Below are 64,165 nucleotides of genomic sequence, written 5' to 3'. Positions count from 1 at the left end.
TATTTTTTTCCATAGCTGTCCATTTACCGCAAACCGATGCTGGGAATAAACCGCACTCAATGAGCTGTATAAGGCAATAAGCAAGCAGGAAACGCTCATCCAGAGGCTGCGCCCTAGTGGCCGGGGACTTTAATGCAGGGAAACTGAAATCCTTTTAACCCAATTTCTACCAGCATGTTAAATGTGCAACAAAGGGGAAACCCCCAACTCCAGACCACCTTTACTCCACACAGAGACACGTACAAAGCCCTCCTCCATTTGGCAAATCTGACCATAATTCCTATCCTCTTGATTCCTGCTTACAAGCAAAAACTAAAGCAGGAAGTACCGACTAAGTTCAATGTTGGGTGTTTGTTATATTCATGATAGCAGCTTTGAAAAAGGGCTATTTCCAGCAATAACTTGGTTGAACGTGGAGCATTTGAGATGGTGTATACAAGCTGTACCCATCTAGATGGTGAGACACACGAAACATCTCACAACTGTGAGCTGCTGACTGAAGACGCTAACTTCCTCTTCAGACATATGAGTGGGTGTAAATCTTTGGAGATTTGGGTTCATCCATCATCTTTGGTTTTCTGTTCTCAACCAGACAGGCCAGGCCAGTTCTCTCTCTCTCTCTCTCTCTCTCTCTCTCTCTCTCTCTCTCTCTCTCTCTCTCTCTCTCTCTCTCTCTCTCTCTCTCTCTCTCTCTCTCTCTCTCTCTCTCTCTCTCTCTCTCTCTCCCTCTCTCCCTCTCTCTCTCTCCTCTTCTCTCTCCCTCCCTCCCTCCTCCTCTCCCTCTCTCCCTCCTCCCTCTCTCTCCCTCCCTCTCCCCCTCTCTCTCCCTCCTCTCCGCATTCCACAGCCATGTGTTTATTTAGAGTTCACTGTGTTTTATTTAAGGCCCAGTTGACTGTAGTGTGTATAGGTTTACATCTGGTCCTCTCCCATCTAGACTACTGCAACTCGCTGTTGACTGGGCTCCCCCTGGTCCTCTCCCATCTAGACGACTGCAACTCGCCTTGTGCTCAAGTTCTCCCATGTCACTCCACTGGCTTCAGTTGAAGCTCCCATCCACTACAAGACCATGGTGATTACCTACAGAACAGCAAGAGAAACTGTCCCTCCCTACCTTCAGGCTCTTGGTCAAACCCTACACCCCAACCCATCCACTACAAGACCATGGAGATTACCTACGGAACAGCAAGAGGAACTGTCCCTCCATACCTTCAGGCTCTGGTCAAACCCTACACCAACCCATCCACTACAAGACCATGGAGATTAAATGACTCTACTGTAAGTCTCTCTGGATCAGAGAGTCTGTTAAATGACTCTCTACTGTAAGTCTCTCTGGATCAGAGTCTGTTAAATGACTCTCTACTGTAAGTGTCTCTGGATCAGAGAGTCTGTTAAATGACTCTACTGTAAGTCTCTCTGGATCAGAGTCTGTTAAATGACTCTCTACTGTAAGTATCTCTGGATCAGAGAGTCTGTTAAATGACTCTCTACTGTAAGTCTCTCTGGATCAGAGAGTCTGTTAAATGACTCTCTACTGTAAGTCTCTATGGATCAGAGAGTCTGTTAAATGACTCTCTACTGTAAGTCTCTCTGGATCAGAGAGTCTGTTAAATGACTCTCTACTGTAAGTCTCTCTGGATCAGAGAGTCTGTTAAATGACTCTCTACTGTAAGTCTCTCTGGATCAGAGTCTGTTAAATGACTCTCTACTGTAAGTCTCTATGGATCAGAGTCTGTTAAATGACTCTACTGTAAGTCTCTCTGGATCAGAGAGTCTGTTAAATGACTCTACTGTAAGTCTCTCTGGATCAGAGTCTGTTAAATGACTCTACTGTAAGTCTCTGGATCAGAGAGTCTGTTAAATGACTCTACTGTAAGTCTCTATGGATCAGAGAGTCTGTTAAAATGACTCTCTACTGTAAGTCTCTCTGGATCAGAGTCTGTTAAATGACTCTCTACTGTAAGTCTCTCTGGATCAGAGTCTGTTAAATGACTCTCTTGTAAGTCTCTATGGATCAGAGAGTCTGTTAAATGACTCTCTACTGTAAGTCTCTCTGGATCAGAGAGTCTGTTAAATGACTCTCTACTGTAAGTCTCTCTGGATCAGAGAGTCTGTTAAATGACTCTCTACTGTAAGTCTCTATGGATCAGAGAGTCTGTTAAATGACTCTCTACTGTAAGTCTCTCTGGATCAGAGAGTCTGTTAAATGACTCTCTACTGTAAGTCTCTCTGGATCAGAGAGTCTGTTAAATGACTCTCTACTGTAAGTCTCTCTGGATCAGAGAGTCTGTTAAATGACTCTCTACTGTAAGTCTCTCTGGATCAGAGTCTGTTAAATGACTCTCTACTGTAAGTCTCTCTGGATCAGAGTCTGTTAAATGACTCTCTACTGTAGTCTCTCTGGATCAGAGTCTGTTAAATGACTCTACTGTAAGTCTCTCTGGATCAGAGTCTGTTAAATGACTCTACTGTAAGTCTCTCTGGATCAGAGTCTGTTAAATGACTCTACTGTAAGTCTCTCTGGATCAGAGTCTGTTAAATGACTCTCTACTGTAAGTCTCTGGATCAGAGAGTCTGTTAAATGACTCTCTACTGTAAGTCTCTCTGGATCAGAGTCTGTTAAATGACTCTCTACTGTAAGTCTCTCTGGATCAGAGAGTCTGTTAAATGACTCTACTGTAAGTCTCTGGATCAGAGTCTGTTAAATGACTCACTACTGTAAGTCTCTCTGGATCAGAGAGTCTGTTAAATGACTCTCTACTGTAAGTCTCTCTGGATCAGAGTCTGTTAAATGACTCTCTACTGTAAGTCTCTCTGGATCAGAGAGTCTGTTAAATGACTCTACTGTAAGTCTCTCTGGATCAGAGAGTCTGTTAAATGACTCTCTACTGTAAGTCTCTCTGGATCAGAGTCTGTTAAATGACTCTCTACTGTAAGTCTCTCTGGATCAGAGTCTGTTAAATGACTCTCTACTGTAAGTCTCTCTGGATCAGAGAGTCTGTTAAATGACTCTCTACTGTAAGTCTCTCTGGATCAGAGTCTGTTAAATGACTCTCTACTGTAAGTCTCTGGATCAGAGAGTCTGTTAAATGACTCTACTGTAAGTCTCTCTGGATCAGAGAGTCTGTTAAATGACTCTCTACTGTAAGTCTCTCAGGATCAGAGAGTCTCTCTCTACTGGATCAGAGAGTCTGTTAAATGACTCTCTACTGTAAGTCTCTGGATCAGAGTCTGTTAAATGACTCTCTACTGTAAATCTCTGGATCAGAGAGTCTGTTAAATGACTCTCTACTGTAAGTCTCTGGATCAGAGAGTCTGTTAAATGACTCTCTACTGTAAGTCTCTCTGGATCAGAGAGTCTGTTAAATGACTCTCTACTGTAAGTCTCTCTGGATCAGAGAGTCTGTTAAATGACTCTCTACTGTAAGTCTCTCTGGATCAGAGAGTCTGTTAAATGACTCTCTACTGTAAGTGTCTCTGGATCAGAGTCTGTTAAATGACTCTCTACTGTAAGTGTCTCTGGATCAGAGTCTGTTAAATGACTCTCTACTGTAGTCTCTCTGGATAAGAGAGTCTGTTAAATGACTCTCTACTGTAAGTCTCTCTGGATCAGAGAGTCTGTTAAATGACTCTCTACTGTAAGTCTCTCTGGATCAGAGTCTGTTAAATGACTCTCTACTGTAAGTCTCTCTGGATCAGAGAGTCTGTTAAATGACTCTCTACTGTAAGTCTCTATGGATCAGAGTCTGTTAAATGACTCTCTACTGTAAGTCTCTCTGGATCAGAGAGTCTGTTAAATGACTCTCTACTGTAAGTCTCTCTGGATCAGAGAGTCTGTTAAATGACTCTCTACTGTAAGTCTCTCTGGATCAGAGAGTCTGTTAAATGACTCTCTACTGTAAGTCTCTATGGATCAGAGTCTGTTAAATGACTCTCTACTGTAAGTCTCTCTGGATCAGAGTCTGTTAAATGACTCTCTACTGTAAGTCTCTCTGGATCAGAGAGTCTGTTAAATGACTCTACTGTAAGTCTCTCTGGATCAGAGAGTCTGTTAAATGACTCTCTACTGTAAGTCTCTATGGATCAGAGTCTGTTAAATGACTCTCTACTGTAAGTCTCTCTGGATCAGAGAGTCTGTTAAATGACTCTCTACTGTAAGTCTCTCTGGATCAGAGAGTCTGTTAAATGACTCTCTACTGTAAGTCTCTCTGGATCAGAGTCTGTTAAATGACTCTACTGTAAGTCTCTGGATCAGAGAGTCTGTTAAATGACTCTCTACTGTAAGTCTCTGGATCAGAGAGTCTGTTAAATGACTCTCTACTGTAAGTCTCTGGATCAGAGAGTCTGTTAAATGACTCTCTACTGTAAATCTCTCTGGATCAGAGAGTCTGTTAAATGACTCTCTACTGTAAGTCTCTCTGGATCAGAGTCTGTTAAATGACTCTCTACTGTAAGTCTCTCTGGATCAGAGTCTGTTAAATGACTCTACTGTAAGTCTCTCTGGATCAGAGAGTCTGTTAAATGACTCTCTACTGTAAATCTCTGGATCAGAGAGTCTGTTAAATGACTCTCTACTGTAAGTCTCTCTGGATCAGAGTCTGTTAAATGACTCTCTACTGTAAGTCTCTGGATCAGAGTCTGTTAAATGACTCTCTACTGTAAGTCTCTATGGATTAGTCTGTTAAATGACTCTCTACTGTAAGTCTCTCTGGATCAGAGAGTCTGGTAAATGACTCTCTTCAGAAGCCCCTCTGGACAGCTCTGTTAAATGGTCATCAGAGAGTCTGTTAAATGACTCTCTACTGTAAGTCTCTCTGGATCAGAGAGTCTGTTAAATGACTCTCTACTGTAAATCTCTTCTTAGATCGAGTCTGTTAAATGACTCTCTACTGTAAGTCTCTATGGATAAGAGAGTCTGTTAAATGACTCTCTACTGTAAGTCTCTGGATCAGAGAGTCTGTTAAATGACTCTCTACTGCCAAGTCTCTCTGGATCAGAGAGTCTGTTAAATGACTCTCTACTGTAAGTCTCTGGATCAGAGTCTGTTAAATGACTCTCTACTGTAAATCTCTCTGGATCCAGAGAGTCTGTTAAATGACTCTCTACTGTAAGTCTCTGGATCAGAGAGTCTGTTAAATGACTCTCTACTGTAAGTCTCTCTGGATCAGAGTCTGTTAAATGACTCTCTGCTGTAAATCTCTCTGGATCAGAGTCTGAAAACAATGACTCTCTACTGTAAGTCTCTCTGGATCAGGAGTCTGTTAAATGACTCTCTACTGTAAGTCTTCTGAGTCAAATGTACCTTGTTCCTCTAAAAATGGGGGCCTACGTACAAAAAGCCCAGTAATTTCCAAACGGTTCTGATGTGATTTTAAATACCCCCTCAAATTATTACTGACAGTGCTTTACTCTCATGGTGAAATCCAACATGCTGGAGTACAGAGCCAAAACAACAACCTGTTTCACGGCACCAATACTTTAGAGATCACTGGATGGTTATATTATACATGACGTTATGGCCAATTCTCACGTGACCACACGCAGCATGATAGGTAGGCTGGTTGGGGGTAATAGAGGAGTAGAAAGGCGCAGGTTTAAAGGGGCGCAGGTTTAAGGGGTGCCGTTTAAAGGTGCCGTTTAAAGGGGTGCCGTTTACTCACTGGATGTTCTGGTAGACCTCCGGAGCTGTTGAGCCCCTCCAGTTGTTCCATGAGCAGCTGCAGGTTAGAGTTGATATAGCTCAGCTCCAGAACGACCATCACACTTTGTTGGAGGTCGCCCTGGAGACGGGAAGAGAAAAAGGAAAGGCATGTTAGCGTTCACAATACAAAACTGAAGAAAAAGGGTTGTGGGAGTATACGATAATTTATTTTTCAAGCATTTGAGAAACAAACTTTGACAGACGGGACTGAGCTGTCAGACGAGACTGAGCTGTCAGACGGGACTGAGCTGTCAGACAGAGGTATATTATTATATGTTGTTTACACCCCTGCCACTCTCTCTCCGGGGTGCCCACCCCTGCCACTCACAGAGCACACGGGGGCCCCACCCCTGTGGGTCACAGAGCACACGGGGCCCCGTGGGTCACAGAGCACACGGGGGCCTCGTGGGTCACAGAGCACACGGAGCCTCTTGGGTCACAGAGCCTCTTGGGTCACAGAGCACACGGAGCCTCTTGGGTCACAGAGCACACGGGGCCCCGTGGGTCACAGAGCACACGGGGGCCTCGTGGGTCACAGAGCACACGGGGGCCCCGTGGGTCACAGAGCACACGGGGGCCCCGTGGGTCACAGAGCACACGGGGGCCTCGTGGGTCACAGAGCACACGGGGGCCTCGTGGGTCACAGAGCACACGGGGGCCTCGTGGGTCACAGAGCACACGGGGGCCTCTTGGGTCACAGAGCACACGGGGGCCTCGTGGGTCACAGAGCACACGGGGGCCTCGTGGGTCACAGAGCACACGGAGCCTCTTGGTCTCTCTAAAGCTCTGTGTTGTGGGCCAACAATACAGATGAGGCCCAGACTTATGGATCCCTACCCAGGCAGTGGGGCACTAAGATACACACAGAATGGGTGGGAGAAGAAGACTGATGCCCTCTGGGACCAGAGGGTAATGGGCTAGTGGGGCCTGACCCAGGAGGGGGACAGAAGACTGACTGACTGACCGGAGACAGAGGACTGACTGACTGACCGGAGACAGAGGACTGACTGACTGACCGGAGACAGAGGACTGACTGACTGACCGGAGACAGAGGACTGACTGACTGACCGGAGACAGAGGACTGACTGACCGGAGACAGGGACTGACTGACCGGAGACAGAGGACTGACTGACTGAGACAGAGGACTGACTGACTGACCGGAGACAGAGGACTGACTGACTGACCGGAGACAGAGGACTGACTGACTGACCGGAGACAGAGGACTGACTGACTGACCGGAGACAGAGGACTGACTGACCGGAGACAGAGGACTGACTGACCGGAGACAGAGGACTGACTGACTGGAGACAGAGGACGGACTGACCGCAGACAGAGGACTGACTGACTGGAGACAGAGGACTGACTGACTGGAGACAGAGGACTGACTGACTGGAGACAGAGGACTGACTGACTGGAGACAGAGGACTGACTGACCGCAGACAGAGGACTGACTGACCGGAGACAGAGGACTGACTGACTGGAGACAGAGGACGGACTGACTGGAGACAGAGGACTGACTGACCGGAGACAGAGGACTGACTGACTGGAGACAGAGGACTGACAGACCGGAGACAGAGGACTGACTGACTGGAGACAGAGGACTGACTGACCAGAGACAGAGGACTGACTGACTGGAGACAGAGGACTGACTGACTGAGACAGAGGACTGACTGACTGAGACAGAGGACTGACTGACCGCAGACAGAGGACTGACTGGAGACAGAGGACTGACTGACTGGAGACAGAGGACGGACTGACTGGAGACAGAGGACTGACTGACCGGAGACAGAGGACTGACTGACTGGAGACAGAGGACTGACTGGAGACAGAGGACTGACTGACCGCAGACAGAGGACTGACTGACTGGAGACAGAGGACTGACTGACTGGAGACAGAGGACTGACTGACTGGAGACAGAGGACTGACTGACTGGAGACAGAGGACTGACTGACTGGAGACAGAGGACTGACTGACTGGAGACAGAGGACTGACTGACTGGAGACAGAGGACTGACCGGAGACAGAGGACTGACTGACTGACCGAGACAGAGGACTGACTGACTGACCGGAGACAGAGGACTGACTGACCGGAGACAGAGGACTGACTGACCGGAGACAGAGGACTGACTGACCGGAGACAGAGGACTGACTGACTGACCGGAGACAGAGGACTGACTGACCGGAGACAGAGGACTGACTGACCGGAGACAGAGGACTGACTGACTGGAGACAGAGGACGGACTGACTGGAGACAGAGGACTGACTGACCGGAGACAGAGGACTGACTGACCGGAGACAGAGGACTGACTGACTGACTGGAGACAGAGGACTGACTGACTGACCGGAGACAGAGGACGGACTGACTGGAGACAGAGGACGGACTGACTGGAGACAGAGGACTGACTGACTGACCGGAGACAGAGGACTGACTGACTGGAGACAGAGGACTGACTGACTGGAGACAGAGGACTGACTGGAGACAGAGGACTGACTGGAGACCCGACAGAGGACTGACTGAGACAGAGGACTGACTGACTGACCGGAGACAGAGGACTGACTGACTGGAGACAGAGGACGGACTGACTGGAGACAGAGGACTGACTGACTGGAGACAGAGGACCTGACTGACCGGGAGACAGAGACGACTGACTGACCGGAGACAGAGGACCACTGACTGGAGACAGAGGACTGACTGACTGGAGACAGAGGACTGACTGACTGACCGGAGACAGAGGACTGACTGACCGGAGACAGAGGACTGACTGACTGACCGGAGACAGAGGACTGACTGACTGACCGGAGACAGAGGACTGACTGACCGGAGACAGAGGACTGACTGACTGACCGGAGACAGAGGACTGACTGACTGACCGGAGACAGAGGACGGACTGACTGGAGACAGAGGACTGACTGACTGGAGACAGAGGACGGACTGACCGGGACAGAGGACGGACTGACCGGAGACAGAGGACGGACTGACCGGAGACAGAGGACTGACTGACCGGAGACAGAGGACTGACTGACCGGAGACAGAGGACTGACTGACCGGAGACAGAGGACTGACTGACCGGAGACAGAGGACTGACTGACCGGAGACAGAGGACTGACTGACCGGAGACAGAGGACTGACTGACCGGAGACAGAGGACTGACTGACCGGAGACAGAGACTGACTGGAGACAGAGGACTGACTGACCGGAGACAGAGGACTGACTGACTGACCGGAGACAGAGGACTGACTGACCGGAGACAGAGGACTGACTGACCGAGACAGAGGACTGACTGACTGACTGACCGGAGACAGAGGACTGACTGACCGGAGACAGAGGACTGACTGACGGAGACAGAGGACCGACTGACCGGAGACAGAGGCACTGACTGACTGGAGACAGAGGACTGACTGACTGGAGACAGAGGACTGACTGACCGGAGACAGAGGACTGACTGACTGACTGGAGACAGAGGACTGACTGACCGGAGACAGAGGACTGACTGACTGACTGGAGACAGAGGACTGACTGACTGACTGGAGACAGAGGACTGTCTGACTGACTGGAGACAGAGGACTGACTGACTGACTGACCGGAGACAGAGGACTGACTGACCGGAGACAGAGGACTGACTGACTGACTGGAGACAGAGGACTGTCTGACTGACTGGAGACAGAGGACTGACTGGAGACAGAGGACTGACTGACTGACTGGAGACAGAGGACTGACTGACTGGAGACAGAGGACTGACTGACTGGAGACAGAGGACTGACTGACTGGAGACAGAGGACTGACTGACTGACCGGAGACAGAGGACTGACTGACCGGAGACAGAGGACTGACTGACTGACCGGAGACAGAGGACTGACTGACCGACCGGAGACAGAGGACTGACTGACCGACCGGAGACAGAGGACTGACTGACTGACCGGAGACAGAGGACTGACTGACCGGAGACAGAGGACTGACTGACTGGAGACAGAGGACTGACTGACTGACCGGGAGACAGAGGACTGACTGACTGACCGGAGACAGAGGACTGACTGACCGACCGGAGACAGAGGACTGACTGACCGACCGGAGACAGAGGACTGACTGACTGGAGACAGAGGACTGACTGGAGACAGAGGACTGACTGACTGACCGGAGACAGAGGACTGACTGACTGAATAGAGACAGAGGACTGACTGACCGGAGACAGAGGACTGACTGACCGAGGAGACAGAGGACTGACTGACTGACCGGAGACAGAGGACTGACTGACCGACCTGGAGACAGAGGACTGACTGACCGGAGACAGAGGACTGACTGACCGGAGACAGAGGACTGACTGACCGGAGACAGAGGACTGACTGACCGGAGACAGAGGACTGACTGACCGGAGACAGAGGACTGACTGACCGGAGACAGAGGACTGACTGACCAGAGACAGAGGACTGACTGACCGGAGACAGAGGACTGACTGACCGGAGACAGAGGACTGACTGACCGGAGACAGAGGACTGACTGACCGGAGACAGAGGACTGACTGACCGGAGACAGAGGACTGACTGACCGGAGACAGAGGACTGACTGACCGGAGACAGAGGACTGACTGACCGGAGACAGAGGACTGACAGACTGGAGACAGAGGACGGACTGACTGGAGACAGAGGACTGACTGACCGGAGACAGAGGACTGACTGACTGGAGACAGAGGACTGACTGACCGGAGACAGAGGACTGACTGACCGGAGACAGAGGACTGACTGACTGGAGACAGAGGACTGACTGACTGACCGGAGACAGAGGACTGACTGACCGGAGACAGAGGACTGACTGACCGGAGACAGAGGACTGACAGACTGGAGACAGAGGACTGACAGACTGGAGACAGAGGACGGACTGACTGGAGACAGAGGACGGACTGACTGGAGACAAGGCGAGGTCCATGGGAACAGCTCAGTTGAGACATAGTCAGAGTCCCAAATGTCAGATGGCACTCTATTCTCTACATAGTGCACTACTTTTGACCAGGTCCAATAGGGTGTGTGCCATTTGGGACACGGCTAGATGAGGTTTCCTGACCTGGCTCTGATATTGGCCTAGATGGCTCAGGGGACAGGATTCATCCAGCTCATCACCACAGTTCATATACAGTCACACACCAATACATGGAAACACTTAGACCCTAATGAGTGGTGTGGTGGAGCTACAGCCATTCTCCTGAATCTGCACGTTTTATATTCTGGCATAAATTCCATGTATTTCCAGGGGTTTGAGAAGGACCTCTTCCAGAGAGGAAGTGAAGGACCGCTGAGGTCAGACTAGATACAGTGGGGTTCAAATGGTACCCTATTCACTACATAGTGCACTACTTTACACCAGGGCCCATAGGGCTCAGGCCAATAGTAGTGCACTACTTTACACCAGGGCCCATAGGGCTCAGGTCAATAGTAGTGCACTATATATATGGAATAGGAGCCATTGAGGACTCATCCATAATGACAGACCCTGACTCCGGAAACTCAGTTCACACAGTAGGGAAACAGTAGACAGGAGAGACAGTAAGAACAGTAGAGACAGTAGAGAGACAGTAAGAACAGTAGAGACAGTAAGAGCCGTAGAGAGACAGTAAGAACAGTAGAGAGAGACAGTAGAGAGAGAGAGTAAGAACAGTAGAGAGACAGTAAGAACAGTAGAGAGACAGTAAGAACAGTAGAGAGAGGCAGTAGAGACAGTAAGAACAGTAGAGACACAGTAGAGAGACAGTAAGAACAGTTGAGACAGTAAGAGCCGTAGAGAGACAGAGAGAGACAGTAAGAACAGTAGAGAGAGAGTAAGAACAGTAGAGAGGCAGTAGAGACAGTAAGAACAGAGAGACAGTAAGAACAGAGAGACAGTAAGAACAGAGAGACAGTAAGAACAGAGAGACAGTAAGAACAGAGAGACAGTAAGAACAGAGAGACAGTAAGAACAGAGAGACAGTAAGAACAGAGAGACAGTAAGAACAGAGAGAGTAAGAACAGGAGAGAGACAGTAAGAACAGGAGAGAGACAGTAGAGAGAGAGAGAGACAGTAAGAACAGTAAGAACAGTAGAGAGAGATAGTAAGAACAGAGAGACCGTAAGAGCAGTAGAGAGACCGTAAGAGCAGTAGAGAGACCGTAAGAGCAGTAGAGAGACCGTAAGACTAGTAGAGAGACAGTAAGACCAGTAGAGAGACAGTAAGAGCAGTAGAGAGACAGTAAGAGCAGTAGAGACAGTAGAGAGACAGTAGAGAGACAGTAAGAGCAGTAGAGAGACAGTAGAGAGACAGTAAGAGCAGTAGAGAGACAGTAAGAGCAGTAGAGAGACAGTAAGAGCAGTAGAGAGACAGTAAGAGCAGTAGAGAGACAGTAAGAGCAGTAGAGAGACAGTAAGAGCAGTAGAGAGACAGTAAGAGCAGTAGAGAGACAGTAAGAGCAGTAGAGAGACAGTAAGAGCAGTAGAGAGACAGTAAGAGCAGTGGAGAGACAGTAAACACGGTAGAGAGACAGGAGGAGAGAGACAGGAGAGACACAGTAGAGACAGTAGAGAGACAGTAAGAGCAGTAGAGAGACAGTAAACACGGTAGAGACCAGTGGATTATTATCAGGGAGTGACTCCACATAAATAAACCTGGACAAACCAGTCGGTCTGGTCGGTACACTTCTTTACCTGCTGCTAGGAGAGAGGAGGAACGTAGAACCACTGAAACCTGACAACAGATGGGGGAAGAAAGAAAGAGACAGAGAGAGGCCAGGTGAGGGTATAGGGGAGGACAGGGAGAGGCCAGGTGAGGGTATAGGGGAGGACAGAGAGAGAGGGGCCAGGTGAGTGTATAGGGGAGGACAGAGAGACAGAGAGAGGCCAGGTGAGGGTATAGGGGAGGACAGAGAGAGAGGGGCCAGGTGAGGGTATAGGGAGGAGGACAGAGAGAGAGGGAGAGGCCAGGTGAGGGTATAGGGGAGGACAGGAGAGGCCAGGTGAGGGTATAGGGGGAGGACAGAGAGAGAGGGGGCCAGGTGAGTGTATAGGGGAGGACAGAGAGACAGAGAGAGGCCAGGTGAGGGTATAGGGGAGGACAGAGAGAGAGGGGCCAGGTGAGGGTATAGGGGAGGACAGAGAGAGGCCAGGTGAGGGCATAGGGGAGGACAGCGAGAGAGGGGCCAGGTGGTGTATAGGGAGGACAGAGAGACAGAGAGAGGCCAGGTGAGGGTATAGGGGAGGACAGGGAGAGGCCAGGTGAGGGTATAGGGGAGGACAGGGAGAGGCCAGGTGAGGGTATAGGGGAGGACAGAGAGAGAGGGGCCAGGAGAGGGTATAGGGGAGGACAGAGAGAGGCCAGGTGAGGGTATAGGGAGGACAGAGAGAGAGGGGCCAGGTGAGTGTATAGGGGAGGACAGAGAGACAGAGAGAGAGGCCAGGTGAGGGTATAGGGGAGGACAGAGAGAGGGGCCAGGTGAGGGTATAGGGGAGAACAGAGAGAGGCCAGGTGAGGGTATAGGGGAGGACAGAGGCCAGGGGAGGACAGAGGACAGAGGCCAGGTGAGTGTATAGGGGAGGACAGAGAGAGAGAGGCCAGGTGAGGTATAGGGGGACAGGAGAGAGAGGGGCAGAGGGTAGGGGAGGACAGAGAGAGAGGGAGACGCCAGGTGAGGGTATAGGGGAGGACAGAGAGAGAGGCCAGGTGAGGGTATAGGGAGGACAGAGAGAGAGAGGCCAGGTGAGGGTATAGGGAGGGGAGAGAGAGAGGCCAGGTGAGGGTATAGGGGAGGACAGAGAGAGGCCAGGTGAGGGTATAGGGGAGGACAGAGGTGAGGGGTGAGGGTATAGGGGAGGACAGAGAGGGGCCAGGTGAGGGTATAGGGGAGGACAGAGAGGGGCCAGGTGAGGGTATAGGGGAGGACAGAGAGAGGCCAGGTGAGGGCATAGGGGAGGACAGAGAGAGGCCAGGTGAGGGTATAGGGGAGGACAGAGAGAGAGGAGAGGCCAGGTGAGGGTATAGGGGAGGACAGAGAGAGGCCAGGTGAGGGTATAGGGGAGGACAGAGAGAGAGGGAGAGGCCAGGTGAGGGTATAGGGGAGGACAGAGAGAGGCCAGGTGAGGGTATAGGGGAGGACAGAGAGAGGCCAGGTGAGGGTATAGGGGAGGACAGAGAGAGAGGGAGGGGCCAGGTGAGGGTATAGGGGAGGACAGAGAGAGAGGGAGGGGCCAGGTGAGGGTATAGGGGAGGACAGAGAGAGAGGGAGAGGCCAGGTGAGGGTATAGGGGAGGACAGAGAGAGAGGGCCAGGTGAGGGTATAGGGGAGGACAGAGAGAGAGGGAGAGGCCAGGTGAGGGTATAGGGGAGGACAGAGAGAGAGGGGAGAGGCCAGGTGAGGGTATAGGGGAGGACAGAGAGAGGCCAGGTGAGGGTATAGGGGAGGACAGAGAGGGGCCAGGTGAGGGTATAGGGGAGGACAGAGAGAGAGGGAGAGGCCAGGTGAGGGTATAGGGGAGGACAGAGAGAGAGGGAGAGGCCAGGTGAGGGTATAGGGGAGGACAGAGAGAGGCCAGGTGAGGGTATAGGGGAGGACAGAGAGAGGGAGAGGCCAGGTGAGGGTATAGGGGAGGACAGAGAGAGGCCAGGTGAGGGTATAGGGGAGGACAGAGGAGTAAATCCAGGTCCCCTCTGTAGTCCACCTGCCTCTCTCTCCTGCCACTCCCCAGGAGTCAGGAATGCTGTTTACATTCCAGCCAGGTAGAAAAGACAGGTGGAACATAATCTCTTCAGACCTGCTTAGTGTTTTGAAAGTTCAAAGTCCCCTACAAAATAAAAACAATATAATCATTTACGCCATTCAGCAGACACTTTTATCCAACGTAAATTAGAGTAATGCGTGCATCCATTTTATTTCTTTACATATGGTTGGTCCCTGGAATCAAACCCCCTATCCTGGCATTACAAGCACCATGTTCTACCACCTGATCTCCAGAGGACCATCTAAATCCTTTGGCAAACATGTTGGAAGAATGCATCTTAACCAGCCAAGAAAACATACAAGTACCTGAAACTTCAATACACGGTCTCTCTGCACCTACTCATTGGTTCCACCCGCTGCAGTGTTGGCAGACGAACACACACACACACCGCTGAGTTAATCTTCTGGCCCCAAGTCCTTACCCACTGTGGACTGGGCCAAGGAGGGCCAGGAGTTAGCCGTCCTTACCCACTGTGGACTGGGCCAAGGAGGGCCAGGAGTTAGCCGTCCCTTACCCACTGTGGACTGGGCCAAGGAGGGCCAGGAGTTAGCCGTCCTTACCCACTGTGGACTGGGCCAAGGAGGGCCAGGAGTTAGCCGTCCTTACCCACTGTGGACTGGGCCAAGGAGGGCCAGGAGTTAGCCGTCCTTACCCACTGTGGACTGGGCCAAGGAGGGCCAGGAGTTAGCCGTCCTTACCCACTGTGGACTGGGCCAAGGAGGGCCAGGAGTTAGCCGTCCTTACCCACTGTGGACTGGGCCAAGGAGGGCCAGGAGTTAGCCTGGAAATACTGGGAGGACTGCAGGGTTCTCTGAAGCTGACAGGCTGCTCCAGTACAGCCTCATGTCATCTCAGTCACTTAGATCAGGTCAGGGTTCATCTCAGTAACTTAGATCAGGTCAGGGTTCATCTCAGTAACTTAGATCAGGTCAGGGTTCATCTCAGTAACTTAGATCAGGTCAGGGTTCATCTCAGTAACTTAGATCAGGTCAGGGTTCATCTCAGTGCCTTAGATCAGGTTCATCTCAGTAACTTAGATCAGGTCAGGGTTCATCTCAGTAACTTAGATCAGGTCAGGGTTCATCTCAGTGCCTTAGATCAGGGTTCATCTCAGTAACTTAGATCAGGTCAGGGTTCATCTCAGTAACTTAGATCAGGTCAGGGTTCATCTCAGTAACTTAGATCAGGTCAGGTTCATCTCAGTAACTTAGATCAGGTCAGGGTTCATCTCAGTAACTTAGATCAGGTCAGGGTTCATCTCAGTGCCTTAGATCAGGGTTCATCTCAGTAACTTAGATCAGGTCAGGGTTCATCTCAGTAACTTAGATCAGGTCAGGGTTCATCTCAGTAACTTAGATCAGGTCAGGGTTCATCTCAGTGCCTTAGATCAGGTCAGGGTTCATCTCAGTAACTTAGATCAGGTCAGGGTTCATCTCAGTAACTTAGATCAGGTCAGGTTCATCTCAGTAACTTAGATCAGGTCAGGGTTCATCTCAGTAACTTAGATCAGGTCAGGGTTCATCTCAGTGCCTTAGATCAGGTCAGGGTTCATCTCAGTGCCTTAGATCAGGTCAGGTTCATCTCAGTGTCTTAGATCAGGTCAGGGTTCATCTCAGTAACTTAGATCAGGTCAGGGTTCATCTCAGTACCTTAGGTCAGGGTTCATCTCAGTACCTTAGGGTCAGGGTTCATCTCAGTAACTTAGATCAGGTCAGGGTTCATCTCAGTGCCTTAGATCAGGTCAGGGTTCATCTCAGTGCCTTAGATCAGGTCAGGGTTCATCTCAGTACCTTAGATCAGGTCAGGGTTCATCTCAGTAACTTAGATCAGGTCAGGGTTCATCTCAGTACCTTAGATCAGGTCAGGGTTCATCTCAGTACCTTAGATCAGGTCAGGGTTCATCTCAGTAACTTAGATCAGGTCAGGGTTCATCTCAGTAACTTAGATCAGGTCAGGGTTCATCTCAGTGCCTTAGATCAGGTTCATCTCAGTAACTTAGATCAGGTCAGGGTTCATCTCAGTAACTTAGATCAGGTCAGGGTTCATCTCAGTAACTTAGATCAGGTCAGGGTTCATCTCAGTAACTTAGATCAGGTCAGGGTTCATCTCAGTACCTTAGATCAGGTCAGGGTTCATCTCAGTAACTTAGATCAGGTCAGGGTTCATCTCAGTAACTTAGATCAGGTCAGGGTTCATCTCAGTAACTTAGATCAGGTCAGGGTTCATCTCAGTAACTTAGATCAGGTCAGGGTTCATCTCAGTAACTTAGATCAGGTCAGGGTTCATCTCAGTGCCTTAGATCAGGGTTCATCTCAGTAACTTAGATCAGGTCAGGGTTCATCTCAGTAACTTAGATCAGGTCAGGGTTCATCTCAGTAACTTAGATCAGGTCAGGGTTCATCTCAGTAACTTAGATCAGGTCAGGGTTCATCTCAGTAACTTAGATCAGGTCAGGTTCATCTCAGTACCTTAGATCAGGTCAGGGTTCATCTCAGTAACTTAGATCAGGTCAGGGTTCATCTCAGTAACTTAGATCAGGTCAGGGTTCATCTCAGTAACTTAGATCAGGTCAGGTTCATCTCAGTAACTTAGATCAGGTCAGGGTTCATCTCAGTAACTTAGATCAGGTCAGGGTTCATCTCAGTAACTTAGATCAGGTCAGGTTCATCTCAGTACCTTAGATCACTAGATACCTACCAATCCCCCCACCACTAGATACCTACCAATCCCCCCACCACCTACCAATCCCCACCACCTACCAATCACCCCACCACCTACCAATCCCCCCACCACCTACCAATCCCCCCACCACCTACCAATCCCCCCACCACCTACCAATCCCCCCACCACTAGATACCTACCAATCCCCCCACCACCTACCAATCCCCCCACCACCTACCAATCCCCCCACCACCTACCAATCCCCCACCACTAGATACCTACCAATCCCCCCACCACTAGATACCTACCAATCCCCCCACCACCTACCAATCCCCCCACCACCTACCAATCCCCCCACCACCTACCAATCCCCCCACCGCCACTAGATACCTACCAATCCCCCCCCACCGCCACGAGATACAGACCAATCCCCCCACTAGATACCTACCAATCCCCCCACCGCCACGAGATACAGACCAATCCCCCCACCGCCACTAGATACCTACCAAGCCCCCCACCGCCACTAGATACCTACCGATCCCCCCACCGCCACTAGATACCTACCGATCCCCCCACCGCCACTAGATACCTACCGATCCCCCCACCGCCACTAGATACCTACCGATCCCCCCACCGCCACTAGATACCTACCGATCCCCCCACCGCCACTAGATACCTACCGATCCCCCCACCGCCACTAGATACCTACCGATCCCCCACCGCCACTAGATACCTACCCCATCCCCCCACCACCACTAGATACCTACCGATCCCCCCACCACCACTAGATACCTACCAATCCCCCCACCACCACTAGATACCTACCAACCCCCCACCACTAGATACCTACCAATCCCCCACCACCACTAGATACCTACCAATCCCCCCACCACTAGATACCTACCGATCCCCCCACCACCACTAGATACCTACCGATCCCCCCACCACCACTAGATACCTACCGATCCCCCCACCACCACTAGATACCTACCGATCCCCCCACCACCACTAGATACCTACCAATCCCCCACCACCACTAGATACCTACCGATCCCACCCACCACTAGATACCTACCAATCCCCCCACCACTAGATACCTACCAATCCCCCCACCACCACTAGATACCTACCAATCCCCCCCCACCACCACTAGATACCTACCAACCCCCCACCACCACTAGATACCTACCACCCCCCCCACCACCACTAGATACCTACCAATCCCCCCACCGCCACTAGATACCTACCAATCCCCCCCCCCACCGCCACTAGATACCTACCAATCCCCCCACCGCCACTAGATACCTACCGATCCCCCCCACCGCCACTAGATACCTACCGATCCCCCCACCGCCACTAGATACCTACCGATCCCCCCACCGCCACTAGATACCTACCGATCCCCCCACCGCCACTAGATACCTACCGATCCCCCCCACCGCCACTAGATACCTACCGATCCCCCCACCGCCACTAGATACCTACCGATCCCCCACCACCACTAGATACCTACCAACCCCCCCACCACTAGATACCTACCAATCCCCCCCCACCACTAGATACCTACCAATCCCCCCACCACTAGATACCTACCAATCCCCCCACCACTAGATACCTACCAATCCCCCCACCACTAGATACCTACCAATCCCCCCACCACTAGATGCCTACCAATCCCCCACCACTAGATGCCTACCAATCCCCCCCCACCACTAGATGCCTACCAATCCCCCCACCACTAGATACCTACCAATCCCCCCACCACTAGATACCTACCAATCCCCCCACCACTAGATACCTACCAATCCCCCCACCACTAGATACCTACCAATCCCCCCACCACACCGCGGTCCACAAGCATGTCAACGGGCTGATTTAGAAAAGGTACCTCAGTAAGGACTAGCCTATAGACTGTCAGGCTGATCCAAGGTACCTCAGTAAGGACTAGCCTATAGACTGTCAGGCTGATCCAAGGTACCTCATTAAGGACTAGCCTATAGACTGTCAGGCTGATCCAAGGTACCTCAGTAAGGACTAGCCTATAGACTGTCAGGCTGATCCAAGGTATCTCAGTAAGGACTAGCCTATAGACTGTCCAGCAGACTGTCAGGCTGGTCCAAGGTACCTCAGTAAGGACTAGCCTATAGACTGTCAGGCTGATCCAAGGTACCTCAGTAAGGACTAGCCTATAGACTGTCAGGCTGATCCAAGGTACCTCAGTAAGGACTAGCCTATAGACTGTCAGGCTGATCCAAGGTATCTCAGTAAGGACTAGCCTATAGACTGTCCAGCAGACTGTCAGGCTGGTCCAAGGTACCTCAGTAAGGACTAGCCTATAGACTGTCAGGCTGATCCAAGGTACCTCAGTAAGGACTAGCCTATAGACTGTCAGGCTGATCCAAGGTACCTCAGTAAGGACTAGCCTATAGACTGTCAGGCTGATCCAAGGTACCTCAGTAAGGACTAGCCTATAGACTGTCAGGCTGATCCAAGGTACCTCAGTAAGGACTAGCCTATAGACTGTCAGGCTGATCCAAGGTATCTCAGTAAGGACTAGCCTATAGACTGTCAGGCTGATCCAAGGTACCTCAGTAAGGACTAGCCTATAGACTGTCAGGCTGATCCAAGGTACCTCAGTAAGGACTAGCCTATAGACTGTCAGGCTGATCCAAGGTATCTCAGTAAGGACTAGCCTATAGACTGTCAGGCTGATCCAAGGTACCTTAGTAAGGACTAGCCTATAGACTGTCAGGCTGATCCAAGGTACCTCAGTAAGGACTAGCCTATAGACTGTCAGGCTGATCCAAGGTACCTCAGTAAGGACTAGCCTATAGACTGTTCAGCAGACTGTCAGGCTGGTCCAAGGTACCTCAGTAAGGACTAGCCTATAGACTGTCAGGCTGATCCAAGGTACCTCATTAAGGACTAGCCTATAGACTGTCAGGCTGATCCAAGGTACCTCATTAAGGACTAGCCTATAGACTGTCAGGCTGATCCAAGGTATCTCAGTAAGGACTAGCCTATAGACTGTTCAGCAGACTGTCAGGCTGGTCCAAGGTACCTCAGTAAGGACTAGCCTATAGACTGTCAGGCTGGTCCAAGGTACCTCAGTAAGGACTAGCCTATAGACTGTCAGGCTGATCCAAGGTACCTCAGTAAGGACTAGCCTATAGACTGTCAGGCTGGTCCAAGGTACCTCAGTAAGGACTAGCCTATAGACTGTCAGGCTGGTCCAAGGTACCTCAGTAAGGACTAGCCTATAGACTGTCAGGCTGGTCCAAGGTACCTCAGTAAGGACTAGCCTATAGACTGTTCAGCAGACTGTCAGGCTGGTCCAAGGTACCTCAGTAAGGACTAGCCTATAGACTGTCAGGCTGATCCAAGGTACCTCAGTAAGGACTAGCCTATAGACTGTCAGGCTGATCCAAGGTACCTCAGTAAGGACTAGCCTATAGACTGTCATGCTGATCCAAGGTACCTCAGTAAGGACTAGCCTATAGACTGTCAGGCTGATCCAAGGTACCTCAGTAAGGACTAGCCTATAGACTGTCATGCTGATCCAAGGTACCTCAGTAAGGACTTGCCTATAGACTGTCAGGCTGATCCAAGGTACCTCAGTAAGGACTAGCCTATAGACTGTCAGGCTGATCCAAGGTATCTCAGTAAGGACTAGCCTATAGACTGTTCAGCAGACTGTCAGGCTGGTCCAAGGTACCTCAGTAAGGACTAGCCTATAGACTGTCAGGCTGGTCCAAGGTACCTCAGTAAGGACTAGCCTATAGACTGTCAGGCTGGTCCAAGGTACCTCAGTAAGGACTAGCCTATAGACTGTCAGGCTGGTCCAAGGTACCTCAGTAAGGACTAGCCTATAGACTGTCAGGCTGGTCCAAGGTACCTCAGTAAGGACTAGCCTATAGACTGTCAGGCTGATCCAAGGTATCTCAGTAAGGACTAGCCTATAGACTGTTCAGCAGACTGTCAGGCTGGTCCAAGGTACCTCAGTAAGGACTAGCCTATAGACTGTCAGGCTGGTCCAAGGTACCTCAGTAAGGACTAGCCTATAGACTGTTCAGCAGACTGTCAGGCTGATCCATATACTGGACAGTGTACTCCAGAACGTCTTTTGAATTAGGTTGAATTTGATATATGGTGCTGTATGAGAGCATTCCTGTGGACAAGCCTCTCCTTGCCCATACTCCCAACGCTCCATGCTGCAGCCATCATGACCTCTACTGGAATCATATTACAGGCTGTTCATATCAGCTCCTCCTAGCTGCCACAGGCCTCAGCCAAACCACACAACCACAAGGGGAGAGGAGACACAGTGAGAAGGAGAGAGGAGAGGAGGAGACACAGTGAGGAGGGGAGAGGAGGAGACACAGTGAGGATGGGAGAGGAGGAGGAGAGGAGGAGAGGGGGGGGAGAGGAGGAGACACAGGAGGAGAGAGGAGGAAAGAGGGACACAGTGAGGAGAGGAGGAGACACAGTGAGGAGGGGAGAGGAGAGGAGACAGTGAGGAGGGGAGGAGACACAGTGATGAGGAGAGAGGAGGGGAGAGGAGGAGACACAGTGAGGAGAGGAGGAGACACAGAGGAGAGGAGGAGGGGGAGGGGGGGGGACGGTAAAAGCTGCTGATGACATCAAAGAGATTTGTCACACTGTGGCACGGAGCCTTTGTCCGCCTTGCACCATGGCAACGGACAACACACTAAACAGTAGGCCAGGTCACCGGGGCAACTGATTATCTAGGCATCATTATCTGTGTTTACTAACCTGGAGCGTACACACACAGAGAGAGGCATTCTGGGAAAACACAGAATAACAGCCTCACCTCAACACAGATCAAATATATAACTTTATTGGCAACCTTGGAGTTTACACATTTTATTTCCTGAGGCATACGGACCACCAATGAAGATGACAGGGGGCTCCAGGCCCAGAATCTGAGTCAGACAAGAACAGGAGAAAAAGACAGTCAAGTTGGGTCTCTCGGTTTATAAAACCCCAGTTCACAGTGGGTCCCCCAGTTCACATTGGGTCCCCCAGTTCACAGTGGGTCCCCCAGTTCACAGTGGGTCCCCAGGTTTATTAAAACGTAGTACTAAAGTAGTGCACTATATAGGGAATAGGGTGCCATTTGAGATGAGTCCCAGGAGTCAGACGACAACAGGCAGAGTCCTTAGCTAGCTAGCGAATATGCTAACGTTAGCTAGCTAGCTAAACATGTGGCTATGGGCTGGCACTGGCAGTATGGGATTATTATCTGGCTAGGTAGCTATCTAGCTGTGGCCATCTGGCTAGGTAGCTATCTAGCGGCCATCTTGCTCTTATCAACAAGGCCTTTCTACTAAATAACAACATTAACATAGCTAGCTAGATAACGTTGGAATCTAGACCATAAACTAAGCTAATAACACGGACATGCGTTGCCAAACAACACTACTGTAGCAACATTAGCGCAGCTAGCTTGATAGCTAGATAACGTTGGAATCTAGACCATAAACTAAGCTAATAACACGGACATGCGTTGCCAAACAACACTACTGCCACCTTCAGGTTTGGAGTATTTTAACAAGGCTGAGTGGCTGAAGACGTCAAGGCCTTTGCTGTGTGAACACAAAGGAGATTTCTCTGGAGTTTTCCCTCGCCACCGTGCTTCTACACAAAGGAGATTTCTCTGGAGTTTTCCCTCACCACCGTGAACACAAAGGAGATTTCTCTGGAGTTTTCCCTCGCCACCGTGAACACAAAGGAGATTTCTCTGGAGTTTTCCCTCGCCACCGTGAACACAAAGGAGATTTCTCTGGAGTTTTCCCTCGCCACCGTGAACACAAAGGAGATTTCTCTGGAGTTTTCCCTCGCCACCGTGCTTCTACACCTGCATTGCTTTCTGTTTGTGGTTGTAGGCTGGGTTTCTGTACAGCACTTTGAGATATCAGCTGATGGAAGAAGGGATTTATATAAATACATGTGATTGACTGACTGACTGGCTGGCTGACTGACTGACTGGCTGACTGACTGACTGGCTGGCTGGCTGGCTGACTGGCTGGCTGACTGGCTGACTGGCTGACTGGCTGGCTGGCTGACTGGCTGACTGGCTGACTGACTGGCTGACTGGCTGACTGACTGGCTGACTGGCTGACTGACTGGCTGGCTGGCTGACTGGCTGACTGGCTGGCTGGCTGACTGGCTGACTGGCTGGCTGACTGGCTGGCTGACTGGCTGGCCGACTGGCCGACTGGCTGGCTGACTGGCTGACTGACTGGCTGGCTGACTGACTGGCTGACTGGCTGACTGGCTGACTGACTGGCTGACTGGCGACACTCTGTTCGGAGGTGTTAAGTGATGTCGACTAGAAAACATTTGACATTCCTCCGGGTGTCTCTGAGCTACGAGGAACGTTTGGTCTTTGAGTCGCTGTTTGACCTCAAGGAGCTTCCAACAGTTGAGACTGTTTTTTTATTGACTTATTTCACCTTTATTTAACCAGGTAGGCAAGTCGAGAACAAGTTCTCATTTACAATAGCGACCTGGCCAGGATAAAGCGAAGCAGATCGACACATACAATGACACAGAGTTACACATGGAGTAAAACAAACATACAGTCAATAATACAGTATAAACAAGTCTATATACGATGTGAGCAAATGAGGTGAGATAAGGGAGGTAAAGGCAAAAAAAGGCCATGGTGGCAAAGTAAATACAATATAGCAAGTAAAACACTGGAATGGTAGATTTGCAGTGGAAGAATGTGCAAAGTAGAAATAAAAATAATGGGGTGCAAAGGAGCAAAATAATGAATTAAATACAGTAGGGAAAGAGGTAGTTGTTTGGGCTAAAATATAGGTGGGCTATGTACAGGTGCAGTAATCTGTGAGCTGCTCTGACAGTTGGTGCTTAAAGCTAGTGAGGAGATAAGTGTTTCCAGTTTCAGTGCTTGTTGTATTTGGTTCCAGTCATTGGCAGCAGAGAACTGGAAGGAGAGGCGGTGTGTTGCCAGACAGAGAGGACTGAAACCCTTCGACAACAGCAACGTGTCCCTGTCCTCTACATATTCAGGCCCTGCTGAACGGACTAAGGGAACTACTGTAATAACTTGATGAGTTGTTCACAACTGTTGTGTGGCATATATATACACATATATACAGTGCCTTGCGAAAGTATTTATACGGAGACTTGATTACACACAGGTGGATTGCATTTATCATCATTAGTCATTTTGGTCAACATTGGATCATTCAGAGATCCTCACTGAACTTCTGGAGAGAGTTTGCTGCACTGAAAGTAAAGGGGCTGAATAATTTTGCACGCCCAATTTTTCAGTTTTTGATTTGTTAAAAAAGTTTGAAATATCCAATAAATGTCGTTCCACTTCATGATTGTGTCCCACTTGTTGTTGATTCTTCACAAAAAATACAGTTTTATATCTTTATGTTTGAAGCCTGAAATGTGGCAAAAGGTCGCAAAGTTCAAGGGGGCCGAAAACTTTCGCAAGGCACTGTATATACATATATACAGTGTGTGTGTGTGTGTGTGTGTGTGTGTGTGTGTGTGTGTGTGTGTGTGTGTGTGTGTGTGTGTGTGTGTGTGTGTGTGTACGTACCTTAGTAAGTTCTCTGCCCCGGCTCTCATCCTCATCTGTCTGATGATCTGTTGGTTGAGACTGGCTCTCTCATTCTGCAGCTTGGAGCGGCCCGTCAGGGCTAGTGGGTTACATCCCTACAGAACAGAGAGGAGGAGGACAGAGGGCATTAGTATCTGAGGACCCTTCTGTCAGGGCTAGTGGGTTACATCCCTACAGAACAGACAGGAGGAGAACAGAGGGCATTAGTATCTGAGGACCCTTCTGTCAGGGCTAGTGGGTTACATCCCTACAGAACAGAGAGGAGGAGAACAGAGGGCATTAGTATCTGAGGACCCTTCTGTCAGGGCTAGTGGGTTACATCCCTACAGAACAGAGAGGAGGAGAACAGAGGGCATTAGTATCTGAGGACCCTTCTGTCAGGGCTAGTGGGTTACATCCCTACAGAACAGAGAGGAGGAGAACAGAGGGCATTAGTATCTGAGGACCCTTCTGTCAGGGCTAGTGGGTTACATCCCTACAGAACAGAGAGGAGGAGAACAGAGGGCATTAGTATCCGAGGACCCTTCTGTCAGGGCTAGTGGGTTACATCCCTACAGAACAGAGAGGAGGAGAACAGAGGGCATTAGTATCCGAGGACCCTTCTGTCAGGGCTAGTGGGTTACATCCCTACAGAACAGAGAGGAGGAGAACAGAGGGCATTAGTATCTGAGGACCCTTCTGTCAGGGCTAGTGGGTTACATCCCTACAGAACAGAGAGGAGGAGAACAGAGGGCATTAGTATCTGAGGACCCTTCTGTCAGGGCTAGTGGGTTACATCCCTACAGAACAGAGAGGAGGAGAACAGAGGGACCTTCTGTCAGGGCTAGTGGGTTACATCCCTACAGAACAGAGGGGAGGAGAACAGAGGGCATTAGTATCTGAGGACCCTTCTGTCAGGGCTAGTGGGTTACATCCCTACAGAACAGAGAGGAGGAGGAGAACAGAGGGCATTAGTATCTGAGGACCCTTCTGTCAGGGCTAGTGGGTTACATCCCTACAGAACAGAGAGGAGAACAGAGGGCATTAGTATCTGAGGACCCTTCTGTCAGGGCTAGTGGGTTACATCCCTACAGAACAGAGAGGAGAACAGAGGGCATTAGTATCTGAGGACCCTTCTGTCAGGGCTAGTGGGTTACATCCCTACAGAACAGAGAGAGGAGAACAGAGGACATTAGTATCTGAGGACCCTTCTGTCAGGGCTAGTGGGTTACATCCCTACAGAACAGAGAGGAGGAGAACAGAGGACATTAGTATCTGAGGACCCTTCTGTCAGGGCTAGTGGGTTACATCCCTACAGAACAGAGAGGAGGAGAACAGAGGGCATTAGTATCTGAGGACCCTTCTGTCAGGGCTAGTGGGTTACATCCCTACAGAACAGAGAGGAGGAGAACAGAGGGCATTAGTATCTGAGGACCCTTCTGTCAGGGCTAGTGGGTTACATCCCTACAGAACAGAGAGGAGGAGAACAGAGGGCATTAGTATCTGAGGACCCTTCTGTCAGGGCTAGTGGGTTACATCCCTACAGAACAGAGAGGAGGAGAACAGAGGGCATTAGTATCTGAGGACCCTTCTGTCAGGGCTAGTGGGTTACATCCCTACAGAACAGAGAGGAGGAGAACAGAGGGACCTTCTGTCAGGGCTAGTGGGTTACATCCCTACAGAACAGACAGGAGGAGAACAGAGGGCATTAGTATCTGAGGACCCTTCTGTCAGGGCTAGTGGGTTACATCCCTACAGAACAGAGAGGAGGAGAACAGAGGGCATTAGTATCTGAGGACCCTTCTGTCAGGGCTAGTGGGTTACATCCCTACAGAACAGAGGAGGAGAACAGAGGGCATTAGTATCTGAGGACCCTTCTGTCAGGGCTAGTGGGTTACATCCCTACAGAACAGAGAGGAGGAGAACAGAGGGCATTAGTATCTGAGGACCCTTCTGTCAGGGCTAGTGGGTTACATCCCTACAGAACAGAGAGGAGGAGAACAGAGGGCATTAGTATCTGAGGACCCTTCTGTCAGGGCTAGTGGGTTACATCCCTACAGAACAGAGAGGAGGAGAACAGAGGGCATTAGTATCTGAGGACCCTTCTGTCAGGGCTAGTGGGTTACATCCCTACAGAACAGAGAGGAGGAGAACAGAGGGCATTAGTATCTGAGGACCCGTCTGTCAGGGCTAGTGGGTTACATCCCTACAGAACAGAGAGGAGGAGAACAGAGGGCATTAGTATCTGAGGACCCGTCTGTCAGGGCTAGTGGGTTACATCCCTACAGAACAGAGAGGAGAACAGAGGGACCTTCTGTCAGGGCTAGTGGGTTACATCCCTACAGAACAGAGAGGAGGAGAACAGAGGGCATTAGTATCTGAGGACCCTTCTGTCAGGGCTAGTGGGTTACATCCCTACAGAACAGAGAGGAGGAGAACAGAGGGACCTTCTGCCAGGGCTAGTGGGTTACATCCCTACAGAACAGAGAGGAGGAGAACAGAGGGACCTTCTGTCAGGGCTAGTGGGTTACATCCCTACAGAACAGAGAGGAGGAGAACAGAGGGCATTAGTATCTGAGGACCCTTCTGTCAGGGCTAGTGGGTTACATCCCTACAGAACAGAGAGGAGAGAACAGAGGGCATTAGTATCTGAGGACCCTTCTGTCAGGGCTAGTGGGTTACATCCCTACAGAACAGAGAGGAGGAGAACAGAGGGCATTAGTATCTGAGGACCCTTCTGTCAGGGCTAGTGGGTTACATCCCTACAGAACAGAGAGGAGGAGAACAGAGGACCCTTCTGTCAGGGCTAGTGGGTTACATCCCTACAGAACAGACAGGAGAACAGACTGTTAGCATCTGTACTCAGAGACTGGACTGGTGTCATGAGGCTGGGTTAGTCAGGTGAGAGACCTTGTTGACTGTATTGTTCTTGGGATGCAATACAAAACCCTAGAAAAGACCTGTGGGCTGTGCAATAAAAAAACCTAGAAACGACCTGCGTGGAGTGGGCTGTGCATACCTACCTCACCCAGCGGGCCTCCGCGGGCCTCACCCAGCGAGCCTCCGCGGGCCTCACCCAGCGGGCCTCACCCAGCGGGCCTCCGCGTGCCTCACCCAGCGGGATCACCGTACCTAACCCAGCGGGCCTCCGCGTGCCTCACCCAGCGGGATCACCGTACCTAACCCAGCGGGATCACCGTACCTAACCCAGCGGACCTCACCCATTCCTTTCTCTGAACTCAACTCTGACTGAAGTAGACAACTTACTGTACATCGACCTAACATGTAAACATCCCCCCCAAAAATAAAATATGATTTACTTACAATATTGTTTCGCCAAATAAAACACTACTGTAACAAGTGGAACCAGAATGACGTCACCTGTCAGGTGTTGTTCATAATGCAGACTGTTCCGCAACACAGCAATACTGGGTGTTTGTAAATGGCTTCATAGACTAGTCATTAATCACCTTATAAAAACTAGAATAAAGACAAGGAGGTGTGGCTTGGCAAGGTCAGAGAGCAGCTATTGTTGAGAGAGAGACACAGAGAGAGAGACAGAGACACAGAGAGAGAGACAGAGAGAGAGAGACAGAGAGACACAGAGAGAGACACAGAGAGAGAGAGACACAGAGAGAGAGAGAGAGGGACAGACAGAGAGACAGAGACAAAGAGAGACAGAGACAAAGAGAGAGAGAGAGACAAAGAGAGACAAAGAGAGACAGAGAGACAGAGAGACAGAGAGACAGAGAGACACAGAGACACAGAGACACAGAGACACAGAGACAGAGAGACACAGAGAGAGAGAGAGACAGAGAGACAGAGAGACACAGAGAGACACAGAGAGAGAGACACAGAGAGAGAGAGACACAGAGAGAGAGAGACACAGAGAGAGAGAGACACAGAGAGAGAGAGACACAGAGAGAGAGAGACACAGAGAGAGAGCGAGAGGGACAGACAGAGAGACAGAGACAAAGAGAGACAGAGACACAGAGAGACAAAGAGAGACAAAGAGAGACAAAGAGAGACAGAGAGAGACAGAGAGAGACAAAGAGAGACAGAGACAAAGAGAGACAAAGAGAGACAAAGAGAGACAAAGAGAGACAGAGAGAGACAGAGAGAGACAGAGAGAGACAGAGAGAGACAGAGAGAGAGAGAGACAAAGAGAGACAGAGACAAAGAGAGACAAAGAGAGACAAAGAGAGACAAAGAGAGACAAAGAGAGACAGAGAGAGACAGAGACAGAGAGACAGAGAGACAGAGACAGAGAGACAGAGAGACAGAGAGACAGAGAGACAGAGAGACAGAGAGACAGAGAGACAGAGAGACAGAGAGACAGAGAGAGACAGACAGACCTGTAGAGGCTCTGATCGCTGTATGGAAATAAGACCACTCCATCAGAGGGAGGAGCCTCCCAGGGCTTGGCCCTATGACAATACACCATCAATACCAGTTTATTAGGCTCATTCAGAATGATGTCATGATATTTATGACAACATTTGACTCAAAAGGAAGCTGTAACCTCCGTCACAATACCCATCCCTGGACTGTGTGTTTTAAGATGTTGTTGTCACTAAGGAAACCCCCGCAGGTAAAATATAAGCTGTTATAAACTCTGGCATCCCACATGACACCCTATCCCCTACATAGTGCACCACTGGCACCCTATCCCCTACATAGTGCACCACTGGCACCCTATCCCCTACATAGTGCACCACTGGCACCCTATCCCCTACATAGTGCACCACTGGCACCCTATCCCCTACATAGTGCACCACTGGCACCCTATCCCCTACATCACATATGTCAGAGTCAAGGCCCGCGGGCCACATCCGGCCCACGAGAAGGTTTTTACGGCCCCTGGGATGATCTTGATTTATTATTAGAACCGGCCCGCAGACCGCAGCAAGCCGGCAGCCCGCAGATCTTTTACACGCACCAATACTACATTTCCCACAATGCAACGGTGACGCACCGAGCAGTAGGCTGCTTCATTTCAATATTTATTGGCACAGCAGTCGTCAGCATCACAGTAAAATTAACTTTCAGATACACAACTCCGAGACGAAATGTTTCTGTGTGAAATGGCTTTTCTGTGTGACATTACGAGTCATCTGAATGCAATGAACTTGCAGCTGCAGGGTCGGGATCATGTCATCTCTGATATGTACAGTACAGTGAAGGCATTTAAAACCAAACTGACTCTGTGGGAGACGCAGATGCGGAAAGAAAATTTGAGCCACTTTCCCAGCTGCCAGACCATGAAAGAGAAGCTCTCTACCAGTGCGTTCCCGAGCGCACAGTTGGCTGATAAAATAGGTATGCTTGCCGCTGACTTTCGACGCCGATTTGCTGACTTTGAAGCACAAAAAGCAGGTTGGAACTGCTCGGTAACCCATTTGCTGTTGACGTGGAAAGCTCACCACCAAACCTCCAAATGGAGTTGATTGACCTCCAATGCAATGATGCACTGAGGGCAAAATATGCGGCAGTGGGTGCTGCGGAGTTCGCCCGTTTCCTCCCCGACACAATGCCCCAGCTGCGCATCCAGGCTGCTCAAACGTTGTCTATGTTTGGCAGCACATACCTGTGTGAACAACTTTTTTCTTTGATGAACCTGAACAAAACATCACACAGAAGTCGACTTACTGCTGAACACCTCCACTCAATTCTGAGGATTTCCTCAGCTCAGAGCCTTACCCCGAACATTGATGAACTTGTGGAAAAGATGGGACACCACCAAGTATCACCCTCAACCTCAAACAAGTGAACATTACTGTGCAATCACATATTTAGAGTTTTTACTCAGTTCAAGTTTAAAAGTTAAAGTTTAATATTTGTTTTCACTGCATGTTACTTCTCCTTAAACAAAGTGTTGTTTTTGATTAATAGATTTTTGCACTTTATTTTATTGTATTTCAATCCAATTATATTTTAAAAATATTTCAGTTGAGTGGATGATAGAAAATTGCTATTATTGTTTTTTTCTTTGAAGTAAATTTAGCCCACTTTTGCTAAAATAGAAAATATAGGCTACTGATGGTGCCTTGAATACCGGTTTCTTTCATTTAATGTTCATGTTATGGGGATTTTTATATAAAGGAAATTTGTCTTTTGTGTCTGTTGAAAATTAAAGATTACTGACAGAGCCATAAGAAAATATTGCTTTATTTATCTGATCATATTGGAATATATTTGTTAGGTTTTCAGTAGGTTCAATTAGGTTCACTAGACTATATGCGTCATTTAAAAATTTTTCAATGAACATTCGAACAGTCCGGCCCTCGGCTTGTAGCTAAATTTTTTATTTGGCCCTCCGTCCATTTGACTTTGACACCCCTGCCCTACATAGTGCACCACTGGCACCCTATCGCCTACATAGTGCACCACTGGCACCCTATCCCCTACATAGTGCACTGCTTCCCTGTGGGTTCCGTTGCTGAAAATGGTTCAGTCAAAGAGGTTCACAACTACCAGCTCTGATCCACACAGACATTACCACATTCCTCTAGCTAGCACCAGCTCTGATCCACACAGAGAGATCACCACATTCCTCTAGCTAGCACCAGCTCTGATCCACACAGAGAGATTACAGTCCCCACAACCATCCTCTAGCTAGCACCAGCTCTGATCCACAGAGAGATTACCACATTCCTCTAGCTAGCACCAGCTCTGATCCACAGAGAGAGATTACCACATTCCACTAGCGAGCACCAGCTCTGATCCACACAGAGAGATCACCACATTCCTCTAGCTAGCACCAGCTCTGATCCACACAGAGAGATTACAGTCCCCACAACCACCCAGGGCAGTTCCCACAACCACCCAGGGCAGTCTCCACAACCACCCAGGGCAGTCTCCACAACCACCCAGGGCAGTCTCCACAACCACCCAGGGCAGTTCCCACTACCACCCAGGGCAGTCTTTCTCAACCCCAGGCTAGTCCCAAATAGGGATTAACACGGGTAACTGGGAATACTTCACATTTACAGAAGAAAATGTAATGGCAAGACCCGGAAAACAACAACATTTTCCCCCAATTTGGCACTACTGCAAATCCACAACATGAGCAGCATCAGATTAGCAAAATATAAATAGCACATTATCCAAATAGGTTGTCAATGGAAGCCTTTAGCCTAGCATATTTACTACACACAATAGGTTGTTAATGGAAGCCTTTAGCCTAGCATATTTACTACACACAATAGGTTGTCAATGGAAGCCTTTAGCCTAGCATATTTACTACACACAATAGGTTGTCAATGGAAGCCTTTAGCCTAGCATATTTACTACACACAATAGGTTGTCAATGGAAGCCTTTAGCCTAGCATATTTACTACACACAATAGGTTGTCAATGGAAGCCTTTAGCCTAGCATATTTACTACACACAATAGGTTGTCAATGGAAGCCTTTAGCCTAGCATATTTACTACACACAATAGGTTGTCAATGGAAGCCTTTAGCCTAGCATATTTACTACACACAATAGGTTGTCAATGGAAGCCTTTAGCCTAGCATATTTACTACACACACTAGGTTGTCAATGGAAGCCTTTAGCCTAGCATATTAACTACACACAAAAGGTTGTTAATGGAAGCCTTTAGCCTAGCATATTTACTACACACAATAGGTTGTTACTGGAAGCCTTTAGCCTAGCATATTTACTACACACAATAGGTTGTTAATGGAAGCCTTTAGCCTAGCATATTTACTACACACAATAGGTTGTTAATGGAAGCTTTTAGCCTAGCATATTTACTACACACAATAGGTTGTCAATGGAAGCCTTTAGCCTAGCATATTTACTACACACAATATGTTGTTAATGGAAGCCTTTAGCCTAGCATATTTACTACACACAATAGGTTGTTAATGGAAGCCTTTAGCCTAGCATATTTACTACACACAATAGGTTGTTAATGGAAGCCTTTAGCCTAGCATATTTACTACACACAATAGGTTGTTAATGGAAGCCTTTAGCCTAGCATATTTACTACACACAATAGGTTGTTAATGGAAGCCTTTAGCCTAGCATATTTACTACACACAATAGGTTGTTAATGGAAGCCTTTAGCCTAGCATATTTACTACACACAATAGGTTAATGGAAGCCTTTAGCCTAGCATATTTACTACACACAATAGGTTGTTAATGGAAGCCTTTAGCCTAGCATATTTACTACACACAATATGTTGTTAATGGAAGCCTTTAGCCTAGCATATTTACTACACACAATAGGTTGTTAATGGAAGCCTTTAGCCTAGCATATTTACTACACACAATAGGTTGTTAATGGAAGCCTTTAGCCTAGCATATTTACTACACACAATAGGTTGTTAATGGAAGCCTTTAGCCTAGCATATTTACTACACACAATAGGTTGTTAATGGAAGCCTTTAGCCTAGCATATTTACTACACACAATGTCACCATTAATCAATCCAAAACACACATAATTGACACTGCTGGACTGAACAAATGCATTGAATAAACCCTACAGGAAACCCCAACAGTTTAACCTATAAAATAACGTGTCTCTTTGAGATGTCATTGTGACTCTTCATAAAGTCACACATTTTATTGGCCCGATGGACAATCCACTACGTTAGGCATCTCTGTCACAGACAATATTCTGTCTTCTACGGTCCTAGAGCCTACAGGCTGTGATCCAACCCAATCCCACCGAAACCCCAAATCCTGACTCCTGTCTCGCGTAAAAATTCCTACCTTTATTCTGTAACCCATAGGCTGCATTATGAAAGCACATCGAGCCTACGCATGTTAAAATACCTCTAGAATACACCCCCCCCCCCCCCCCCGGCCCCACGTCTCGTATTGCTGACGGAAGAGTTTAGGGTAGAGAACATGTGATCTACAAAGCGATATGAGAGTAAATATGAATACAGTTGGTCCACGTTAAAATACCTTGAATATTTAAAAACTATTCTCTACTCTTCATCTCTCCGTTATTGATGAGCTGATCGGCTTTTGAAAATCCTCGAATCCATTTAGAAAAAATATTTGGGTCATTCATTGAAGGAGGTTATCAAGCAAGATCATTTGACTTTAGTTGACTGCCGTTACACAGGCGTTGTATATAGTCAGAGTGTGTAGCCAAGTCAACAAGGCTATAGTCAGAGTGTAGCCAAGTCAACAAGGCTATAGTCAGAGTGTGTAGCCAAGTCAACAAGGCTATAGTCAGAGTGTGTAGCCAAGTCAACAAGGCTATAGTCAGAGTGTGTAGCCAAGTCAACAAGGCTATAGTCAGAGTGTGTAGCCAAGTCAACAAGGCTATAGTCAGAGTGTGCAGCCAAGTCAACAAGGCTATAGTCAGAGTGTGTAGCCAAGTCGACAAGGCTATAGTCAGAGTGTGTAGCCAAGTCAACAAGGCTATAGTCAGAGTGTGCAGCCAAGTCGACAAGGCTATAGTCAGAGTGTGTAGCCAAGTCGACAAGGCTATAGTCAGAGTGTGTAGCCAAGTCGACAAGGCTATAGTCAGAGTGTGTAGCCAAGTCGACAAGGCTATAGTCAGAGTGTGTAGCCAAGTCAACAAGGCTATAGTCAGAGTGTGCAGCCAAGTCGACAAGGCTATAGTCAGAGTGTGTAGCCAAGTCGACAAGGCTATAGTCAGAGTGTGTAGCCAAGTCGACAAGGCTATAGTCAGAGTGTGTAGCCAAGTCGACAAGGCTATAGTCAGAGTGTGTAGCCAAGTCGACAAGGCTATAGTCAGAGTGTGTAGCCAAGTCGACAAGGCTATAGTCAGAGTGTGTAGCCAAGTCAACAAGGCTATAGTCAGTGTGTAGCCAAGTCAACAAGGCTATAGTCAGAGTGTGTAGCCAAGTCAACAAGGCTATAGTCAGAGTGTGTAGCCAAGTCAACAAGGCTATAGTCAGAGTGTGTAGCCAAGTCAACAAGGTGACACAGCGCCCCCCTTCTTATTTGGGGAGAACCCTGGTGTACTGACCAGATATTGGCTTTAAACACTTTTTTTTTTTTAAAGAAAAATGGACACTTCCATTTTGTCAATATTTCCCCAGAAGTCTCTAAGACCAATATTTCCCCAGAAGTCTCTAAGACCAATATTTCCCCAGAAGTCTCTAAGACCAATATTTCCCCAGAAGTCTCTAAGACCAATATTTCCCCAGAAGTCTCTAAGACCAATATTTCCCCAGAAGTCTCTAAGACCAATATTTCCCCAGAAGTCTCTAAGACCAATATTTCCCCAGAAGTCTCTAAGACCAATATTTCCCCAGAAGTCTCTAAGACCAATATTTCCCCAGAAGTCTCTAAGACCAATATTTCCCCAGAAGTCTCTAAGACCAATATTTCCCCAGAAGTCTCTGAGACCAATATTTCCCCAGAAGTCTCTAAGACCAATATTTCCCCAGAAGTCTCTAAGACCAATATTTCCCCAGAAGTCTAAGATCAATATTTCCCCAGAAGTCTCTAAGACCAATATGAAGGGGGGATAATATGAAACCCAAGGAACGTCTTCCTGATTGGGCCTTGAGATACTGCAGCCGGCTGACATCCATTCAGTCAGGTGTCGATCTGACTCTTAAGTCACTGGAGAGAAACAGCGTACTGTAGGGGTCGATTTATGTCCCGAACCTTCCAGAGTCCCGTTACAAACGGTCCCAGAACAGGGTCCCGTTAAACACGGTCCCAGAACAGGGTCCCGTTAAAAACGGTCCCAGAACAGAGTCCCGTTAAACACGGTCCCAGAACAGGGTCCCGTTAAACACGGTCCCAGAACAGGGTCCCGTTAAACACGGTCCCAGAACAGGGTCCCGTTAAACACGGTCCCAGAACAGGGTCCCGTTAAACACGGTCCCAGAACAGGGTCCCGTTAAACACGGTCCCAGAACAGGGTCCCGTTAAACACGGTCCCAGAACAGGGTCCCGTTAAACACGGTCCCAGAACAGGGTCCCGTTAAACACGGTCCCAGAACAGGGTCCCGTTAAACACGGTCCCAGAACAGGGTCCCGTTAAAAACGGTCCCAGAACAGGGTCCCGTTAAAAACGGTCCCAGAACAGGGTCCCGTTAAAAACGGTCCCAGAACTGGGAACAGTCCAAGTACTCACAAAGCATCTCAGTATAGGAGTGCTGATGTACGATCAGCCCCCCCGCCCCTTTAATTCATTATTATTTAACAGACTAAACTGATCCCAGATCAGCACAACTACATTGAGAGGCTCTTTATGAAAACCGGCCCAGGACAGAGTCCTATTAGAGTTCATTAGTAACGGAGCTCAACCTGGAACAAAGACTCTCAGTCTCTCTCAGCTTCGGTCTGGACCAACAGACTGGGGACTGTCTGCTGGCCACTAACAAGCCCCCAATAACAAGCCCCAAGTTATATTCTGCAGTCCAAATGGCACCCGACATAAGTGCACTACTTTGACCAAGGCCCTATGGGCCCGGTGAACAGGTGGGGGGCATAGTAAATCAGGGAACAGTCGAGTTAGCTGCCTCTCTCGTCTTTGGACAGACTACTGAAGAGACCCTCTCCATTGAACCATTCAGACTGAAGGAGGAGTGTAACGTTAAACATAAAGAACAACATGAATGTAGAGCCACGGTTCATCACGGTAAACATCATTATGCAAACTGTCTAATTGGACAGGAGGATAGAAACAAGGTCAGAGTTCACCCTCACGGTTTAATTTTCCCTGCAGCAGCACGATATAAATGAGGGTTTGGCTACAAACACGGTTAAACCCTAATTAAAGGGAAGTAGCTGGAGTCTTTCTTAAAGGGATGATTGAATGTTATTTTGCAGTAGAAACACAGGGGCTTTTTACTGTTTCCTCTGACATTGTCCAGACAGACTGCAGAGGCAGAGGTTGTACCAACTGGAACCCTACTCCCTATACAGTGGTACTACTATAGACCAGAGCCCTACTCCCTATATAGTGGTACTACTATAGACCAGAGCCCTATTCCCTATATAGTGGTACTACTATAGACCAGAGCCCTATTCCCTATATAGTGGTACTACTATAGACCAGAGCCCTATTCTCTATATAGTGGTACTACTATAGACCAGAGCCCTATTCCCTATATAGTGCACTACTATAGACCAGAGCCCTATTCCCTATATAGTGGTACTACTATAGACCAGAGCCCTATTCTCTATATAGTGGTACTACTATAGACCAGAGCCCTATTCCCTATATAGTGTACTACTATAGACCAGAGCCCTATTCCCTATATAGTGGTACTACTATAGACCAGAGCCCTATTCCCTATATAGTGGTACTACTATAGACCAGAGCCCTGTTCTCTATATAGTGGTACTACTATAGACCAGAGCCCTATTCCCTATATAGTGCACTACTATAGACCAGATTCCCTATATCGTGGTACTACTTTAGACCAGAGCCCTATTCCCTATATAGAGGTACTACTATAGACCAGAGCCCTATTCCCTATATAGTGCACTACTTTAGACCAGAGCCCTATTCCCTATATAGTGCACTACTTTAGACCAGGGCTATGTAGGGAATAGGGCTCTGGTCAGGGAAACAGCAGAGGTTTGGGAACCCGGCCTGAAACCGCGTTACCATGGCATCTCACAGAATTATCGGCAGACCAGGAGTTGAGCGGCGAGTCTGTGGAGCATTTGTTAGAGCAGCATAGTAAATCACTGAGCTCATTCTCACCAGGCAGAGGAGACGAGACACACAGAGCAGGAGACAAGAGACAGAGCGAGACAGACAGCGAGCGAGAGACTAGAGACAGCGAGCGAGGGACTAGAGACACAGAGCGAGGGACAGAGCGAGGACACAGAGCGAGGGACACAGAGCGAGGGACACAGAGCGAGAGACGAGACAGATAAAAGGGCCAATGCTCCACTTAACTGAAAACTCCACCAACGCCGAACACTGTTTCCAAATCCCAAATGTTGTTAAAACATGACCAAATCACCAGGACTCCTGTATGTCTTATTGCCCTGTGGTTTCCTGAATGTGCAAACTTCTTCAGACAGAGACCGAGCTTTGGCTTGACAAGCCTGCTTACAGGAGTGGGAAAGGTTGCTGGGGTGTGTGAAGACACTATGGAAAAACTCAAATCACTGTTCCATGAAATATACTGTTGCGTTCTACACGAGAGAGAGAGCTAGAGAGAGAGAGAGCTAGAGAGAGAGAGAGCTAGAGAGAGAGAGAGAGAGCTAGAGAGAGAGAGAGAGAGCTAGAGAGAGCTAGCGAGAGAGAGAGAGCTAGCGAGAGAGAGAGAGCTAGCGAGAGAGAGAGAGCTAGCGAGAGAGAGAGAGCTAGCGAGAGAGAGAGAGAGCTAGCGAGAGAGAGAGAGAGCTAGCGAGAGAGAGAGAGAGCTAGAGAGAGAGAGAGAGCTAGAGAGAGAGAGAGAGCTAGAGAGAGAGAGAGAGCTAGAGAGAGAGAGCTAGAGAGAGAGAGAGAGAGCTAGTGAGAGAGAGGGAGAGAGAGAGAGAGCTGGAGAGAGAGAGAGAGAGAGAGAGCTGGAGAGAGAGAGAGAGAGCTGGAGAGAGAGAGAGAGAGCTGGAGAGAGAGAGAGAGCTGGAGAGAGAGAGAGAGCTGGAGAGAGAGAGAGAGCTGGAGAGAGAGAGAGAGAGCTGGAGAGAGAGAGAGAGCTGGAGAGAGAGAGAGAGAGCTGGAGAGAGAGAGAGAGAGCTAGAGAGAGAGAGAGCTGGAGAGAGAGAGAGAGAGAGAGAGAGAGAGAGAGAGAGAGAGAGAGAGAGAGAGAGAGAGAGGGGAGAGAGAGAGAGAGAGCGCGAGAGAGAGAGAGCTGGAGAGAGAGAGAGCTGGAGAGAGAGAGGGAGAGAGAGAGAGAAACTTCTGTATGTGTGATGTCTACTGTTAATTTTTATTGTTTACCTTACTTGCTTTGGCAATGTTAACACATGTTTCCCATGCCAATAAAGCCCCTTGAATTGAATTGAATTGAGAGAGTGAGCTGGAGAGAGCTGGAGAGAGAGAGCTGGAGAGAGAGAGCTGGAGAGAGAGAGAGAGCTGGAGAGAGAGAGAGAGAGCTGGAGAGAGAGAGAGCTGGAGAGAGAGAGAGAGAGAGAGCTGGAGAGAGAGAGAGAGAGCTGGAGAGAGAGAGAGAGAGAGAGAGAGAGAGAGAGCTGGAGAGAGAGAGAGAGAGAGAGCTGGAGAGAGAGAGAGAGCTGGAGAGAGGTGGAGAGAGAGGTGGAGAGAGAGAGGTGGAGAGAGAGAGCTGGAGAGAGAGCTGGAGAGAGAGAGCTGGAGAGAGAGAGTTGGAGAGAGAGCTGGAGAGAGAGCTGAGCTGGAGAGAGAGAGAGAGAGCTGGAGAGAGAGAGAGAGAGCTGGAGAGAGAGCTGGAGAGAGAGAGCTGGAGAGAGAGAGAGAGAGAGCTGGAGAGAGAGAGGTGGAGAGAGAGAGAGAGAGAGCTGGAGAGAGAGAGAGGTGGAGAGAGAGAGCTGAGAGAGAGAGGTGGAGAGAGAGAGCTGGAGAGAGAGAGAGTGGAGAGAGAGAGCTGGAGAGAGAGGTGGAGAGAGAGAGCTGGAGAGAGAGGTGGAGAGAGAGGTGGAGGAGAGAGCTGGAGAGAGAGAGCTGGAGAGAGAGCTGGAGAGAGAGAGAGAGAGAGCTGGAGAGAGAGAGAGAGAGAGAGAGAGAGAGCTGGAGAGAGAGAGAGAGAGCTGGAGAGAGAGGTGGAGAGAGAGCTGGAGAGAGAGGTGGAGAGAGAGCTGGAGAGAGAGAGAGAGAGCTGGAGAGAGAGAGAGAGAGAGAGAGAGAGCTGGAGAGAGAGAGCTGGAGAGAGAGAGCTGGAGAGAGAGGTGGAGAGAGAGGGTGGAGAGAGAGGTGGAGAGAGAGAGAGCTGGAGAGAGAGAGAGAGAGCTGGCGAGAGAGAGAGCTGGAGAGAGAGAGAGAGAGCTGGAGAGAGAGAGAGAGAGAGCTGGAGAGAGAGAGAGAGAGAGCTGGAGAGAGAGAGAGAGAGAGCTGGAGAGAGAGGTGGAGAGAGAGAGCTGGAGAGAGAGAGAGAGCTGGAGAGAGAGAGAGAGCTGGAGAGAGAGAGAGAGAGCTGGAGAGAGAGAGAGAGCTAGAGAGAGAGAGAGCTGGAGAGAGAGAGAGAGAGAGCTGGAGAGAGAGAGAGAGCTGGAGAGAGAGAGAGAGAGCGGGAGGGAGAGAGAGAGAGAGCGGGAGGGAGCTGGAGAGAGAGAGATAATGACATTTGTAATGTCTTTATTGTTTTGAAACTTCTGTATGTGTGATATCTACTGTTAATTTTTATTGTTTATTTCACTTTATATATTATCTACCTTACTTGCTTTGGCAATGTTAACACATGTTACCCATGCCAATAAAGCCCCTTGAATTGAATTGAGAGAGAGAGAGAGCTAGAGAGAGAGAGAGCTAGAGAGAGGGAGAGCTAGAGAGAGCTAGAGAGAGAGAGAGCTAGAGAGAGGGAGAGCTAGAGAGAGGGAGAGCTAGAGAGAGGGAGAGCTAGAGAGAGGGAGAGCTAGAGAGAGAGAGAGCTAGAGAGAGGGGGAGAGCTAGAGAGAGAGAGAGCTAGAGAGAGAGCTAGAGAGAGAGAGAGCTAGAGAGAGGGAGAGCTAGAGAGAGAGAGAGCTAGAGAGAGGGAGCTAGAGAGAGGGGAGAGCTAGAGAGAGGGAGAGCTAGAGAGAGAGAGAGAGAGAGAGAGAGGAGAGCTAGAGAGAGAGAGAGAGCTAGAGAGAGGGAGAGCTAGAGAGAGGAGAGCTAGAGAGGAGAGCTAGAGGGAGAGCTAGAGAGAGAGAGGGAGAGCTAGAGAGAGAGAGCTAGAGAGAGGGAGAGCTAGAGAGAGGGAGCTAGAGAGAGGGAGAGCTAGAGAGAGGAGAGCTAGAGAGAGGAGAGCTAGAGAGAGAGAGAGCTAGAGAGAGAGAGAGCTAGAGAGAGAGAGAGCTAGAGAGAGGGAGAGCTAGAGAGAGAGAGAGCTAGAGAGAGGGAGAGCTAGAGAGAGGAGAGCTAGAGAGAGGGAGAGCTAGAGAGAGAGAGAGCTAGAGAGAGAGAGAGCTAGAGAGAGAGAGCTAGAGAGAGGGAGAGCTAGAGAGAGAGAGAGCTAGAGAGAGGAGAGCTAGAGAGAGCTAGAGAGAGCGGTCTAAGTCCCACCGTCTCCCTTGATCATCAGACTCATAACCAGAGCATTAATAGACAGAGGAAGTCTGCTACAAAGCCTAAGGCCAGACTCTCTTCACAGGGAGATCAGGGCAGCTTGACTACAACAAAGACCCGTTCAACACCTCAACCCCAATCCTTTTCATCGCAGCACTAACTACAGGTTGACTAAGACTCTCTTCACAGGGAGATCAGGGCAGCTTGACTACAACAAAGACCCCTTTCAACACCTCAACCCAATCCTTTTCATCGCAGCACTAACTACAGGTTGACTAAGACTCTCTTCACAGGGAGATCAGGGCAGCTTGACTACAACAAAGACCCCTTTCAACACCTCAACCCAATCCTTTTCATCGCAGCACTAACTACAGGTTGACTAAGACTCTCTTCACAGGGAGATCAGGGCAGCTTGACTACAACAAAGACCCGTTCAACACCTCAACCCAATCCTTTTCATCGCAGCACTAACTACAGGTTGACTAAGACTCTCTTCACAGGGAGATCAGGGCAGCTTGACTACAACAAAGACCCCTTTCAACACCTCAACCCCTTTCAACACCTCAACCCAATCCTTTTCATCGCAGCACTAACTACAGGTTGACTAAGAAAAACAAGCCTCTGCCTGGGCGGAAACACAAATATGTGACTGCACTGGTTCAGCCGGTGAGAACGGTGACAGCCAGAGTCAACATGTTACGCCACGGTGGAGTCACATGACACCCTACGGACCCTGGTCAGAAGTAGTGTTCAGTCTAACATAGGGAATAGGGTGCTACGTGGGACATACAGTCTAACATAGGGAACAGGGTGCTACGTGGGACATACAGTCTTACATAGGGAATAGGGTGCTACGTGGGACATACAGTCTAACATAGGGAATAGGGTGCTACGTGGGACATACAGTCTTACATAGGGAATAGGGTGCTACTTGTGACATACGGTCTTACATAGGGAATAGGGTGCTAATTGGGACATACAGTCTTACATAGGGAATAGGGTGCTACGTGGGACATACAGTCTTACATAGGGAATAGGGTGCTACTTGTGACATACAGTCTTACATAGGGAATAGGGTTCTAATTGGGACATACAGTCTAACATAGGGAATAGGGTTCTAATTGGGACATGCCCATTACTCCACGACAGGCTAGTGAATTATCTTCCTCCATAGATAAAGGTTACGGGACACTGTGAATATCTTACGACCGTGACCTTTGGACTCCAGAGTGGCGCAGTGGTCTAAGGCACTGGGCCTCACTATAGTCCCTGGTTCGAATCCAGGCTGTATCACATCCGGACGTGATTGGGAGTCCCATAGAGGCGTGGTGAACAAAAGGCCGTCAATGGAAATAAGAATCTGTTCTTAAACTGACTTGCCCAGTTAAATAAAAGGTTTTAAACAAATAAATGAGAAAGAGACAGCAGACAACCTGTACAGATGGTCTTTATGGTGATCTATTTACTAGGCTCTATACCCTGGGCTCCTGTACAGATAGTCTTTATGGTGATCTATTTACTAGGCTCTACCCTGGGCTCCTGTACAGATAGTCTTTATGGTGATCTATTTACTAGGCTCTACCCTGGGCTCCTGTACAGATAGTCTTTATGGTGATCTATTTACTAGGCTCTACCCTGGGCTCCTGTACAGATAGTCTTTATGGTGATCTATTTACTAGGCTCTACCCTGGTCTTCTGTGGATATCTATTATACAATTGAAAAGTCAACCATTTGAACGACATCCTGTTTCTCCAGAAACTAAACCCCTTTCTCCAGAAACTAAACCCCTTTCTCCAGAAACTCCCAGGAATCCCAGATTCAATCCAGGAGAAACTACATATCTGAAGAATAACTCTGGTTTCATGACAGGTCTTTCATGGGTTGTGTCCCAAATGGCCCCTATAGGGCACTACTTTAGACCAGGACCCCTATAGGGCACTAATTTAGACCAGGGCCCCTATAGAGCACTACTTTAGACCAGGGCCCCTATAGAGCACTACTTTAGACCAGGGCCCCTATAGGGCACTACTTTAGACCAGGGCCCCTATAGGGCACTACTTTAGACCAGGAAGGACCCATTGCAGATAGTGTACCATTCGACCAGGGCCCATAGGGAAGAGTGTACCATTCGACCAGGGCCCATAGGGAAGAGTGTACCATTCGACCAGGGCCCATAGGGAAGAGTGTACCATTCGACCAGGGCCCATAGGGAAGAGTGTACTATTCGACCAGGGCCCCATAGGGAATAGTGTACCATTCGACCAGGGCCCATAGGGAATAGTGTACCATGTACCATTCGACCAGGGCCCATAGGGAAGAGTGTACCATTCGACCAGGGCCCATAGTGAAGAGTGTACCATTCGACCAGGGCCCATAGGGAAGAGTGTACCATTCGACCAGGGCCCCATAGGGAAGAGTGTACCATTCGACCAGGGCCCCATAGGGAAGAGTGTACCATTCGACCAGGGCCCATAGGGAAGAGTGTACCATTCGACCAGGGCCCATAGGGAATAGGGTACCATTTGGGACATGCCCTAGGCCTACTGTAAAAGGAATGTTATGGGGGCAACGACCGATGCCTGGCTGGGCCTCATCCTCCATATCTCTGTCAGATGAAAGACACTGGGAAAAGAACCTCAATGCAGGGATGGGACATGCCACTGTCCTCCAAACTTTACCTTTAGGAAAGGGGGACACCTAGTCAGTTGGGAAAAGGGGGGGGAATTACCTAGTCAGTTGGGGAAAGGGGGGATACCTAGTCAGTTGGGAAACGGGGGGTACCTAGTCAGTTGGGAAAGGGGGGATATCTAGTCAGTTGGGAAAAGGGGGGATACCTAGTCAGTTGGGAAAAGGGGGGGATACCTAATCAGTTGGGAAAAGGGGGGGATACCTAGTCAGTTGGGAAAAGGGGGGATACCTAGTCAGTTGGTAAAAGGGGGGGTTATACCTAGTCAGTTGGAGGAAAGGGGGAATACCTAATCAGTTGGGAAAAGGGGGTGATTACCTAGTCAGTTGGAGAAGGAGGGGGGATACCTAGTCAGTTGGAGGAAAGGGGGGATACCTAGTCAGTTGGAGGAAAGGGGGGATACCTAGTCAGTTGGGGAAAGGGGGGATACCTAGTCAGTTGGAGGAAAGGGGGATACCTAGTCAGTTGGAGGAAGGAGGGGGGATACCTAGTCAGTTGGAGGAAAGGGGGGATACCTAGTCAGTTGGAGAAGGAGGGGGGATACCTAGTCAGTTGGAGGAAAGGGGGGATACCTAGTCAGTTGGAGAAGGAGGGGGATACCTAGTCAGTTGGGGAAAGGGGGATACCTAGTCAGTTGGGGAAAGGGGGGGATACCTAGTCAGTTGGGGAAAGGGGGGATACCTAGTCAGTTGGAGAAGGAGGGTGGATACCTAGTCAGTTGGGAAAAGGGGGAGGGATACCTAGTCAGTTGGAGAAGGAGGGGGGATACCTAGTCAGTTGGAGAAGGAGGGGGATACCTGGTCAGTTGGGAAAAGGGGGGATACCTAGTCAGTTGGAGAAGGAGGGGGATACCTAGTCAGTTGGAGAAGGAGGGGGATACCTGGTCAGTTGGGAAAAGGGGGGGATACCTAGTCAGTTGGAGAAGGAGGGGGATACCTAGTCAGTTGGGAAAAGGGGGATACCTAGTCAGTTGGAGGAAAGGGGGGATACCTAGTCAGTTGGAGAAGGAGGGGGATACCTAGTCAGTTGGAGAAGGAGGGGGATACCTAGTCAGTTGGGAAAAGGGGGATACCTAGTCAGTTGGAGAAGGAGGGGGATACCTAGTCAGTTGGAGAAGGAGGGGGGATACCTAGTCAGTTGGGAAAAGGGGGATACCTAGTCAGTTGGAGAAGGAGGGGGATACCTAGTCAGTTGGAGAAGGAGGGGGGATACCTAGTCAGTTGGGAAAAGGGGGATGCATAGTCAGTTGGAGAAGGAGGGGGATACCTAGTCAGTTGGGGGAAAGGGGGATACCTAGTCAGTTGGAGGAAAGGGGGATACCTAGTCAGTTGGAGGAAAGGGGGGGATACCTAGTCAGTTGGAGGAAAGGGGGGATACCTAGTCAGTTGGAGGAAAGGGGGATACCTAGTCAGTTGGAGGAAAGGGGGGATACCTAGTCAGTTGGAGGAAAGGGGGATACCTAGTCAGTTGGAGGAAAGGGGGATACCTAGTCAGTTGGAGGAAAGGGGGATACCTAGTCAGTTGGAGAAAGGGGATACCTAGTCAGTTGGAGAAAGGGGGATACCTAGTCAGTTGGGGGAAAGGGGGATACCTAGTCAGTTTCTCAACGGAAAGCCTTCAACCTCAATGGGTCTTCCGCAATTAACCCAACCCCTCAATCAGAGAGGTGAGCGGGGGGGCTATGGACGTCATCAGCACCCTGGGAACAGTTGTTGTTGGGGGTTAACTGCCTTGCTCAAGGGCAGAACGGCAGATTGTTCCATCTTGCCGTCTCGGGATTCAAACCAGCGACCTTTTGGTTACTGGCCCATTGAGATGAACTGCTAGGCTACCTTCATAATGGCTGCTGCCGTTACTGCTAGGCTACCTTCATAATGGCTGCTGCCGTTACTGCTAGGCTACCTTCATAATGGCTGCTGTCGTTACTGCTAGGCTACCTTCATAATGGCTGCTGTCGTTACTGCTAGGCTACCTTCATAATGGCTGCTGTCGTTACTGCTAGGCTACCTTCATAATGGCTGCTGTCGTTACTGCTAGGCTACCTTCATAATGGCTGCTGTCGTTACTGCTAGGCTACCTTCATAATGGCTGCTGTCATTACTGCTAGGCTACCTTCATAATGGCTGCTGTCGTTACTGCTAGCTAGCATGACGACGAAAAGGGCAGTTATCGGGAAAACTAGCAGTATTTCAATCTTCTCGATGGAGCAGCGTGGAACCTGTGGATAAAGATCCAGTTTGGGACAGATCCCATCTCTGCGTTGAGATACGTTGTCTCGCCCATATCTCTCGCCCATACCGCCGCCCATACCGCTCGCCCCATACCGCTCGCCCATACCTCTCGCCCATACCTCGCCCATACCTCTCGCCCAGACCTCGCGCCCAGACCTCGCGCCCAGACCTCGCGCCCAGACCTCGCGCCCAGACCTCTCGCCCATACCTCTCTCCCATACCTCTCGCCCATACCTCTCGCCCATATCTCTCGCCCATACCTCTCGCCCATACCTCTCTCCCATGCCTCTCTCCCATGCCTCTCTCCCATACCTCTCTCCCATACCTCTCGCCCATACCTCTCGCCCATACCTCTCTCCCATACCTCTCTCCCATACCTCTCTCCCATATCTCTCCGAGTCCACAGTGTGTTAATGGAAACATGATTGTGCGTCCGACTCCTGAGCAGCTCAGTGTAAACACGCCGTTACGGTTTGGTATCTTCTAGCAGACTGCCAAGCTCTCTCTCTAAACCTCGCCAGCTTGGTATCCAGGGGGGTGTTTCCTCAGAAAGACACACACCACAGACAGGAACACAAACACACAGGCAGGAAGCAGCACACACACACACCTCAGTAGATAAAAGCATTCCATAAATACCTGATAATGTATTCACAGTAGGCTGTGAGATATAGGTCCATTAGGCTGGCCACTATCACACACACACGCCCAATACTCCCTAATAGTTCCTGTCTTAGCAAAGTAATGGGAGCAATAGGATATAACGTTTATGTTCTTTCACCCTGGTCCTGTCTTTAAATGGACCAAGTGATCAGTTGCTCATCCACAGATTGAGATATTTTGGCTCAAACACATTAAGGAAATAAATTCCACAAAGGAACTTTTAACATGGCGCACCTGTGAATTGAAATGCATTCCAGGTGACTACCTCATGAAGCTGGTTGAGAGAATGCCAAGATTGTGCAAAGCTGTCATCAAGGCAAAGGGTGGCTATCTGAAGAATCTCAAATCTCAAATATATTTTAATTACCACACCTTTTTGGTTACTACATGATTCCATGTGTTATTTCATAGTGAAGATGTCTACACTATTATTCTATAAGGTAGAAAATAGTCAACATAAAGACAATCCCTTGAATGAGTCGGAGTTAGGCACAGGTTTTGCAGCTCTACAATGTTTTAATGTCGATTCTTGTATCTCACCACATTAGTTATTAACACAATGATTTAGCAATCAGTAGTGTTGTGACAAGGTAGGGGTGGTATACAATAGATAGCCCTATTTGGTAAAAGACCAAGTCCATATCAGAGCAAGAACAGCTCAAATAAGCAAAGAGAAATGACAGTCCATCATCACTTTAAGACATGAAGGTCAGTCAATACGGAACATTTCAAGAACTTTTCAAGTTTCTTCAAGTGCAGTCGCAAAAACCATCACACGCAACTGCCGTATGTTCCAATACGATAGCGACCAATGACATTAAGTGGCCACTGCCACACCTGCCAATCAGTCAAACCCATTAAAAACCGCAGATAGCGTTATCGTATTAAAAACAGGGTATAAACCAATAACCTAACAGGTAGTGCGTCAGACATCAACACCGGTTGTTTTGATAGAGATGAAATACATCAGAAATACATCCACTAGGCCGCTATTCATTTCAGTGAAAGCAGAAACACTGCGTTTATAACAGACAAGAGTCCATTCATAAGTGAACGGTTTGTAACACATTAATCGTTATGAACGTCCCCCGCGTAACCGCGCTATCATCTCTATCATAAAAACTTAAAATCACTCACCTTTTTAAAATATCCATTCTGACCCGCTCGGTCCTTGATTCCGTTGGTAAGTATTGTATCCGTCATTCTGAACTTTTAAAACGCAGCCAAAAGCTTCGAAGAAATACGGAAAACGGGAATATCGTTGTGAGCCTGTTATTCAACAGGTGCCGCTTTCCCAGCTATTACAATCAGCCACTGGTTCGGTCGCTCGTCTATTCGTTATGTGACATCACTCTCCCAGACAGTCGCTATTCTCCGCGCAGCTAAACTAGAAACCCCACCCCGAGAGTGTGACGGCAGCGGATCGCAGCGCAGACAAAACGGTAAAGTTATCAGTATCTTTAGTTGCAGTGTGTTGCTTTTGTAGGTAGGCGGGGCTCCAATCGCTCCTCTTGAGTATTTGCATAAGAGGCGTCGCCCTCTGCCCAGGAGCCTGCTTCATGGTTGTACGCGGAAGGATCCTTTGCCTTTAGAGAATGTTTTATGATACAGAAGTATGCAAGAAAACACATTCCATATGTTTGGCTTAGCCTACTTTTCTTTTATGACTTTTCTTCTTGTTTCTCTCACCTACATAGAGAACAGCACCTTATAGCTGCAAGCAGCAATGAACGGGGTCCACAGGATGACAAAGATCAGAGTGGATGTACAGTGGTTTGAATACCAAACCTAACATGCTTCCTCATGGTAATGTTTTTGATGACTCTAAAACGTTTCAAGAGCGGTGAGTGTGAATAACAAGTCAGTGACTGACAGTGGTGAGTGGTGGTGAGTGGGAATAACAAGTCAGTGACTGACAGTGGTGAGTGGGAATAACAAGTCAGTGACTGACAGTGGTGAGTGGGAATAACAAGTCAGTGACTGACAGTGGTGAGTGGGAATAACAAGTCAGTGACTGACAGTGGTGAGTGGTGGCAGTGGGAATAACAAGTCAGTGACTGACAGTGGTGAGTGGGAATAACAAGTCAGTGACTGACAGAGGTGAGTGGGAATAACAAGCCAGTGACTGACAGTGGTGAGTGGGAATAACAAGTCAGTGACTGACAGAGGTGAGTGGGAATAACAAGCCAGTGACTGACAGTGGTGAGTGGGAATAACAAGTCAGTGACTGACAGTGGTGAGTGGGAATAACAAGTCAGTGACTGACAGTGGTGAGTGGGAATAACAAGTCAGTGACTGACAGTGGTGAGTGGGAATAACAAGCCAGTGACTGACAGTGGTGAGTGGGAATAACAAGTCAGTGACTGACAGAGGTGAGTGGTGGCGAGTGGGAATAACAAGTCAGTGACTGACAGTGGTGAGTGGGAATAACAAGTCAGTGACTGACAGTGGTGAGTGGGAATAACAAGTCAGTGACTGACAGTGGTGAGTGGTGGTGAGTGGGAATAACAAGTCAGTGACTGACAGTGGTGAGTGGTGGTGAGTGGGAATAACAAGTCAGTGACTGACAGTGGTGAGTGGGAATAACAAGTCAGTGACTGACAGTGGTGAGTGGGAATAACAAGTCAGTGACTGACAGTGGTGAGTGGGAATAACAAGTCAGTGACTGACAGTGGTGAGTGGGAATAACAAGTCAGTGACTGACAGTGGTGAGTGGGAATAACAAGTCAGTGACTGACAGCGGTGAGTGGTGGTGAGTGGGAATAACAAGTCAGTGACTGACAGCGGTGAGTGGGAATAACAAGTCAGTGACTGACAGTGGTGAGTGGGAATAACAAGTCAGTGACTGACAGTGGTGAGTGGGAATAACAAGTCAGTGACTGACAGTGGTGAGTGGTGGCGAGTGGGAATAACAAGTCAGTGACTGACAGCGGTGAGTGGGAATAACAAGTCAGTGACTGACAGTGGTGAGTGGGAATAACAAGTCAGTGACTGACAGTGGTGAGTGGGAATAACAAGTCAGTGACTGACAGTGGTGAGTGGGAATAAAAGGTCAGTGACTGACAGTGGTGAGTGGGAATAACAAGTCAGTGACTGACAGTGGTGAGTGGTGGCGAGTGGGAATAACAAGTCAGTGACTGACAGTGGTGAGTGGTGGTGAGTGGGAATAACAAGTCAGTGACTGACAGTGGTGAGTGGGAATAACAAGCCAGTGACTGACAGTGGTGAGTGGGAATAACAAGTCAGTGACTGACAGAGGTGAGTGGTGGCGAGTGGGAATAACAAGTCAGTGACTGACAGTGGTGAGTGGGAATAACAAGTCAGTGACTGACAGTGGTGAGTGGGAATAACAAGTCAGTGACTGACAGTGGTGAGTGGGAATAACAAGTCAGTGACTGACAGCGGTGAGTGGGAATAACAAGTCAGTGACTGACAGTGGTGAGTGGGAATAACAAGTCAGTGACTGACAGTGGTGAGTGGGAATAACAAGTCAGTGACTGACAGTGGTGAGTGGTGGCGAGTGGGAATAACAAGTCAGTGACTGACAGCGGTGAGTGGGAATAACAAGTCAGTGACTGACAGTGGTGAGTGGGAATAACAAGTCAGTGACTGACAGTGGTGAGTGGGAATAACAAGTCAGTGACTGACAGTGGTGAGTGGGAATAACAAGTCAGTGACTGACAGTGGTGAGTGGGAATAACAAGTCAGTGACTGACAGTGGTGAGTGGTGGCGAGTGGGAATAACAAGTCAGTGACTGACAGTGTTGAGTGGTGGTGAGTGGGAATAACAAGTCAGTGACTGACAGTGGTGAGTGGGAATAACAAGCCAGTGACTGACAGTGGTGAGTGGGAATAACAAGTCAGTGACTGACAGAGGTGAGTGGTGGCGAGTGGGAATAACAAGTCAGTGACTGACAGTGGTGAGTGGGAATAACAAGTCAGTGACTGACAGTGGTGAGTGGGAATAACAAGTCAGTGACTGACAGAGGTGAGTGGGAATAACAAGTCAGTGACTGACAGTGGTGAGTGGGAATAACAAGTCAGTGACTGACAGTGGTGAGTGGGAATAACAAGTCAGTGACTGACAGTGGTGAGTGGGAATAACAAGTCAGTGACTGACAGTGGTGAGTGGGAATAACAAGTCAGTGACTGACAGTGGTGAGTGGGAATAACAAGTCAGTGACTGACAGAGGTGAGTGGGAATAACAAGTCAGTGACTGACAGTGGTGAGTGGTGGTGAGTGGGAATAACAAGTCAGTGACTGACAGTGGTGAGTGGTGGTGAGTGGGAATAACAAGTCAGTGACTGACAGTGGTGAGTGGGAATAACAAGTCAGTGACTGACAGTGGTGAGTGGGAATAACAAGTCAGTGACTGACAGTGGTGAGTGGTGGCGAGTGGGAATAACAAGTCAGTGACTGACAGTGGTGAGTGGTGGTGAGTGGGAATAACAAGTCAGTGACTGACAGTGGTGAGTGGTGGTGAGTGGGAATAACAAGTCAGTGACTGACAGAGGTGAGTGGGAATAACAAGTCAGTGACTGACAGTGGTGAGTGGTGGTGAGTGGGAATAACAAGTCAATGACTGACAGTGGTGAGTGGTGGTGAGTGGGAATAACAAGTCAGTGACTGACAGTGGTGAGTGGGAATAACAAGTCAGTGACTGACAGTGGTGAGTGGTGGTGAGTGGGAATAACAAGTCAGTGACTGACAGTGGTGAGTGGGAATAACAAGTCAGTGACTGACAGTGGTGAGTGGGAATAACAAGTCAGTGACTGACAGTGGTGAGTGGGAATAACAAGTCAGTGACTGACAGTGGTGAGTGGGAATAACAAGTCAGTGACTGACAGTGGTGAGTGGGAATAACAAGTCAGTGACTGACAGTGGTGAGTGGGAATAACAAGCCAGTGACTGACAGTGGTGAGTGGGAATAACAAGTCAGTGACTGACAGAGGTGAGTGGTGGCGAGTGGGAATAACAAGTCAGTGACTGACAGTGGTGAGTGGGAATAACAAGTCAGTGACTGACAGTGGTGAGTGGTGGCGAGTGGGAATAACAAGTCAGTGACTGACAGTGGTGAGTGGTGGTGAGTGGGAATAACAAGTCAGTGACTGACAGTGGTGAGTGGGAATAACAAGTCAGTGACTGACAGTGGTGAGTGGGAATAACAAGTCAGTGACTGACAGTGGTGAGTGGGAATAACAAGTCAGTGACTGACAGCACATCATCTGCTGTTGAACCACAGCGCTGCGTCCTGTGGGAGGCTGAGTCCAGTGGGAGGCTGTGTCCTGTGGGAGGCTGAGTCCTGTGGGAGGCTGAGTCCTGTGGGAGGCTGAGTCCTGTGGGAGGCTGAGTCCTGTGGGAGGCTGAGTCCTGTGGGAGGCTGAGTCCTGTGGGAGGCTGAGTCCTGTGGGAGGCTCAGTCCAGTGGGAGGCTGAGTCCTGTGGGAGGCTCAGTCCAGTGGGAGGCTGAGTCCTGTGGGAGTCTGAGTGAGCTTCAAGAAAAATGCTGAAAAAACATCCGGTCAACCGGGATGCACACTGGCATCTCCCTCTACCTCCCCCTTCTCCCTCTCCTTCTCTCTCTCCATCTCCCTCTCCCTATCTTTCTCCTCTCTCCCTCTCCCTCTCCTTCTTCCCTCTACCTCGTCTCCCTCTCTGTCTCCCTCTCGCTCTCCCTCTCCCCTCTCCCTCTCTTTCTCCTCTCTCCTTCTCCCCTCTCCCCTCTCCTCCTTCTCCTCTCTCCCTCTCCCCCTCTCCTTCTCCCCCTCTCCCCTCTCCCTCTCTTTCTCCTCTCTCCTTCTCCCCTCTCCCTCTCCCTCTCCTTCTCCCCTCTACCTCTCCCTCTCCCCTCTCCGTCTCCCTCTCCTTCTCCCTTCTCCCTCTACCTCTCCTTCTCCCTTCTCCCTCTACCTCTCCTTCTCCCTTCAATTCAATTCAATTCAATTCAATTCAATGGGCTTTATTGGCATGGGAAACATGTGTTAACATTGCCAAAGCAAGTAAGGTAAACAATAAAAATTAACAGTAGACATCACACATACAGAAGTTTCAAAACAATAAAGACATTACAAATGTCATATTATATATATATATATACAGTGTTTTTACAAGGTACAAATGGTAAGGACACAAGATAAAATAAATAAGCATAGATATGGGTTGTATTTACAATGGTGTTTGTTCCTCACTGGTTGCCCTTTTCTCGTGGCAACAGGTCACAAATCTTGCTGCTCTGATGGCACACTGTGGAATTTCACCCAGTAGATATGGGAGTTTTTCAAAATTGGATTTGTTTTCGAATTCTTTGTGGATCTGTGTAATCTGAGGGAAATATGTCTCTCTAATATGGTCATACATTGGGCAGGAGGTTAGGAAGTGCAGCTCAGTTTCCACCTCATTTTGTGGGCAGTGAGCACATAGCCTGTCTTCTCTTGAGAGCCATGTCTGCCTACGGCGGCCTTTCTCAATAGCAAGGCTATGCTCGCTGAGTCTGTACATAGTCAAAGCTTTCCTTAATTTTGGGTCAGTCACAGTGGTCAGGTATTCTGCCACTGTGTACTCTCTGTGTAGGGCCAAATAGCATTCTAGTTTGCTCTGTTTTTTTGTTAATTCTTTCCAATGTGTCAAGTAATTATCTTTTTGTTTTCTCATGATTTGGTTGGGTCTAATTGTGCTGCTGTCATGGGGCTCTGTAGGGTGTGTTTGTGAACAGAGCCCCAGGACCAGCTTGTTTAGGGACTCTTCTCCAGGTTCATCTCTCTGTAGGTGATGGCTTTGTTGTGGAAGGTTTGGGAATCGCTTCCTTTTAGGTGGTTATAGAATTTAACAGCTCTTTTCTGGATTTTGATAATTAGTGGGTATCGGCCTAATTCTGCTCTGCATGCATTATTTGGTGTTCTACGTTGTACACGGAGGATATTTTTGCAGAATTCTGCGTGCAGAGTCTCAATTTGGTGTTTGTCCCATTTTGTAAAGTCTTGGTTGGTGAGCGGACCCCAGACCTCACAACCATAAAGGGCAATGGGCTCTATGACTGATTCAAGTATTTTTAGCCAAATCCTAATTGGCATGTTGAAATTTATGTTCCTTTTGATGGCATAGAATGCCCTTCTTGCCTTGTCTCTCAGATCGTTCACAGCTTTGTGGAAGTTACCTGTGGCGCTGATGTTTAGGCCAAGGTATGTATAGTTTTTTGTGTGCTCTAGGGCAACAGTGTTGAGATGGAATTTGTATTTGTGGTCCTGGTGACTGGACCTTTTTGGAACACCATTATTTTGGTCTTACTGAGATTTACTGTCAGGGCCCAGGTCTGACAGAATCTGTGCATAAGATCTAGGTGCTGCTGTAGGCCCTCCTTGGTCGGTGACAGAAGCACCAGATCATCAACAAACAGCAGACATTTGACTTCAGATTCTAGTAGGGTGAGGCCGGGTGCTGCAGACTTTTCTAGTGCCCGCGCCAGTTCGTTGATATATATGTTGAAGAGGGTGGGGCTTAAGCTGCATCCCTGTCTAACCCCACGACCCTGTGTGAAGAAATTTGTGTGTTTTCTGCCAATTTTAACCGCACACTTGTTGTTTGTGTACATGGATTTGATGATGTCGTATGTTTTACCCCCAACACCACTTTCCATCAGTTTGTATAGCAGACCCTCATGCCAAATTGAGTCGAAGGCTTTTTTGAAATCAACAAAGCATGAGAAGACTTTGCCTTTGTTTTGGTTTGTTTGGTTGTCAATTAGGGTGTGCAGGGTGAATACATGGTCTGTTGTACGGTAATTTGGTAAAAAGCCAATTTGACATTTGCTCAGTACATTGTTTTCATTGAGGAAGTGCACGAGTCTGCTGTTAATGATAATGCAGAGGATTTTCCCAAGGTTACTGTTGACGCATATTCCACGGTAGTTATTGGGGTCAAATTTGTCTCCATTTTTGTGGATTGGGGTGATCAGTCCTTGGTTCCAAATATTGGGGAAGATGCCAGAGCTAAGGATCATGTTAAAGAGTTTTAGTATAGCCAATTGGAATTTGTTGTCTGTATATTTGATCATTTCATTGAGGATACCATCAACACCACAGGCCTTTTTGGGTTGGAGGGTTTTTATTTTGTCCTGTAACTCATTCAATGTAATTGGAGAATCCAGTGGGTTCTTCTCCCTCTACCTCTCCTTCTCCTTCTCCCTCTACCTCTCCTTCTCCCTTCTCCCTCTACCTCTCCTTCTCCCTTCTCCCTCTACCTCTCCCTCCCACGGAGCTGCCAAACTGAACCTGCTGTTAAAGCTGAAAGCGCACTGAACAAAGAGCGCTGATGCACTTGGCCAAATCAAATTCTACTAATTAATGAAATAATTATAAATGTACACTGACACGTCGCACCCACCATTAGCCTACTGTCACCAAGGTCTACTAACAGCGTTGGTCAGCCATATTGTGGTTTGTGATATTACTCCTCTCTGTCACAACAAGTGGCAGTATACTGGGGGAACACACACCGATGGCACTATTGTCCTCACGTTGTGCTGTCCAGGTAATTGGTGTGTCTTTGGTTGCTTAGAAACTGTAATGGGGCAAACTTGACATGTTATTTCTAAGCTCTTCAGACACAGTGGTTGTTCTTCAAGGTTGCTGTCGTGGTGATTATGTTGTTGATTGCTGGGAATGATTCCAGCAAGAGGAGGGCCGGCATTTTTAAAACCACCTGGTCCGTCTTTATTTATAGGACCCTTGAATGAAAACCTTTTAGAAATAAAACAATTTGTGCTGTTGTCGTCTGAAAACATTAAAATATATTCTGGATTTTTATCCAAATTGGTTCGAAAAGAAAATACTTATTTTTTAAATGTATTTATGTTTTTAACTTCAGATTGAATTGGAATAAAAACAAATAAATAAATCATATAGATAGCCCATAGCGGTTGTTAAGATGGGCAGGAAGTACAATCGTAAAGGAAACACCCTGGCTACTTGACAATGACAGACCTGAAAGACATCTTTCATGTGAACAAGATGGCGTCGACAGAGAGGGCTGCCTCGCTTCTAGTCCTTAGGAAACTTTGCAGTAGTTTTTTTTAAATTAACGTATTGCAAGAATTTCCCTACACTCGCAATAACATCTGCTTACCATGTGTATGTGACCAATAACATCTGCTTACCATGTGTATGTGACCAATAACATCTGCTAACCATGTGTATGTGACCAGTAACATCTGCTTACCATGTGACCAATAACATCTGCTAACCATGTGACCATTAACATCTGCTAACCATGTGTATGTGACCAATAACATCTGCTAACCATGTGTATGTGACCAATAACATCTGCTTACCATGTGACCAATAACATCTGCTAACCATGTGTATGTGACCAATAACATCTGCTTACTATGTGTATGTGACCAATAACATCTGCTTACCATGTGTATGTGACCAATAACATCTGCTTACCATGTGTATGTGACCAATAACATCTGCTTACCATGTGTATGTGACCAATAACATCTGCTTACCATGTGTATGTGACCAATAACATCTGCTTACCATGTGTATGTGACCAATAACATCTGCTTACCATGTGTATGTGACCAATAACATCTGCTAACCATGTGTATGTGACCAATAACATCTGCTAACCATGTGACCAATAACATCTGCTAACCATGTGTATGTGACCAATAACATCTGCTAACCATGTGTATGTGACCAATAACATCTGCTAACCATGTGTATGTGACCAATAACATCTGCTAACCATGTGACCAATAACATCTGCTAACCATGTGACCAATAACATCTGCTAACCATGTGACCAATAACATCTGCTAACCATGTGTATGTGACCAATAACATCTGCTAACCATGTGTATGTGACCAATAACATCTGCTAACCATGTGTATGTGACCACTAACATCTGCTAACCATGTGTATGTGACCACTAACATCTGCTAACCATGTGACCATTAACATCTGCTAACCATGTGTATGTGACCAATAACATCTGCTAACCATGTGTATGTGACCAATAACATCTGCTCACCATGTGTATGTGACCAATAACATCTGTTATAAAATCAAATTTTATTTGTCACATACACATGGTTAGCAGATGTTAATGCGAGTGTAGCGAAATGCTTGTGCTTCTAGTTCCGACAATGCAGTAATAACCAACAAGTAATCTAACTAACAATTCCTAAACTACTGTCTTATACACACAAGTGTAAGGGGATAAAGAATATGTACATAAGGATATATGAATGAGTGATGGTACAGAGCAGCATAGGCAAGATACAGTAGATGGTATCGAGTACAGTATATACATATGAGATGAGTATGTAAACAAAGTGGCATAGTTAAAGTGGCTAGTGATACATGTATTACATAAGGATGCAGTCGATGATATAGAGTACAGTATATACGTATGCATATGAGATGAATAATGTAGGGTAAGTAACATTATATAAGGTAGCATTGTTTAAAGTGGCTAGTGATATATTTACATAATTTCCCATCAATTCCCATTATTAAAGTGGCTGGAGTTGAGTCAGTGTCAGTGTGTTGGCAGCAGCCACTCAATGTTAGTGGTTGCTGTTTAACAGTCTGATGGCCTTGAGATAGAAGCTGTTTTTCAGTCTCTCGGTCCCAGCTTTGATGCACCTGTACTGACCTCGCCTTCTGGATGATAGCGGGTGAACAGGCAGTGGCTCGGGTGGTTGATGTCCTTGATGATCTTTATGGCCTTCCTGTGACATCGGGTGGTGTAGGTGTCCTGGAGGGCAGGTAGTTTGCCCCGGTGATGCGTTGTGCAGACCTCACTACCCTCTGGAGAGCCTTACGGTTGAGGGCGGAGCAGTTGCCGTACCAGGCGGTGATACAGCCCGCCAGGATGCTCTCGATTGTGCCTCTGTAGAAGTTTGTGGGTGCTTTTGGTGACAAGCCGAATTTCTTCAGCCTCCTGAGGTTGAAGAGGCGCTGCTGCGCCTTCTTCACGATGCTGTCTGTGTGAGTGGACCAATTCAGTTTGTCTGTGATGTGTATGCCGAGGAACTTAAAACTTGCTACTCTCTCCACTACTGTTTCATCGATGTGGATAGGGGGTGTTCCTCTGCTGTTTCCAATGTGACCAATAACATATGCTTACCATGTGTATGTGACCATTAACATCTGCTTACCATGTGTATGTGACCAATAACATCTGCTAACCATGTGACCAATAACATCTGCTAACCATGTGTATGTGACCAATAACATCTGTTAACCATGTGACCATTAACATCTGCTCACCATGTGACCAATAACATCTGCTAACCATGTGTATGTGACCAATAACATCTGCTAACCATGTGTATGTGACCATTAACATCTGCTAACCATGTGTATGTGACCAATAACATCTGCTTACCATGTGTATGTAACCAATAACATCTGCTAACCATGTGTATGTGACCATTAACATCTGCTAACCATGTGACCATTAACATCTGCTTACCATGTGACCAATAACATCTGCTCACCATGTGACCAATAACATCTGCTAACCATGTGTATGTGACCATTAACATCTGCTAACCATGTGACCATTAACATCTGCTAACCATGTGTATGTGACCAATAACATCTGCTAACCATGTGACCATTAACATCTGCTTACCATGTGTATGTGACCAATAACATCTGCTAACCATGTGTATGTGACCAATAACATCTGCTAACCATGTGTATGTGACCAATAACATCTGCTAACCCTGTGACCAATAACATCTGCTAACCCTGTGACCAATAACATCTGCTTACCATGTGTATGTGACCAATAACATTTTATTTGATTTTATTTGATGTGAATAACTCTTAAAGGGAAAATTCACTCAAAAACTGTATTTTGGTATTTCTTTACATTAGTCCGCTGTTGATGCAGTCCCAAAATGTTTCATTTGTCAACAGTCATGTTTTCAAGATATTGGATGAGCAAGAAGCAACAGGGGGGTGGTGGGGTGGAGGAGTGGTGGAGTGGTGGGGTGGAGGAGTGGAGAAGTGGTGGGGTGGAGGAGTGGAGGAGTGGTGGGGTGGAGGAGTGGAGGAGTGGTGGGGTGGAGGGGTGGAGGAGTGGTGGGGTGGAGGGGTGGAGGAGTGGTGGGGTGGAGGAGTGGTGGAGTGGTGGGGTGGTGGGGTGGAGGAGTGGTGGGGTGGAGGAGTGGAGGAGTGGTGGGGTGGAGGAGTGGTGGGGTGGAGGGGTGGTGGGGTGGAGGAGTGGAGGAGTGGTGGAGGAGTAGAGGAGTGGTGGAGGAGTGGTGGAGGAGTGGTGGAGGGGTGGAGGAGTGGAGGAGTGGTGGGGTGGAGGAGTGGTGGAGGGGTGGAGGAGTGGTGGAGTGGAGGAGTGGAGGAGTGGTGGAGTGGTGGGGTGGTGGTGGGGTGGAGGAGTGGTGGAGTGGTGGGGTGGTGGTGGGGTGGAGGAGTGGTGGAGTGGAGTGGTGTCCTGTCTGTCCTGTCCTGTCCTGTCTGTCCTGTCCTGTCTGTCCTCGTAGTTGTTATTTATACAGTTTCATACTAAATGTCCCACAAGTGGTGGGAGTTAAATCATTACACAAAGGTGATTACTCATTGGGATTTTAAATTGAATGACAAATACGTTTTTCAAAACTTTACTATCACAAATTCTCTATGTGATCTGAGCAGGATTCCTCTGGCCGTATTGAATAAGGTCGAGGGCCACATACGTGCTTGTCCAGGCCTGCTCTTTAGGACAAATCAAATCAAATCAAATCAAATTTATTTATATAGCCCTTCGTACATCAGCTGATATCTCAAAGTGCTGTACAGAAACCCAGCCTAAAACCCCAAACAGCAAGCAATGCAGGTGTAGAAGCACGGTGGCTAGGAAAAACTCCCTAGAAAAGCCAAAACCTAGGAAGAAACCTAGAGAGGAACCAGGCTATGTGGGGTGGCCAGTCCTCTTCTGGCTGTGCCGGGTAGAGATTATAACAGAACATGGCCAAGATGTTCAAATGTTCATAAATGACCAGCATGGTCGAATAATAATAAGGCAGAACAGTTGAAACTGGAGCAGCAGCACGGCCAGGTGGACTGGGGACAGCAAGGAGTCATCATGTCAAGTAGTCCTGGGGCATGGTCCTAGGGCTCAGGTCAGTTGAAACTGGAGCAGCAGCACGGCCAGGTGGACTGGGGACAGCAAGGAGTCATCATGTCAGGTAGTCCTGGGGCATGGTCCTAGGGCTCAGGTCCTCCGAGAGAGAAGGAGAGAATTAGAGAACGCACACTTAGATTCACACAGGACACCGAATTGGACAGGAGAAGTACTCCAGATATAACAAACTGACCCCAGCCCCCGACACATAAACTACTGCAGCATAAATACTGGAGGCTGAGACAGGAGGGGTCAGGAGACACTGTGGCCCCACCCGAGGACACCCCCGGACAGGGCCAAACAGGAAGGATATAACCCCACCCACTTTGCCAAAGCACAGCCCCCACACCACTGGAGGGATATCTTCAACCACCAACTTACCATCCTGAGACAAAGCTGAGTATAGCCCGCAAAGATCTCCGCCACGGCACAACCCAAGGGGGGGGGCGCCAACCCAGACAGGATGACCACATCAGTGAATCAACCCACTCAGGTGACGCACCCCCTCCAGGGACGGCATGAGAGAGCCCCAGCAAGCCAGTGACTCAGCCCCTGTAACAGGGTTAGAGGCAGAGAATCCCAGTGGAAAGAGGGGAACCGGCCAGGCAGAGACAGCAAGGGTGGTTCGTTGCTCCAGAGCCTTTCCGTTCACCTTCCCACTCCTGGGCCAGACTACACTCAATCATATGACCCACTGAAGAGATGAGTCTTCAGTAAAGACTTAAAGGTTGAGACCGAGTTTGCGTCTCTGACATGGGTAGGCAGACCGTTCCATAAAAATGGAGCTCTATAGGAGAAAGCCCTGCCTCCAGCTGTTTGCTTAGAAATTCTAGGGACAATTAGGAGGCCTGCGTCTTGTGACCGTAGCGTACGTGTAGGTATGTACGGCAGGACCAAATCAGAGAGATAGGTAGGAGCAAGCCCATGCAATGCTTTGTAGGTTAGCAGTAAAACCTTGAAATCAGCCCTTGCTTTGACAGGAAGCCAGTGTAGGGAGGCTAGCACTGGAGTAATATGATCAAATTTTTTGGTTCTAGTCAGGATTCTAGCAGCCGTATTTAGCACTAACTGAAGTTTATTTAGTGCTTTATCCGGGTAGCCGGAAAGTAGAGCATTGCAGTAGTCCAACCTAGAAGCGACAAAAGCATGGATTAATTTTTCTGCATCATTTTTGGACAGAAAGTTTCTGATTTTTGCAATGTTACGTAGATGGAAAAAAGCTGTCCTTGAAATGGTCTTGATATGTTCTTCAAAAGAGAGATCAGGGTCCAGAGTAACGCCGAGGTCCTTCACAGTTTTATTTGAGATGACTGTACAACCATTAAGATTAATTGTCAGATTCAACAGAAGATCTCTTTGTTTCTTGGGACCTAGAACAAGCATCTCTGTTTTATCCGAGTTTAAAAGTAGAAAGTTTGCTGCCATCCACTTCCTTATGTCTGAAACACATGCTTCTAGCGAGGGCAATTTTGGGGCTTCACCATGTTTCATTGAAATGTACAGCTGTGTATCATCCGCATAGCAGTGAAAGTTAACATTATGTTTTCGAATAACATCCCCAAGAGGTAAAATATATAGTGAAAACAACAGCGGTCCTAAAACGGAACCTTGAGGAACACCGAAATTTACAGTTGATTTGTCAGAGGACAAACCATCCACAGAGACAAACTGATATCTTTCCGACAGATAAGATCTAAACCAGGCCAGAACTTGTCCGTGTAGACCAATTTGGGTTTCCAATCTCTCCAAAAGAATGTGGTGATCGATGGTATCAAAAGCAGCACTAAGGTCTAGGAGCACGAGGACAGATGCAGAGCCTCGGTCCGATGCCATTAAAATGTCATTTACCACCTTCACAAGTGCCGTCTCAGTGCTATGATGGGGTCTAAAACCAGACTGAAGCATTTCATATACATTGTTTGTCTTCAGGAAGGCAGTGAGTTGCTGAGCAACAGCCTTTTCTAAGATTTTTGAGAGGAATGGAAGATTCGATATAGGCCGATAGTTTTTTATATTTTCTGGGTCAAGGTTTGGCTTTTTCAAGAGAGGCTTTATTACTGCCACTTTTAGTGAGTTTGGTACACATCCGGTGGATAGAGAGCCGTTTATTATGTTCAACATAGGAGGGCCAAGCACAGGAAGCAGCTCTTTCAGTAGTTTAGTTGGAATAGGGTCCAGTAAGCAGCTTGAAGGTTTAGAGGCCATGATTATTTTCATCATTGTGTCAAGAGATATAGTACTAAAACACTTGAGCGTCTCTCTTGATCCTAGGTCCACGCAGAGTTGTGCAGACTCAGGACAACTGAGCTTTGAAGGAATACGCAGATTTAAGGAGGAGTCTGTAATTTGCTTTCTAATAATCATAATTTTTTCCTCAAAGAAGTTCATGAATTTATCACTGCTAAAGTGAAAGTCATCCTCTCTTGGGGAATGCTGCTTTTTAGTTAGCTTTGCGACCGTATCAAAAAGGAATTTTGGATTGTTCTTATTGTCCTCAATTAAGTTAGAAAAATAGGATGATCGAGCAGCAGTAAGGGCTCTTCGGTACTGCACGGTACTGTCTTTCCAAGCTAGACGGAAGACTTCCAGTTTGGTGTGGCGCCATTTCCGTTCCAATTTTCTGGAAGCTTGCTTCAGAGCTCGGGTATTTTCTGTGTACCAGGGAGCTAGTTTCTTATGAGAAATGTTTTTAGTTTTTAGGGGTGCAACTGCATCTAGGGTATTGCGCAAGGTTAAATTGAGTTCCTCAGTTAGGTGGTTAACTGATTTTTGTCCTCTGGTGTCATTGGGTAGACAGAGGGAATCTGGAAGGACATCAAGGAATCTTTGTGTTGTCTGTGAATTTATAGCACGACTTTTGATGTTCCTTGGTTGGGGTCTGAGCAGATTATTTGTTGCAATTGCAAACGTAATAAAATGGTGGTCCGATAGTCCTGGATTATGAGGAAAAACATTAAGATCCACAACATTTATTCCATGGGACAAAACTAGGTCCAGCGTATGACTGTGACAGTGAGTGGGTCCAGAGACATGTTGGACAAAACCCACTGAGTCGATGATGGCTCCGAAGCCTTTTGGAGTGGGTCTGTGGACTTTTCCATGTGAATATTAAAGTCACCAAAGATTAGAATATTATCTGCTATGACTACAAGGTCCGATAGGAATTCAGGGAACTCAGTGAGGAACGCTGTATATGACCCAGGAGGCCTGTAAACAGTAGCTATAAAAAGTGATTGAGTAGGCTGCATAGATTTCATGACTAGAAGCTCAAAAGACGAAAACGTCATTTTTTATTTTTTTTTTGTAAATTGAAATTTGCTATCGTAAATGTTAGCAACACCTCCGCCTTTGCGGGATGCACGGGGATATGGTCACTAGTGTAGCCAGGAGGTGAGGCCTCATTTAACACAGTAAATTCATCAGGCTTAAGCCATGTTTCAGTCAGGCCAATCACATCAAGATTATGACAAATAGAGACAGAGGGAGTCCGTGGAACAGTCCTGTCATGGTTCTCCACTCCCTCTAGAGGACAGAGGTAGTCTGTGGAACAGTCCTGTCATGGTTCTCCACTCCCCTCTAGAGGACAGAGGGAGTCCGTGGAACAGTCCTGTCATGGTTCTCCACTCCCTCTAGAGGACAGAGGGAGTCCGTGGAACAGACCTGTCATGGTTCTCCACTCCCTCTAGAGGACAGAGGGAGTCCGTGGAACAGTCCTGTCATGGTTCTCCACTCCCTCTAGAGGACAGAGGGAGTCCGTGGAACAGTCCTGTCATGGTTCTCTAGAGGACAGAGGGAGACTGTGGAACAGTCCTGTCATGGTTCTCCACTCCCTCTAGAGGACAGAGGGAGTCCGTGGGACAGACCTGTCATGGTTCTCCACTCCCTCTAGAGGACAGATGGAGTCTGTGGAACAGTCCTGTCATGGTTCTCCACTCCCTCTAGAGGACAGAGGGAGTCCGTGGAACAGTCCTGTCATGGTTCTCCACTCCCTCTAGAGGACAAATGAAGAGAGACAGAGTGAGTCTGTGGAACAGTCCTGTCATGGTTCTCCACTCCCTCTAGAGGATAGAGGGAGTCCGTGGAACAGACCTGTCATGGTTCTCCACTCCCTCTAGAGGACAGAGTGAGTCTGTGGAACAGTCCTGTCATGGTTCTCCACTCCCTCTAGAGGACAGAGTGAGTCTGTGGAACAGTCCTGTCATGGTTCTCCACTCCCTCTAGAGGATAGAGGGAGTCTGTGGAACAGTCCTGTCATGGTTCTCCACTCCCTCTAGAGGACAGAGTGAGTCTGTGGAACAGTCCTGTCATGGTTCTCCACTCCCTCTAGAGGACAGAGGGAGTCCGTGGAACAGTCCTGTCATGGTTCTCCACTCCCTCTAGAGGACAGAGGGAGTCTGTGGAACAGTCCTGTCATGGTTCTCCACTCCCTCTAGAGGACAGAGGGAGTCCGTGGAACAGTCCTGTCATGGTTCTCCACTCCCTCTAGAGGACAGAGGGAGTCCGTGGAACAGTCCTGTCATGGTTCTCCACTCCCTCTAGAGGACAGAGGGAGTCCGTGGAACAGTCCTGTCATGGTTCTCCACTCCCTCTAGAGGACAGAGGGAGTCCGTGGAACAGTCCTGTCATGGTTCTCTAGAGGACAGAGGGAGTCTGTGG

The 64,165-nt window shown here is 48.4% G+C and overlaps 1 long non-coding RNA gene across 1 annotated transcript; it reads right to left on the bottom strand.

The window, feature by feature from the left end:
• Positions 1-5,767: 5,767 nt before the first annotated feature.
• LOC135553421 (uncharacterized) lies at positions 5,768-47,809 on the bottom strand. Its single transcript, XR_010457578.1, has 3 exons — positions 47,512-47,809; positions 24,698-24,813; positions 5,768-5,780 (listed from the first exon to the last, which is right to left on the bottom strand). It is a non-coding gene; the product is annotated as an uncharacterized LOC135553421 (long non-coding RNA).
• Positions 47,810-64,165: the final 16,356 nt, after the last annotated feature.

This window comes from Oncorhynchus masou, chromosome 2 (assembly GCF_036934945.1).
Source record: "Oncorhynchus masou masou isolate Uvic2021 chromosome 2, UVic_Omas_1.1, whole genome shotgun sequence".
In the NCBI taxonomy this organism is placed as follows: Eukaryota; Metazoa; Chordata; class Actinopteri; order Salmoniformes; family Salmonidae; genus Oncorhynchus; species Oncorhynchus masou.
This window is presented reverse-complemented; position numbering and strand designations above follow the sequence as displayed.